At 38.1% G+C, this 60,948-nt stretch overlaps 4 protein-coding genes across 4 annotated transcripts; 3 read left to right on the top strand and 1 right to left on the bottom strand.

Moving 5' to 3' along the window:
• The first annotated feature begins 2,433 nt into the window (after positions 1-2,433).
• Positions 2,434-4,110, top strand: LOC104108749 (tyramine N-feruloyltransferase 4/11-like). The gene is made up of 2 exons (XM_009617868.1): positions 2,434-2,679; positions 3,628-4,110. Exons 1-2 carry the CDS (start codon positions 2,434-2,436, stop codon positions 4,108-4,110), a joined length of 729 nt encoding a protein of 242 aa, XP_009616163.1.
• A 7,365-nt stretch (positions 4,111-11,475) lies between these two features.
• LOC138906381 (uncharacterized) lies at positions 11,476-11,895 on the top strand. The gene has a single exon (XM_070195013.1). It carries the CDS (start codon positions 11,476-11,478, stop codon positions 11,893-11,895), a length of 420 nt encoding a protein of 139 aa, XP_070051114.1.
• Positions 11,896-29,661: 17,766 nt separating this feature from the next.
• Positions 29,662-32,205, top strand: LOC104116518 (wax ester synthase/diacylglycerol acyltransferase 6-like). The gene is made up of 7 exons (XM_009627391.4): positions 29,662-29,957; positions 30,133-30,732; positions 30,821-30,887; positions 31,123-31,232; positions 31,339-31,551; positions 31,656-31,793; positions 31,896-32,205. Exons 1-7 carry the CDS (start codon positions 29,784-29,786, stop codon positions 32,055-32,057), a joined length of 1,464 nt encoding a protein of 487 aa, XP_009625686.1. The 5' UTR covers positions 29,662-29,783; the 3' UTR covers positions 32,058-32,205.
• Positions 32,206-32,829: 624 nt separating this feature from the next.
• Positions 32,830-33,575, bottom strand: LOC138906380 (uncharacterized mitochondrial protein AtMg00810-like). The gene is made up of 2 exons (XM_070195011.1): positions 33,200-33,575; positions 32,830-32,993 (listed from the first exon to the last, which is right to left on the bottom strand). The coding sequence occupies exons 1-2, from the start codon at positions 33,573-33,575 to the stop codon at positions 32,830-32,832; spliced, it is 540 nt and encodes a 179-aa protein (XP_070051112.1).
• Positions 33,576-60,948: the final 27,373 nt, after the last annotated feature.

Here is a 60,948-nt window from a genome sequence, read left to right as displayed (position 1 = left end):
ATGGCAAATGAATCGATAGAATTTGGCGGCAGGTTGTGATACCAAATCATTGCTCCCTTCGAAAGGGTCTCTCCGAATTTTTTCAACAACACGGATTCAATTTCATCATCCTCTAAATCGTTACCCTTGATGACGCATGTTATGAAGTAACATGCTCGTTGGGATCGGTAGTCCCATTGTATTTGGGTATGTTTGGCATACGAAACTTCTTTGGAATAGGCTTCGGAGCCGCACTTGGAGGAAACGGCTTTTGTACAAACTTCTTCGAATCCATCCCTCTCAAGATTGGCGGTGCCCCTGGTATCTGATCAACTCGAGAGTTGTATGTCTCCACTTTTTTATCGTTGGCTTCGATTCTCTTCTTCCCTGATTCAATTCTTTTGGTGAGCTCCTCAAGCATTTTCATTACCACATGATTAGTCCCCGATTCGTTACCATTCGACCTTTCTGGTACTGGCTCGATACGACAAGTAATTTCCGGCTTGACTCTATTCGGAGCTCTATGTTGATTTTGTAACTGAGCAATACCGGCTTGCTGAGCCTGAAGCATTTCGAATATCAATTGGAGACTGACTCCTTCGTCTCCTCTGCCCTGTGTTCCTTGGCCACTAGATCGACCTTCTCTGCGTACACTCCCATCGAGATCTGCGCCTAGGTTCGCGTTTAGAGCAACGTGCAAACTGACATCGACTGGGTTGGCAACCGGTGTTGCCCCGAGATTAGCCTGTGGCACCTCGACTCCTGGAGCGATCACATTTTCATTTTCATCGTGGAATCCGAGGCCATTGTCACCGTGTGTGGATGCGTTTTGTGAGTTTGACATATTTTAACCTGAAAGCATAGACACTCAACAAGAACAAGCGTAAAATAGTGCATTTTACCAGAATCAGTACTTAACAATCACTATTATCCTTAGCCGCACGGTAGGCGCCAAACTGTTTACCCTAAAATCCGAGTAACAATTAAACTTATTTAGTGATTTTAAGGAAACGTAATTTAATCCAATACCAATTGATAAAAAAGGAATTGAATAGATAATCTGAATAGTAAAATAAATCAAACCAGTATTCTAGCAGTGCTTTCGACCTCGATTCGGGATAGTCTCGAGGTTGGGTAACAAGAACAGTAAAGAACAGAAAATAAACAACGATGTATATTAATGGATAGTAAGTGAAATTGAGAGCAGAGTTCGTGTATATTCTTATCAGTCAAAATCTTCCTCCTTCAAATAAATGAGACCCCTCTTTATATAGTAGATGAATCCTAAATAAGGTACAATTCTAATAACGGAAACAAATCCCATGATTGGCATCAATAACTGCTTGATTCGATCTATTCCGAGATTTCTGCTGAGATCTTCGGTCGGTTGCTAATATCTCGCCATTCCGTTATTATGCCTTACTCGAAGTCGGTCATGCTCAGTCTCGATCTTCAGCGAGCACTTCGATCTTCATGCTCCATACTCTGCCATTGAGCTAGAACCTGGTCTATTACGAGCTTACTCTTGAGGTAGCTCCTCGTGCCTATGAAATCGGACATGCCTGATTTCGACCGTATACATGTAGGTTTCGAGTTAAACCTTTATTGAAATTTTACTTGGACATCAAATTTTGAATGAAGTGAAATTTTACAATATATATAAATTAGTTTAATTTTCCCCTTCTATGTTGTGAAATATCAATAGAACTAAGCTCATAATTGCTAGTTTAGCTTAACGTTACGAGCCGATATTACACAATTTAAGAAAGATTGTATGATTAATACAGTACTATTTAGGTGGGTTTAACATTATTTTAGCTTCTTAAATTTTATTTCCTTTGTCATGAGTCGTTATACGATTTTTCAAGTGCTTGCGTCCTTCCGTCTTGTATAAGGAAAGGTGGTGGAAAGAAAAGGGGCTAAAACGATTTAAATAAGTAGGAATAATTGCATGAAGTTCTCTTTTTTTTGTTTTTTCTCTAATCTTTTCTCTTTTTTCATTTATCAGGTTTATGTAGGCACTAATTTGAGATTGTACTATTTCTTCTCAATTGACCATTTACTAGTGCGGCATAACTACAATGCACTTAAACAACTACCCAAAGTCGAAAGAGAGTAAGATGAAGTAATTTTCGTTTCCGCATAGAAACAAATTAAGCCAGTGCAAACTCTTTGCTAAAACCGAAGGTGAACTATTTTTCGTCAAAATCTGACTGCTATGACTACATGACGTGGCAGTCCGAGATGAAGGTGCACAGAAAATTCAGAAATGGACATGATCTCCCATTTGGGAATTGTACGATAAGCTAAGCTGCATCATTTTGGTAATTGCATGCATGCATTTGCAATCTATAAAAAGGCTTACAATATATCAAGATGGCAATCACAACCTGAAGTACACGACCACGTACGATCGACATCCTAAATTAAAAATATCATAGTATATCATATTCCATGGCTTCAGCTCCACACCTTCCAACTGATCCTATTTCATCACCTAACAATGGAAAAACCTTCGACCAAAAACTTTTTGCCAGAATTCGAGTAGCCACTGAATCCGACGTCCCACACATATACAAACTCATGCAACAGTTATTTGCTTACCACAACATTACTCATCTCCTTAAATCCACTGAGAACTCCATTGCCTCGGCGCTATTTAAGCCTAAATTCCCTCATCTTAGTCCTGTTACTGCACTTGTACTCGAAGTCTCACCTTATCAGTTTCCTTATTCCACGTGCAAGGTCGACTCCAATGCAAGGCCATTGAAATGATTACTTTATGCATATTTTTTTATATTTAAAAATAATTTAACTTTAATTTAAACTTCGCATTTTATAACCCTATAAATATTTATGGCTTGTTTTAGACTATAAATTTCAAAAATTTGTCCTTTTTTGTTAAACTTCACACCCAATCTAACACCATCACATAAATTGTGACAAAGAGATCAAAGTCTTATACATAACCAAGAGCTGATCCAGTAGTATAAAGTTGTTTTTATTTGAACCCATAATTTTTAGCCTAAATTTGACTTTATCCGTGTAAAATCCACTGGAAGTGCTGAAAATATTGCATTATGAATCCAGAACTCAAAAAAGGTGATGAGTTTAGTGGTTGGAACTTGGAACCCTACTTGAACCCAAATAATTAAAATATTAGAGCTGCATTTGTATCTAACATATACTCCCTCCGTTCTGTGAACCTGTTTGACTGAGCACGAAGTTTAAGAAAAAATGAAGACTTTTGGAATTTGTGATCCTAAAAAATTTAAAAAGGGGCCCAAAGTATTTGTGTGGTTATAAAAGATTCTCATTAAGGGTAGAATTGTAAGTTCAAGCAAAATTGTTTTCAAATTTAGAAATGGGTCATTCTTTTTGGAACGGACCAAAAAGGAAAAAGGTTCATATAAACCGGAACGGAGGTAGTAATTTGTATAAGTAATTGGGTTAATAAAAGGTTCCAAATTGTACGCTTTCAATAAATTAAATTTGGTTGAGGCTGTAATTAGAATGAGAGAGTAAATCTTGGATTCTCATGTTTCCTCTACAAATTTATTTTCAACTCAACTTTCCTAAACCTAGCTATTCTCGTTTGATTAAACCATAGAAAGTTAGTCATTTTGCCTTCTTCGTATATGATTTTAGGTCATCAATTTCATTGAGCCGCCTCTGCCTCTGTCTGCTGACTTTGATGAAAATCTCCAGGGTGTTCTCCTCGGAGTGAAGGAAATTGATCTCGACAATATGCCCCTCATAGATGAGGAGTCAGAGGAGTTCAGAGATGTCAAAAATCAGCAAGATGATGTTTTTATTGCTGGATATGTCATGTTCTACCCATGCTTCTCTAGTTTTTTCGACAACCCGGTTTTCCACATGGAGGACTTATTTATAAGGGAGTGTTATAGGGGGAAAGGGTTTGGAAAATGGATGTTTTCTACCATTGCGTCGAAGGCTGCAAGAATGGGGTTTTCTTCCATTGATTGGATCGCTTCGCAATGGAATAAAAGTGCAATTCAGTTTTACACTCAAATGGGTGCTAGAATTTCTGATGATTTTCGAGTTTTGAGTTTAGCTGGTAAGGCTCTTGAAGCATTTAACGATGACAGTGACAAAGGATTGTGTTCTTGAAAAAGAATTGCTCCATCGCTGGAACAAGTTTTTATATTGTGTCTTGTCTTGGTTTCACCATATATTATTGTGTTAAATCAGTGCGGTGCACTAAAATAAAGACATGCAGAATAAAAATTGTGTTTAGTTTTCAACTCAAAAATAAAGAAAATATAGTGGAGAGAGTTACAAATTGATTTTTTTTTTAAATTAAAGTTATATTTGGCCATAGTACGTAGTTGTATGTCACATTGTAATCCGTCGGTTTGATTTGTTTCATTCTTGACCGTACGATCTTGTTAGTTTTTCTATTATATTAATATAATGAAAGGGTTAAAAGATAACCTTTTTGAAACGAGCTAGGAAGCAGTCCATAGATTTATCATGTGGTGCAGATAATTGCTTTATTAATTTCTTGTGTTTTATTTTGTAAAATGATTCTTACGTGAACATCGAGAAAAATCCAAAGGTTATCTGCGATAGTCTTAATACTTTATGAAGGGCCATGTATATATTTTGCTAATCTGTATTAATCATTTCAAAGGGTTGACGAACTTGAAAAAAACAAACGTCTTTCAATCGGATCAAATCCTCTATATTTGAGAAAGTTCAAGAGTTTAATTAAGAAGAAATTTTGACCTAATTTTGGCGCAAATAAGAATTGAATAACATATATTGAAAGGTGTAACATCATTGCTAGCTAATGGTTCAATTAGCTACAGCTAGGGGATGCATATATTATACTCCCTCCGTTTCAATTCAGATGAATTAGTTTGACTCGGTATGAAGTTTAAGAAAAAAGAGGAAGACTTGTGAAACTTTTAGTCTAAAAAAAAAAGAGGAAGACTTTTTAAACTTGTGATCTTAAAAGCTTAAGCGGTAAAAGCTAGCTTTGTAGGACCATGACATTTGTGTGGTTATAAAAACTTCTCATTAAGGATAAAATAAAGCGTTTATAGTAGAATTATTTCCAATTGTAAAAATGTGTCACTCTTATTGCAACGGACTAATAAAGAAAGTGTGTCATCTGAATTGAAACAGATGGAGTAACACATTACATGGCAAAACATTTTTGTCACAATGACAAAGCTCCCGTCTGGCCATAGATTTTGGCTTCATTTAAAAAAAATAAATTAAAAACATTGTTTGTTTATGAAATATGATCATGTTTTGGGAAAAAAGATTCAAAAATTTTCAAGTTCCTAAAAACTGATTTAGGGCAGTTTTTGGGTGAAATTTTTTCTTTCTCTTATAATACTTCAACTTTTCTTCAAATAAAATGCATGTCCAAATACAACGACAACTTTCAGAATTTGTTTTTCAATACAACTTCAAAAATTCTTTTTTAAAGTTTCAAATCAAATTTATGTCCAAACACTAGCAAAATATAATGTGACGTAGCAATAAATAGTGTAACGAAAAGTCAAATACAAACTTTACATGATCCCATTAATAAGACTAATTGCTATAAAAGAGTTATGGTGGAGGCATGTAGCCATGTATCCATATTAATGGCAAAACTTGTCACAAATAATATACACTTATAGCAAATGGTTTTATCTTTTATCACGATGAATTAAATATGTAGCTATCTTTACAGTGTTAATGTAGCTACAAGGTGATATATTGCCACAAAAATTTAATATTGTTGCAACAAAAAAATTAAATATGTAATTGCGCTCACATATTAGCCTACAAATTCAAAAATTCACAGTTACATTCATCTCGAAATATGTGGTTAGGCTTCTTATATGTTTTAAGGGGCAGTGCAGCAATAGTCACTTTTAAGCTCGCTATTTAAAATATATTCATAATTTACAATGTATTTAAAGATTTGCCAATTTTTCCAAATTTCAGGACTAAGTATCCTGAATTTGAAAATTCAGGACTTAGTGTCATGAATTTTTGAGCTGCTAATTTGAAATTCAGAACTAAGTGTCCTGAATTTCTGAACCACTAATTTAAAATTCAGGACATAAGATTCGAACTTCAGGACATAATTTTTGAACTTTAAGACAAGATGTTCTAAAGTTTGAATTTTAAGGTTTAAACTCTAGGACGCCGTATCCTGAAATTTGAACGAAATTGGCTAATCTTTAAATACATTGTAAACTTTAAATATATTTTAAACAATATGTTTAAAAGTGGCTACCTAATGTGTTTTTCACATGTTTTAATGACAAAAAATTGGTTTCTTAATAGCTATAGAAGTTTCCATCACAAAATACCTAATTAATATTTTTCGAATTCTCAAATATTCCTTGCCCCATGCATACTATACTAAAACGAGCAAGTATAATGAGCATTAGAAATAACTTGGTCCGATCCATACACATTAACATCTAAATTTTCGTTTTAGTCCCTCGATCAAATATGGACAATCTTTGATTTTGGCCCTTATAATGTCTCAGTTTTAAGCATATTTAACTTATTAATTGAAACCTGCACTTTTGGTCCTTCTAATTATGAATCTTTAAATTTTTACCGGATTATTTACTGTTACAGCATTTGATTACCCATGTGTCATAGTATTAAAGGTGTATTATAACTCCATAATGAGACTATAATATATAGTCTAGAAATAGTCTATTTATGACTTATTTTTTAACGTAAAAGGACTAAATATTTATTTCAATCAATTGAAGATTAATCTGTTTTTGTCATATATCAAGGACCAAAATCAAAACATACCAATAAGTAAGGGATGCTATTATATATCTTTTTCCAAAATACACAATTGTATAACCAAAATTCATTTGCATAGGCGGTGCATGTACAATAAGCTTCATCGTCGAGCCGGAAACAACTTGAGTCACAAACTAAGTCCCCTTAATGACCGCTCAGTACTAAAAGAGGTGGTGGTGCAGAGATGGCCAGAAGATTGAAGAATAAAGAACTTGCTTATGTGAAGTTTGATATTAACAGTATTTCAACTTTAAATTTGAGTCAAACTGAAAAAAAAAGTCATGCCCCGAGTCTGGGCCTGGACGTAACATGGCACCCGGTGCCTGACTACATACGACCAAGCGAACCAACTGGCTGGCTGAATCAACATGTTATATCATGACATATTGAATACGGAAGATAAGATAACACATGCTGATATACTGAAAGTCTGAATGATATAAATCAAGTGCAAAAACACTAATATAATTCTGAAACATATCTGTAGCAAATATTGCTTAACATAAAAACCCTGTGACTCTGTCTAACTGTTACTCTTGTCTATGAAGCCTCTAATGAAGTACTGAAAACACTATCTGTCTAAAAATATTGAAGACTATAAAGTAATGATAATGACCCGAAAGAACTGGGGCTCACCAAATAATTGGTACGAGAATTCTAGCGCTCTGAATAGTCAACCTGTAAATTATTACCTGCATCGTGAGATGCAGGCCCCGTGTGAAAGGGACGTAAGTACATTTGAACTACACTGGTATGTAAAACAACTAAAAGAAAGAACTATAAATGTTGTAACTAAAACTGAGCTGATAATTGAAACTGAAATGATAACTGCTGAAACTGAAATGATAACTGATAACTGAACAAAGGAAGTAAGGATATGAATACTCTCTCTTCTGAATAATGAACCACATGTTTATCTGAATAAACTACGGCCTCGGGCCCAATATACATATGTGCACAAGCTATGGCCTCGGGCCCAAGTATACATATACATTACTACGCCCTCAGGCCCAAAAATGCATAAAGTATAAACTACGGCCTCAGGCCCAAACATGCATAAAGCATAAGCTACGACCTCAGGCCCAAACATGCATAAAGCATAAACTACGACTCAGGACCAAATACAGGTGTTCAACATTCAGGGATTTAAATTCAGGAACTAAGAATCATATTGCAATATGTGATGCTGAAATACTGAATCATACTGAGTTACATGATACTGGAATACTGAATAGGACTAGGCTGAGACATGTATTCATGAACTAATTATGAAAAGTGAAACTTCAACTGTTTATGACATGATGAGTAATCTAGATTGAGACTCAGGGGCATCAAACCTAAGTCTATATTGATTACGCACTAAGCTCACAACATTCATAATGAAAGTCATGAACGAGTTACGAAGCTAGAGAATAGAAGTTCTACAACTATTCAAGGAACTAAGCTTAACTATATTTCAGAGGCAATTAGTAATGTCGTAAAAAAAACGTAGTGTAGGAAGAATCATTAACATTACCAAACGTAGATAGCCTCACATACCTTAACTTCCTGTTCTTGAGCGTAATACAACATTCGCCAATTCTTTCAACTTTAATTTATATCAATACAAGTCAAAAGGATTCCATATTAGCAATAATAGTCATGTTTTGGTTACTTATATTTTATCAAACACCTTATAGATGTAAAGCCTCATAGCCATCATTAATAGTGTGTTTACACCCGATAACCCATTCTCTTGCTCCTAGATAAATTCTAAAATCTCAATTTTTTTATAATCAATATCATTCATCACCCATAAGATAAACAACACCCTTAACCAATAATCAACAATCGAAACCTATAACCGTTCATGCCTTTCTATCAAACCCATCAACTCATATCTCATGAACTTAGAGTCTATAATCATTAATCCAATTCTATAATCAATTAGAGGATGAAGATATTACCTTTTGACGTTCAATCCTCTTGAATTTGAGTTATAGGATTTCTTTTCTCAACAATGATGTCCAAAAAGAATATCTAATAATTTGGAGGGTTTACCCATGTTAATAAGGTGTTTGAGAATTAAAATTAACTTAAAATCATCATTAGAACTTACCTTAAATGATGAAGGGACCTTGGGGGAGTTAGGTTCTTAAGAGCTTCCCTTTCTAGAGCAAGTTTTCGCGTTTTGGGGTGTGGGGGACGAAGTAGGGCTTTTAAAACGGCTTTCCGGGTGCAGTTCCACGCAGCTGAAGGCCCAACCGTGCATCTGGTCAGGCATCAAGGGTAGTATCACTGTCGCAAATGTACGGCCGCACAAGGGACCAGCTGGGCGCGTACCTGGGCGCGTATACTGTGCATTGTTTAGTTAAACGCACATAACGTTTTGCATAAAGATTCGCTCGGGCTCCACTTCTGAACTTACTTTTTGCAGGATGTTCATATTTTATAGACACGCATAAACACTGAAGTTAAACGAGAGTTGAGAGCAAAATAGCAAGGCATTTTGCAAATAATTCTTGTGTGATTCAAGTGTCCGAACTCATAAGTAGAGATTTTGACTACTTATTAGCGCCTTTTAGCTTTTGTTTTAGTCCAAAAGTGTTTAATTGTGTTCCCGAAAACTAATAAAATGTGCTTAATTGCAGGAATATTAGAAAATGAACTACCGAGATGAAATCCAACTCAAAAATGAGTAATCTGAACTCAAGAACATAAAAGGCACAAAAGCTCAGAAGTGCGGAGCGCAAAATATCATCTGCGGCCGCAGGTTATGAAGGAAAAGCCATCAGAGTTTGGTGCAAAGTGCAGTCCGCACATGAATTGTGCGGCCGCGAAAGCTAAGCCAGAGCAAAATTCAGAGAAGGTGCATTCCAAGTCCCCCAGAAGTGCGGACCGCACAATAATTGTTAGGCCGCAGAAGAAGAGCTATGTAGACACGCATGTAAAAGTGCAGACCGTAGAAGAGCAAGGTGCGGCCGCACATGTAAAAGTGCGGACCGCAGAAAGAGTGCATTGCGGCCGCAAATTAGAATTATGCGGCCGCAGACTTCCAATCCTGACAAAATTGAAGAAAAATGCGGACCGCACATGGAATTGTGCGGCCATAGAACCCCCCCGAAGGGTATTTTTATCCGAAATTTTCAGCTATGTATAAATAGATGAGTTTCATATTTTTAGGTCAACTTTTGACATCAGCTGCTACAGTAGCCGTTCTATTTTACTCTTTTTAGTAGTTTTTCATATTTTGAGCTATTTTAGATTAGATTTTATCATTTTGATCTTGCAATATGAGTTTAGTTATCATTTATTCTTCTATTTCTTCCATTTCAAGCATGAGTAGCTAGATTTTTACTAGGGTTGTGACCCAACCCTACTGTATAAACTTAATGGGTGTCTGATTTAATGCTTGTTTATGGTTGGATGTTTATTATTTAGCCATGTTCTTACTTTTAGCTGTGGAATTAATGATTTCAAACATTAGTTCATGCCTATTTGACTTGGTCTCTACTTGAGAAAGAGAGACTTAGTCTAGGAAAACTTGGGTAACAAGAAATTGGGTCAATCGAGAGATTGATAATCCCAATTAAAGGATTCAACCTAGAGATAGTAATAACCCGACTTGAGCTTTTATCAACCGTTTTGTTCAATACCCATTTGGACTTGAGAAAGCCAAATTGGTCAAAATCACTCTCTGACTTAGAGGTATTGAATGGGTAATTGAGTGTTGATAGCTATAATACATCCCGATCAATAAAACAGGCATTAAGGTTTATATCCCATTAGGCAAACAGCTAGGTGAAGGTCATAGCCCTAGGCTTTTTACAACATTTGAAAAAATAACAAAAACAATCTCTTAGTTTTATTTCCTAACTTGCAATTGTAGTTTTAAATTAGACTTTACCACAACCCTATTTTGTGGAAGAGTAAACTTAGATATTCAAACTCTCACGCTATGATATATACTACTAACTCCCATATATAGCTCCCTGTAGAATTCGACCCTGACTCTTGTTGGATATTATTATTGCATCGACTGTTTTCATAACCTTGCATTGAGGTGTAAAATTGGACGAGATCACGAACCGTAGATGAACCAAATAGAAGAACCAGTTCCAAGTGTTTGTCTTTTATTCTAGTTCAATTGTAGTAGGACTTTTGAGTTGTACCTTTCAACTTTCTCTAGAAGCATTTGTACTAGGTACTCTAAGTGTAGTATTCAAGTTAGAGTTCACTTGAAATTGTCGCAACAGTCTGAGGCTGGTTGCTACAAAGGGTTAGAGGTAATCCTTAGGTTTACAAAGAGTTTTGTAAATGCTATTTTTGGCTCAGTAATTTAGTGAAGTGTTGGGAAAAATCCTACTGGGTAGTAGGTCGTGGTTGTTTCACCTTTTGAGCCTGGTATTTTTCACGTAAAAATACTCGTGTTCTTTATTTTCTGCATTTATTATTCCGCAATAGTAATATAAGGAACATATAGAAGAACCAGGTCCTTCTATAATCTGTGCACAAAAAAATTGGACACCATACAAATCACCCCCCTCTTGTGAGGGTATTAAAGTATAAAATATCAATTGGCATCAGAGCAGGTTATCCTTGAAGAGGTTAAAACCTTAGGAGAAGATCGAGATGAGTGCACCACCTAAAAACTGGGAAGGGCAATCCACTGATAGGCCACCACTCTTTAATGGCCAGTACTACTCTTGGTGGAAGAGCAAAATGAGAGATCACATTCAAGGAGAAGACTATGAGCTATGGGACATTGTCACTGATGGTCCACTGGCAAGCTTGAAGAAAAGTGCTGAAGGAGTAGATGTGCCAAAAACAAGAGCGGATTGCAATGTTGAGGACTTGAAGAAGAGGGAGAAGAATGCTAAAGCCAAAAAATGGCTTGTTTATGGGCTTGGTCTAGATGAGTATAGTAGAATCCAAGGTTGTTCCACTACTAAGCAAATTTGGGACACACTGCAAGTGGCCCATGAAGGAACGACTCATGTAAAGAGATCCAGAGGAACTCTACTGTATTCTCACAATGAGAACTTTGTTATGAAGGATGGGAAAACCATTCAGGAGATGTACACAAGGTTCACTACATTAACAAATGAACTAAAATCTCTTGGAAGGATTATCCCTGAATAAGAAAGGGTTGTGAAGATACTTACTAGGGTCTAGCCAATCACTTGGGAAAGCAAGATCACTGCCATCTAGGAGTCAAAGAAGATTGCCACTCTCCCACTAGATGAATTGATTGGGAATCTCACTGCCTATGAACTTAGGAGACAAACCATGTAAATGGATGTACTTAAGAAGGAAAAGAGCTTGGCACTCAGAATTACTGAAGGTTTTGATCTGGAAGATGATGAAATAGCTATGATCACCAAAGACTTCAAGAAGTACCTGAGGAGAGAAAAGGGGTTTTCAAGAAGTGGAAGCTACAACAAGGCAAAATCTCCTGAGAAGCAAACCAATGATAGCTGCTATAAGTGTGGAAAAACTAATCATCACATAAAAAACTAGCCTTTGTGAGAAATTGAATGGAAGAAGGAAAGAGTTGAACGAAGGAACAAAAAGAAAGAACAAGTTCAACTTAAGAAAAGTAACAACAAAGGAATAACCAAGTCTATGGTCGCTGCTTGGGGAGAAAGCTCAGATGAAAGCTCAGATGATGATGATGATGATGAACGAGCACTTATGGCCATTGGAGAATCTGATGAAGTAACTGAGGTAAGTGTCTTTCATCTAAAAGACAAGATTAAATTTTTTTTTCTAAAGAAAGGTTATCTGAGTTACTACTAGAGCTAATTGATGAATCTAAAGATGTGAATAATGAAAAGGAACAATTGTCGAAAGAATGTGTGATCTTGAGAGCCAAGTGCAAAAACCTGGAACTTAGGGCTTGTGAAACTGAAAGTGAAAATATTTTGTTGAAGAACTAGGTTCATGCACTTAACATAACTGTCCTAGAACTTAGATCTGAAAATCTAAAATTGAAATTAGGAACAGGTAAAAAGACAGTTGATCACACACTACTCACTTTTGAAGAAAATGTTGGAAAAATGAAAGATGAGTTGTATAAGAGGGATGGACAGGTAAGAGTCCTAAAAGGAGGATCTGAACAGGTAAGAGTCCTAAAGGAGGATCTGAAGAGGTAAGAGTCCTAAAGGAGGATCTGAACAAGGTCAAGCATGAGCTAGACAGAACTTGTAAATGGAACAGGTTCTCTAATGCACTTTCATGGCTACAAGAACATCATAGTAGCAACAAAAGATGACTTGGCTTTGGGAGCTCTACACCTAAGTGGGATCCCAAAAGCAAGTACCTCACACTCCTTGAGAACAAGATTTGCACACACTATGATAACACTGGCCACTATAAGAGGGAATGCACTGCAAAAGAAAAGGCAAGTCAAAAGAACAAAATTTTTATTCTATGGAAAAATAGGCTGCCAAGTTGGGCTAAAAAGAATTTAATTTATCCTTTTTCCTATAGAAAGGGACCCAAACTAGTTTGGGATCCAAAGACTAACCCTTGATTTCTTTTTGCAGGTCCAAGTGAGGGGGAGCAGCCAAATATGGTACATGGATAGTGGCTACTCAAAACACATGACAGGAAGCAAGAACCACTTCCTTTCACTTGAGGACCTTAAATGAGGTAATGTCTCCTTTGGAAATGGAAAGAAATGTGAGATCATTAGGGTTGAAAAAGTAGGTAAGACTAATTCTCACTCTATTGAGAATGTTTACTTGATAGATGGACTGAAGTAAAGTCTAATAAGTGTATCATAATTGTGTGATAGAGGTAACATGGTAGCCTTCACCTCTACAAAATGCTTTGTGATTAATCTTACCACTGACAAGATAGTAAAAGAGTGAACAACATATATGTGGTGGATCTGTCCACACTTTCAGATAATGAAATCACTTGATTAAGTGTGTTGGATAATGATCCCCTCCTTTGGCACAAGAGACTTGGACATGCCAGTCTAAGTCAACTCAACAAACTAGTCTCCAAGGACTTAGTGATAGGGCTGCCTAACATTAAGTTCAAGGAAGATAAAGTTTGTGAGGCTTGTGCAAGGGGAAAGCAGGTAAGATCCTCGTTCAAAAGCAAGAAAATGGTAAGCACTAGATGATGGAACTGGTCCATATGGACCTTTGTGGGCCAATGAGAACATTGAGCAGAGGTGGTAAGAGATATGTTATGGTGCTTGTTGATGATTACTCTAGGTTTACTTGGACATTGTTTTTAACATCTAAATATGAAGCATTTGACATGTTCACTTCTCTTGTTAGAAAAACTCAGAAACAACTAGGTAATCAACTTGCATCAATTAGGTATGATCATGGTACTGAATTTGAGAATGCTAAATTTGCTGAATTTTATGATGAGCATGGCATAAATCATAACTTCTCTGCTCCTAGGACTCCACAACAAAATGGAGTAGTTGAAAGAAAGAATAGGACATTGGAAGAAATGGTTAGGACTATGCTTCTTTCTAGTAAATTGCCCCTTAGCTTCTGAGCAGAAGCTGTGAACACTGCTTGCTACATCATAAATAGGTGCATGACTAGACCTCTTATTGAGAAGACTCCCTACGAGTTACTTAAAGGGAGAAAGCCAAATATATCCCATCTTAGGGCATTTGGATGCAAGTGCTTTGTGCACAATAATGGTAAATGCTCCCTAGGTAAGTTTGATCCCAGAAGTGATGAGGGAGTATTCTTGGAATATTCTTCACATAGTAAAGCTTATAAGATTTATAACAAAAGAACTATGTGTATAGAAGAAAGTGTACATGTGGTTTTTGATGAAACTAACATATGATTTTTGATGAAACTAGCATTCTTTCTGAGAGGCAGGAACATGATGATGAAGCAATTGGGCTAGTAAGAAATTCAAATGAAACTACAGCCCAGACTGAAGCTACACCAGAGGAAGGAACAAGTGATGGAACAGGTCCTTCCACCCAGGGCAACATGACAGGGGGAACTGAACAAAGAGGAACTGATCCTTAAACCTCGAGGGAACCTGTCCGTGAACCTATTCCTCAGCAACAAAACATTGAAGGAACATCTAGGGGAAACCAGCTGGTTGTGAAGCCTTACAATTATCAAAGTTCTCATCCCATTGAGAACATAATCACTGATCCAACCTCTGAAATCAAAACCAGATATTCTTTGAAGAATCTTTGTGCTTTTGATGCTTTTTTTTTTTATCTCTTATTGAACCTAAAAATGTTGTTGAGGCTTTGCAGGATGAATAATGGGTGAATGCAATGCAAGATGAACTCAACCAGTTTGAGAGAAGTCAAGTTTGGCATCTGGTACCAAGACCCAAGGACAGATCAGTAATTGGCACAAAATGGGTCTTTAGAAACAAACTTGACGAAGATGGAACAATTACAAGGAACAAGGCAATATTGGTGGTTCAAGGATATAGTCAATAGGAAGACATAGATTATGATGAGACTTTTGCTCCAGTTGCAAGATTGGAAGCAATTAGACTCATTATAGCCTTTGCTGCTTACATGGAATTCACTCTCCATTAGATGGATGTCAAGAGTGTCTTCCTCAATGGCTATCTAAAGGAAGAAGTATTTGTCAAGCAACCTCCGGTCTTTGAAAGCAAGGAATGTCCTGATCATATGTACAAGCTTGACAAGGCACTTTATGGGATCAAGCAGGCTCCAAGAGCATGGTATGAAAGATTGTCAAAATTCTTGCTTGAGCATGGCTACAAGAGATGTAAAATTGACAATACTTTGTTCTTGAAAGAAAAAGGTAAAGATCTCTTGGTAGTTCAGATATGTTGATGATATAATCTTTGGAGCAACTACTGATAAGTTAAGTAAAGAATTTGTTAAACTAATGGGGAGTGAATTTGAAATGAGTATGATGGGTGAGCTTAATTTCTTTTTAGGCTTACAAATTAAGCAAAATTCAAATGGGACTATGATCCATCAGCAGAAGTATGTGAAAGAGTTTCTTAAAAGGTTTAAAATGGAAGACTCCAAAGAAATTGACACTCCTATAGCAACATCTACAAAATTGGATACAGATGAACCTGGTTCATCTGTTGATCAGAAGTTGTATAGGGGAATGATTGGCTTTTTGTTATATCTCACCGCTAGTAGACCTGACATTATTTTCAGTGTAGGCCTTTGTGCTAGATTTCAAGAAAATCGAAAGGAGTCTTACTTGATTGCCGTCAAGAGGATCTTGAGATACCTAAAAGGCACCACTGACCTTTGTCTATGGTATCCAAAAGGTAGTAATTTAAACTTAGTGGGATATGCTGATGCTGATTACACAAGTTTTCTTGTGGATAGAAAGAACACTTTAGGTATGGCACACTTTCTTGGCTCATGTCTTGTGTCTTAGGCCACCAAAAAGCAAAATTTTGTGGCCTTGTCTATTGCTGAAGCTGAGTATGTAGCTGCTGCCTCATGTTGTGCTCAATTTTTGTGGATCAAACAATAATTAATGGACTTTAGAATTGATGTAGAAGGTATCCCCATTTTTGTGACAACACCAGTGCAGTTAGTATGACCAAGAACCCGGTTCATCATAAAAGAACTAAGCACATAGATGTTAGACATCACTTTTTGAGGGACAACTATGAAAAATATTTGATCACTGTGGAATTTTGTGCTGCTGACAAGAAAATAGCTGACATCTTCACAAAAACTCTAAGTAGAGATCACTTTGAAAGGAACAATTTAGAGTTAGGAATGATTAAGATCACCTAAAAAGAACCAGTTCTAACTCAAAAATTAGTTAGATAATTTGTGAATTTTGTACATAATTAAATTAGATTTTTGCTCAGTCTCATACTTTCACTAGTATACTCTTGTGCCATGTGCAAAAATGTATCATTAATCTCTAATGATATTATCTCTATTTTCTTGAAAATTTCAGACTTGCACAAGAAAATTCTCAGTGAAGAACCTGATTCATCAAGATTATATGATATGTACTCTCCACTCAGCATATTTTGAAATAATTGTATTTGGATCATGATTAATAGGAGAGTCCCATTTATTCCTAATCTTCCTCAAGCTTATCAGTTACAATAAGAATCGGTTTCACCCAAAGAGAGTCCCCAGCGCAATAATCAAACTGGGAGTCAGTTTGAAAAGACGTTAGAGACTTCCCTAGATTCTAGGCAACGTCTTCCAGAGCTTCTGAAAAGCTGTCGTTATCCAATTAAACTCTCCCTCTTTAAATTGATTTGGACTTAGCCATTTCTTCACTTCTAATTTTCTACCGTCAAATAATTCTCTCTATCTTCTCTCATCTTTTCAATACATACACACACTTCTTATACCATCATCAATGGAAAACCTTTATGAAAATCCTTCATCACCACCCAAAGAATCCATACCCACACCTTCAACCACACCCTCAACCACACCTATCTCTAAGAAAGAAAGGATCCGGAGGCTTGCTCGCAAGAACGTCGCTGGTAGTGAACAAATCAAGAAAATAAATGAACAATTGAAAGCAAGCTAGGCAAAAGAGCCCCAAAATATTAAAGATTCCTTTAAGTCTGCAACTGAGGGGGAAGAAACCGTTTCATCTGAAATAGAGCAGGTAACATCTGGTCTTAAGATTACATCTGAGAAAATTTTTGAGGTTGCTAAGAATTTGGAGGATAGGTTTGTTCTGGTAGGAACTATTGCTGGGGATGAAACCGCTGAATCTGGAAGAACTAGTGGTAAAAATAAAAGGAGAAAAGAAAAGGAGAGTGAGGGTGCTCAAGGTGATGTGAGGGGAAACGAAAAAGAAGGAGTTGTTGAATCTTCACCTGTTCCTGCTGAGTTGACTAAGGAGACTGGGGCTATGGTGTTATAGAGTGAGGATGTTGCTGGGGAGGAAGACAATTTGAGAGAAGAAGAGGGTAGTGGGTCTGGAGATGCAAGTGCAACTGAGGGGTTGGTTAGTTTGAGGAAGAGGTTCCAAGAACATGTTCCAACTGTACAGGGACCCCTCGAAAACCTACTAAAACGGGTGTCTGATAGCTACAATTCGAAAAAGAAGAAGAGTTCAGGAGTTAAAATCCCTAGAATTGCTAGGGCAAACAAGAGGAGAAAGGCTTCCTCTTCTATCCCTGTAGAGACTCCTCCTACAAGAGGAATATCTACAAGGAGTCAGAATAAGCAAAGTGAGGCTGAACTGGAGAGAGTCCTAGAAGAGAGTAAAAGAAAAGCTGCTGCAAAGGGAAAAAAGAAAGTGAGTGAGCCTGTTGAGGCAGTTAAAATTGAGGAGATGGACCTGGTACTTCATGATAAAGAAAAGGCAAAGGAAGAAGAGGTTGCGACTCCTAAGACAAAGAAAAGAAAGACTTCCAAAAAGAAGTCTCCTTCAAAGACAAAGTCTGCAGAGCCTTCTACATTGGTGAAAAGAACGAGGTCTGCATGAAATCTAGAAAAGTGAAAGTAGTGGAGGAAAATGAGAGTGAAGAAGAAGAAAAACCGATGAAGAACAGGACAAGGAGGAGAAGTTTGGTAAAGAACCATCTTGAAGGGTAGACTCCTTAGGGACTTGGAGGAGGAAGACATGGTGATGCTGATGGAAAAACTGCAACTGCAGGGTTGGAAGGACATGGTCCTTCAGATGGATGGAAGGCTTGCCAGAACTGAAATTGTGGAGTTCATGGCAAATAGTGAGATCAAAAATGGCAGTCACCAGTGTGGTGAAGGGGGTGACTGTGAGCTTTAACGATAAAGAATTGGGAGAGATTCTGGATGTACCTGCTGAAGGGTACAATGATTATAAAAAGCTCAAATGGCCAAGCCTAGAGAACCTCCCCACCTCCCTTGCCATTACAAAAAAGTTTGCTGATAATGAGTTAGAGCTAGAGCTCAAGTCTATATACAAAAGTGAGATGAAGCCTGCCCACAAAGTACTTTTCGAATTCGTTAACAAAGTTGTGCTGCCCAGGCAGGAAAGAAGGCCCATTACCACCTTTATGGACTTGGTCCTCATGTAATGCCTGGATAGTGAGAGGCAGATTAATTGGCCAAGGTTTATTATCCAGCTCCTTGATAGGGTTCTAAATGGCACCAAAACTCATGTCATACCCTATGGTTTCATTCTCACCACCATACTGGATCATTTCAAGGTTCCCCTAAAGAAATGGGATGTTGGTACAAGCAAAGATCACTTTGGGGCAAACATTTTGATTATTTGCGCCTATGAAGTCCATGTTGCTGCTAAAGAACCTGGTTCTTCCAAGAAGGTGCCTGTGAACAGCAAAGTGAGAGCCTTGGTACAGGAGAGTGGGGCCAAGGATGCTGAGATTGAGAGGCTGAAGAAGGGGCTAGCTGAAGTAGAAACTGAGAGGGATGTTCTCAGGGATGAGCTTGCAAAGGAGAAGGAGAAGAATGAAGGCATTCTTCATGATATGTTGAAGCTGCTTCGGGCCAGAAACCAAGAACCTGGTCCTTCCCAGCCTTGAAACCTTCCTAGCCTAGTTAGACAAACCAGTGACCCGAATGGGATTTTTGTTGTTGTTATTTTTGCTCATGATCCAGTACCTTTATTTTTCTTTATGCTTTGTGGATGACTAGTATCAATGATAATCAACTATTTTTGTGCTCTAACTATTTGTTGATGCTTCTTAGATAGCTAATATCATTAGATTGATAAATGATGCTTGACTCCATGATTGCATTTCAAGTAGCCCCAGTAGCCATGAGTGATATCTATTAAAATCTGGTTATCTAATATAATTATGCAACTTTTCGATGATGCCAAAAGAGGGGAGATATGTTGTGCTTTTTACTTTGCACTGTGATATTTATAACCTAATGAACCCGCTTCTTGATGATTTATGACTTTAAATGAAAAGCGTTCTAACATTGTGTTGATGTTGAGATGTGTTGAAACATGTTTTATGCTTATGAAAAGCACAGAGTTTGTCATCATCAAAAAGAGGGGATTTGTTGGCCTAAGTAAGTTTGTTTTGATGATTGACAAAAGAACTTAAGCATGAACCATGTCCATACACAGTGTACACAGATACGGGAAGATTCAAGCACAAGGCATGCACGTGAAGGAGATAAGCTTAAGTAGTTATATCTGATATCTCCTGAATGAAAAGATTGCATAATTGATAAAGAGAAGGACTCTTTACTCGAAGAGAACTCTATCCTATATAAGGGAGGAGTTAGAAGTTGAAGATAACTAGAACTCTTCCACCAAGGAAGAGTAAAGCATTAGACTTCTAGTTATTTTCTATTCTACTAAATCTATATATTGCAGGATATTCTCATTTTACAGACACGCACTAACGCTGAAGTTAAACGAGAGTTGAGAACAAAATAGCAAGGCATTTTGCAAGCAATTCCTCTGTGATTCAAGTGCGCGAAGCTGAAGTTACATGAACCAGATAGAAGAACCAGTTCAAAGTGTCTATATTTTATTATAATTCAGTTGTAGTAGGGTGTTTGAGTTGTACCTTTCAGCTTTCTCTAGAAGTATTTGTACTAGGTACTCTGAGTGTAGTATTTAAGTTAGAGTTAACTTGAAATTGTTGCAACAGTCTGAGGCTGGTTGCCACAAAGGGTTATAGGTAATCCTTAGGTTTACAAAGAGTTTTGTAAATACTGTTTTTGCTCAGTGATTTAGTGAAGTGTTGGGGAAAATCCTACTAGGTAGTAGGTCATGGTTTTTTCACCTTTTGAGCCTGGTGTTTTTCATGTAAAAATACTTGTGTTCTTTACTTTCTGCATTTATTATTTCGCAACAGTAGTATAAGGAACACATAGAAGAACCATGTACTTCTATAATCTATGCACACGAAAAATTGGACATCACACAAATCACCCCCTCTTGTGTGGTATTGAAGTATAAAATATCAAAATTCCTAATAGATTTGCACTAAATCAGGCTGGAATACAGAACTTCCATAAACTTAGTTGATTTTATCGAATTGTACGCACCTCACTTTCCGTCTTGATTCCAAAGTAACTATTTTCACCCATGCTCATTCCAATGGGATTTCACATGTATAAAATATCAAATTAATACTTATTTAACACATTTACACCTAGTTCAAATTTATGGAGTTTTACATTATCTCCCCTTGGGATCATTCGTCCTTGAATAATTGTCCTTTCTGTAACTACGGCTAACTCTGGCCTTAAATGTGTCTGATAGAAATATGTGAATACTGAACTGTTATGAATGCCTACATACTAAATTGAATGAATACATGATTATTGAACTGCTAAGATACTGAACTGAATAGGTATTGAACTGAATGACTACTGAACTGACTGAATACTGAGCTGACTGAATACTGGAAGACATGGAGATTATAATATAAGGTCTAAATGAAAAGGTTAGTTACCTTCAAAATTTCTCCAAAACACCCGCCAGCTAAAGAGTTTAACACAAGCCTCACAAGTCATTATATTACGGATAACATGAAACATATACGTGAATACTGGTTTGCCATGGATAGGTGAATACTGAACTAACATGGATATATGAATACTGAACTGGCATGAATATTTAAGTACTGAATTGACATGAATATCTGAGTACTAAGCTGGCATGAATATCTGAGTACTGAACTGACATGAATATCTGAATATTGGAAACTTGAATATTATAACATGACACGTGAAATACTGGTGTACATATGCCAATTCTGGTGTCAACTCTAACTCATAAGCTACTTGCCCGACCCTTCATAGGATCCTATACGGCCCGATGTATCTGGGGCTGAGCTTTCCTTTCTTCCCAAATCTTATAACACTTTTCATAGGCGAAACTTCCAGAAACACCCAATCATCAACTTGAAACTCTGGGTCTTTATGCCGTACGTCTAAATAGGACTTTTGGCGACTCTGATCCATCTCCAAATGCTCTTGAATCAACTTGACTTTCTCCATAGCTTGATAGACCAAATCTGGTCCTAACAACTCTGCTTCGCCAACTTCGAACCAACTAATTGGCTATCTATGCCTTCACCCATATAGAGATTCGTACGGTGCTATCTTGATACTAGAATGGTAGTTGTTAATATAAGCAAACTCAATGAGAGCTATGTGATCATCCCAATTACCTTTAAAATCAAGGACATATCCTCAAGTGTCTGAATAGTGCGCTCTACCTGGCCATCTTTCAGAGGATGAAAAACTATGCCGATGTTTACTCTTGCGCCTAATCCTTTTGGAAAGGACTTCTAAAGGTTTGTTGTAAACTGAGCACCACGATCTGAAATTATGGGCTTCTAAAATGATCCTCCCTCTATAAGTCCATCTATGTATGGAACACACAGTCTATCTTGGTACCTCAAAGTACCATCTCTCACCCTGGTTCAAAATCCATCGTCTTATGCTTGTGAATCCCCTCATTCAACTGCAACAACTAGGGATCACTACATTGTTTCTCCCTTACTTCGGCTACTAAGGAGGAACAAGTCATGTTCTGGATAACAACTCCACCATCTTCGGAGTCCGAAAGTCGAACTCCTAGCTTGGCTATGCGATGAACTTCTTACAACATAGTTATCTTGTTTGACTCAACCATGAGCTACTTCCCATAATTAATTATCTTTTAAGGTACTTTCTGAAAAAAAATAATAGTATTGTTGTGAGCTAAGTCTTTGACCAGTACTCCGAAGATTAGAGTCTCGTGCAATGGCACTACCCTTGTGATACGTAACTGGGCATAATTCTATAGCTTTTATATCCCATACTCACTATGCAGGTTTCAAATTTCCAACTAGATTTAATGGAGATTTTCACATCTCGCCCTTAGACCAAAGGTTAAGGTCTTGTACTCGCGGATCCTTCTCTTTTGATGGGATCCAAACAACTTCCATTATCTTATAAAATTCTTTGCACTTTATGTCAATAACGACTCATCTTCCGACTTACTTCTAAGCAATCTTTCTAACTAGGAAAAACTAAATTACTTACATAAACGGAAAGTTGATGTATTCACAACTATCATACACAATCTTAATGATTTAACTCTGCTCATACTGTCAATCTTGGGAAAATCCCTTTTCGCTAACTATTAAAGGCTATTGTTCTGTAGTTTGCTTTCTTACTGCCTGGTTGATTTTTTTTCTTCCAATGTCACTGTACTTAGGGTTTAACTTAAACTTTTTGGATTCTAATACTCATTCGGTATTTCAAAATGTTACCCACTCATTAGTGTTAACCTAGCTAAGTAAATCAAATTGTACCTCTACTAGCTCTGCAGAAATTGCTAATTCACTGTATCTACTCAAAACTTACTTACTATTCTTTCACTAACCACCTGCTAGCATCATGTTTTCTTGTTCTGCTTTGAATAACTAAAGTGAAGCATAAGGTTATTCCTAACTTCCTTCACCATCCGCCCCTATTCTACGGTCGCATACTATATTTTCTTTTTTATTAAAACTATATACATGGATCACACTTAGGGAAATTTTATCTGTTTTAAATGAAATTGGAATATCTAACCCCAAACTTTCTATACATTTCAAAATCATATCAAACTATAAATATCCGGGGTAAACACTTAGTCACATAATCTAAGGGGAAACTATCATATCTTTTATCTCACAATAATAGTTGCTTCTTATAGTAACTTACTAACGTAGTACTTTCTAGTTCCGATTTAAATAAATCTGAACAACTTAAAATTATTCCTTGAAATTCAATATCGCCTGCTCTTGGTTCTCATTTTGTACATCATATCTTCATAGTCATATGCATGAGTTGTACGAAAAATACTTCTTTGGTAATATCAAACGTTTCTGACTCTTAGGTATTTTGCCCCTAGGCTCTTTTCTGTCCAAAACTATAGTGGTTAATTCTATTCCCGTTGTGGCTAAATTCTTAACCTGTTACACCGTGGGGTCTGACATCTAAACTATCATCATCCAACCTGTGGCTCTATTTTCAAGAATTAAAATGAAATTGTTCTGTGAGGTAAAAAGACACTACCATACACAAACTTGTCCTTCAGAGTATATCATCATCTGATAAATTACTTTCTGCATCATCTGGCGACCTTTGGGTCTTAATCCGAACCTAAAACGTGCGAAGATTTCTCTATAATCACTGTTACTTACACTTTCTTTGAGCACCATAGGCATCACTGTATACTCACAAGTCACCAGAAATAGGATACACTGAAAATTAGAGATCTGACAACTAAATAACTGAATACTGGCATACTGAATAACCATAAATCTGCTAACTGAAAGAGTACTATACAACTGGTAACTGAGGTAAACTGATAACCATAAAACATAATAACTGCTTTTGTACTTTCTGATAAGGTTATTCTCTAATCTATACTTCTATCCATTGCATCCCACTTTCAACATCCTCTCAAGTCTCATTTGTTACCTACCTGTAATTATATCCCAATGGGCAATCATCCTCGCTAGCACCTTGGGATCTTCCTGCCCGTCGCTTGGGCATTCGATACGTCTGGAATTTGATAGGAAGAGAAGGTTACCTATTGCTCTAAGTTTCATGGCACGATCTAGAGTAGAAAGAAATGAGACAATCCTGAATGTCTTGATAGTTAACCGTTTATATGCATGGACGACACATACATATAAAGGAAACTCTGTTGGACACGGCTTCATAAAATCCCTAGGAAACTTGAACCTAGTGCTTTGATACCAAGCTTTGTCATGCCCCGAACCTGGGCCTGGACGTAACACGACACCTGATTTTTGGCTACATACGACTGAGCGAACCAACTGACTGGCTGAATCAACATGTTATATCAGGACATACTGAATGTGGAAGATAAGCTAATGCATGCTGATATACTGAAAGTCTGAATGTTATAAATCAAGTGCGAAGCACTAATAAAATTCTAAAACATATCTATAGCAAACATTGCTTAACATGAAAAGCCTGTGACTCTGTTTAGCTGTTATTCTTGTCTATGAAGCCTCTAATGAAGTACTAAAAATACTAATTGTCAAAAATATCGAAGACTATAAAGTAATGATAATGCACCGAAAGAACTAGGGCTCACCATATAGCTGGTACGAGAATCCTAACGCTCTGAATTATCAACCTGTAAATTATTACCCGAACGAAAGGGATGCCAGTACATTTGAATTGCACTAGTATGTAAAATAACTAAAAGAAAGAGTTATAAATGCTGAAACTGAAAGTGAGCTGATAACTGGTAACTGGTAGCTGATAACTGATGAAACTAAAAGTGAAAAGATAATTGATAACTGAACAAAGGAAGTAAGGATATGAATACTCCCTGTTCTGAATGATGAACCACCTATTTATCTGAATAAACTACGGCCTCGGGCCCAAGTATACGGATACATAACTACGACTAGGGCTGCTTATCGGGCGGATCAGACGGTTATTTACTCTTAACGGTTTGGCTTTCGGCTTTTAAATGTATTAATCCTCTAGCCACCCGATAATATATTAGGAGGATTGGTATCGGTTTAGCTATTATCGGGCGGTTTATCTGCCTAGTTAAATATATATTACAGAGGCCTATTTTGGTCATTCGTGTTACATTGTTACTAGTAAATACCAGCAAAAAGCCAGTTTACTTTGCATGTATTCCCATCATTTTTCACCGTTACCTTCAATGGTCATAAAACACAAGCCATTGCTTGCTACTATCTTCTTTTGGCCAACAATCTAGTCCATCTGGTGGCATTAATATCCCATTTACCTATATATTTATAACATGCAACGAAGGAGATTGTTGGCATGTTATAGGTTTGAGCAACAGAAAAAATAGAAATTCTTCAACAGTGGATAAGTGGAACTATGGAAGGGATATATATATATATATATATATATATATATATATATATATATATATATATATATATATATATATACGAGTTAACAGTTTATCCGATAAGAAAATTGAATAATCCGCCCCCAAACCGATAAGCCGTTAATAATAAAATTTCAATCTGTTCCCCATCCGTTAAACCGATAACCTGATACCAATAAGCTATTAAGCCACTTTTGCGGTTCGATTTTCGATTTTGGTTCGGTTTTGAACACCCCTAACTACGACCTCAGGCCCAAAAATGCATAAAGCATAAACTACGGCCCCAGGCCCAAACATGCATAAAACATAAACTACAGCCTCAGGCCCAAATATGCATAAAGCATAAACTACGGCCTCAAGCCCAATACAGGTGTTTAACATTTATGGGTTTAAATTCAGGAACTGAGAATCATACTGCAATACGTGATGCTGAAATAATGAATCATACTGAGTTACATGATACTGGAATACTGAATAGGACTAGACTGAGACATGTATTCATAAACCGATTATGAAAACTGAATCTTCAACTGTTTATGAATTGATGAGTAATCTAGACTGAGACTCTGGGGCATCAAACCCAAGTCTATATTGATTACGCCTGAGCTCACAACGTTCATAATGAAAGTCATGAACGAGTTACGGAATTAGAGAATAGAAGTTCTGCAACTATTCAAGGAACTAGCTTACCTATATTTCTGAGGCAGTTAGTAATGTCATAAAAGAAACGTAATGTGGGGAGAATCATTAACATTCCCAAACATAGAGAGTTAACCTCACATACCTTAATTTCCTGCTCTTGAGCGTAATACAATATTCGCCAACCCTTTTAACTTTAATCTATATCAATACAAGTCAAAGGAATTCCATATTAGCAATAATAATCATGTTTTGATTACTTATAAAATCTCAAATTTCTTGTAATCAATATCATTCATCACCCATAAGATAAACAAGACTCTTAACCAATAATCAACAATCAACAACCCAAACCTATAACTGTTCATGCTTTTCTATCAAACCCATCAACTCATATCTCATGAACTTAGAGTCTATAATCATTAAGCCAATGCTATAATCAATTAGAGGGTGAAGATATTACCCTTTGACGTTCAATCTTCTTGAATTCGAGTTCTAGGGTTTCTTTTCTCAACAATGATGTCCCAGATATCTAATGATTTGGAGGGTTTACTCATGTTAATAAGGTATTGAAGAATTGAAATTAACTTAAAATCATCATTAGAATTTACCTTGGATGATGGAAGGACCTTGGGGAAGTTAGGTTCTTGAGAGCTTCCCTTTATAGAATAAGTTTTCGTGTTTTGGGGTGTGGGGGACGAAGTAGGGCTTTTAAAACGGCTTTCCGGGTGCGCTTATATGCAACTGAAGGTCCAACAGCACACCTGGACGCGCATAAAGGGCAATAGCACTGCTACAAGTGCGCAGCTGCGCACGGGACCAGCTGGGCGCGCACCTGGGCACACATACTGCGCATTGTCCAGTTAAATATACATAACTTTTTTTATAAAGATCCGTTCGAGCTCCACAATATATCATTGGAAATGTATTCAAATATCTACAACTTTCATGTTTTAAGTTTTCTCAAATTCCTAATAGATCTTCACGAAATCAGGCTGGAAGACAGATCTTTCATAAACTTAGTCGATTTTATCGAATTTTATGCACCTCACTCTCCGTCTTGATTCCAAAACAACTATTTCCACCCATACTCATCTCGATATGATTTCACATGTCTAAAATATCAAATTAATACTCATTTAAGACATTCACACTAGTCCGAATTTCAGAGTGTTACATAAAACAAGCTGATATGTAATAACAACTTAAATATTATAATTTTAAATCTACAAATTTTAAAGGGTTTAATGAATTAATGTACTCCCTTCGTTACACTTTATGTGGCAAGGTTCGGAGTATGAGGGTCAAATTTCATAATTTTAACCATAAATTTAAATATAAATTCTTCAAGTTTTTGAAAATAAAATTTACATATTTACAGTTTATAAAATAATATTATAAATTATAATAATTTAGAATATTTGCTAAATATCTAAAAAAATGTGATCAAAGAAGAACCTCCTATACTCTCCAAATAAAACAAGGGAAAGGAAGTACTGTTTAAGAATAAGTATTAGGTTGGTGATTCATTTTGCTGACATCTGATCTTCTTGTATCCAAGGATGACGTAGTTTTCATTGTTGCTCTTTTTTTAACATGTAGAGGAAATTGGATACGTCCACTTTCTCTCATTTGTATTACCGGGAGTTGGTATGTCTCACTCTCATATTTTGTTTCATTATTTTTTGTTAGTAAAAACCAACCACTTTAAGTAAGAAAAAAGAAGGGAGATCGTCAGGCGGCGCGGCCATCCATTTTAGAAGTTTTATTTGGAATATTCCGAGGTTTTATGTTGTCATTCTTCTTGTTCATTTCCTTTACTAAAATTAATAACTTGCTCATAAAAATACAAACTTTAATTAAATAATCACCTTTTATTTATTTATTTATTAGCATGATTGTATGGGACACTAGGAGATGTAGAAGAAGAGGAAATGGCCAAAGACTTTATTTCGACCAGCTGATGCATTGCAGCTATAATAGAGAACATGATTGGGTCTTTGACTAGATAATTGCATGCTGATGAGTACACGTGATGAGATCACTAATATATAGCTTGAAATAATAGAATAATCAGATCTAACTTGCTAGTTGGAGATCAGCAAAACTCTCGAGTCCATGTTTGCTTATCAAGAAACAGACGTTTAACTCTGTCCTTTCTTGAATGGCGCTTATTACAAAGAAAGTCGGCGCGTATATATATATATAAACTTTATGGGTTCAGCTTTTAAAATTTTATGAAAGTTTCAACCTTTTATAGAAGTGGATCCAGAATTTAAACTTTATGGGTTTAACTTTTAAAATTTTAAAATTATTTTAAAATTAAACCCATTATATTTTTAATGGTATAAAACTTTATGGGTTGCTCTGATGGTAAGCACCCTCCACTTCCAACTAAGAGGTTGTGAGTTCGAGTCACCCCAAGAGCAAGGTGTGGAGTTCTTGGAGGAAAGGATGCCGAGGGTCATTTGGAAACAGCCTCTCTGCCCCAGGGTAGAGGTAAGGTCTGCGTACACACTATCCTCCCCAGACCCCACTAATGAGATTATACTGGATTGTTGTTATTGTTGTATATTTTTAAAGTTATGCATATCTGCCAAAATTTAACGAATTAATTTTTACATACAAATTTTTATTGGAGGTCGAAAGTTACGGGTTCAATCACACTCCCTGCTTCCATAGTCTTTTTTAGACAGCCGCACTACATTTGGACCGAATGACTTCACAAAAGAGAAAATTAGAAGAAAAAAAGGACAAAAAGTTGTACGTGTGCATATTCTCAACTCACTTTCTTTTCATTCTTGGAAAAAGTAAAGCCTAACGGCCTTAAAAAATCACAAAAATCTCTTTAATCGTTTGTGACAAGTTTAGGACTCGAAAACCTGACAAGAAGAGATCTAGTGCAGTTGGCATGCAGCTAGAGATCAATAGAAGTTAATAAAGGCTTTGTAAGCTGTAGATGGATCGACAGATATCAAAACGGGTCAAGAAAACCATGCAAAAAAAAATAAAAAAATACTATCAGAATGCAACATTTGAGATTTGAACAAAATATTTGAACCACCTTTGCCACTATATAGTAATAATTACTATAATCAAAGGGATTAATAAATGTGTTATGTATGCACATACAAAGCATTTATTTCTATTCTATTTGTATAGTATAGGGGACAATTGAACTCTCTTTGTCGCATACATACATGTGGCCCTACAGTAAAATCAAAACTGTTTCCCAAGGAAAACCCAAAGGCTATGGTTTCCCAAAACAACTGTCTCTTAGAGGATTTTGGGATAATAGTGAGCTAAAAGAAAGCAATAAACTATTACTGCTCTTTGTTGACCTGACACAATTGCCATTTATAGCACAATCATCAACCTTCAGCTATATTCATGTTGACGAAAGTAAATACGTACTTTGGTTTTCCAACTTATATATAAAGCAAGCAACAGAAACCCATTTTCAAAACAACAGAAAAGTTATTACTATTAAGTAGTTAGTAGCTAGACGTTATTGAGAACAAGTTCTCTGCATTAATGGAGTCCATAAGATTGATAAAACCGAGTCTGTAACCGATTCAAACTAAGCCAAAATTAGCCATGGAAGCAGCTGAAGAAGAGCCATTAAGTCCGTCAGCAAGGTTATTTCACGAGCCCAACTTCAACGTCCACGTTTTATCCATAATGGGCAGCAAATCAAGAATCAATCCTCAAGTTATCAAAGAGCAGTTGGTCCATACTTTCGTTAAGCATCCTCGTTTCTCCAGCCTCCAGGTACGAAAATTGTAATATTTGACTGAACATATTTAACCGTCCGATACATAAATAATAGTATTGTTAACTACTAAAAATGAGGATTTTCAAAATAACAAAAAAAAATCATATGCCTTCGATCTTTGACTTAGTAGCTAGTATGCCTTCTTAAACTACATGTTTCATTCTTTGTAAGGTGGTGGATGAGAAAAATAATGGAGAAATGAAATGGGTGCGCACAAAGGTGGACGTAGAAAAGCACGTTGTAGTGCCACAAGTGGATGAACAAAACCTGCAGGAATCACCAGACAAATTCGTGGATAACTATATTCACAACCTTAGCAAAACCACACTTGACAAGTCAAAACCTCTCTGGGATCTCCATCTTCTCAACGTCAAAACATCAGATGCTGAGGCTGTTGCCGTTTTACGAATCCACCATTCACTTGGAGATGGCACCTCTTTTATGTCCCTTCTACTCGCCTGTACTCGCCAAACTGCTCATCCAAATAAACTTCCAACTATTCCAGGAAATAAAAAGAGGCCTATTAATTCTTCGGACCAGTATTCGACGTCAAAGGGATTGTGGCCATATGTTGCAAAAGTTTGGTCATTTATGAGATTGTTTTGGAACACAATAGTAGATGTGTTGATGTTTATGGCCACGACTGTTTTTTTGAAGGACACAAATACGCCAATTAAGGGCAGGCCTGGTTCTGAGTTTAATCCTAGGCGACTTGCTCATAGGACAATCAGTCTTGATGATTTGAAGTTGGTGAAAAATACATTAAATATGGTACATATATTCTTAGTCCAATCAAATGCTATGATGTATGTTAGATGTTGCTAATATATGTCTATTGATTTTGTTATTTCTTGCACAGACAATAAACGATGTCGCCGTGGGAGTAACACAGGCTGGTTTATCTATCTATCTTAACAGGAGATATGGTAAGTTCGTCTGCCTCATGTATTAGGAGTAGTTGTTAATAACAAGAAGGTAGGCAACCTGTTATATAGAACATGTAAAATTACACAAATATTGTAATCTCTATTTTCTTTACACGATCAGAGTAAATAAGTTAGATTCAAAAAGAATTAAAAACTAGTTTAAACAGTACTTTTATTGTTTGAACTGCTGGGAATACAGAGTCATGGCAGTAAATTTTAATGCAAAATTTGGCAGGTGAGGGTAAGAAAGACAAGGGAGCAACAGAGAAAAACAATAATCTCCCTAAGAACATAAGACTCAGATCAACACTTCTTATTAACTTAAGATCAAGGACTGGAATTCAGGTGATGGCATCCATTCTTTCTTCAAAATCTTCGCACTTCAACTTCCTTAGCTTACTTCAAGCCAAGTTATTGACATTCTTTTCGTGTTTAACAAATACATATATAGGCTCTAGCTGATATGATGGCCAAGGACACTGAGGCAAAGTGGGGCAATTGCGTTGGTTATGTCCTTTTACCCTTTAAAATTGCATTAAGAGATGACCCTTTAGATTATATTAGAGAAGTTAAGGCAACCATTGATCGTAAGAAGAAAAACTCTCTTGAAGCTATTTGCACATTTTCCATCTCCAAATTAGCACTCAAGCTTTTTGGGATTAAGGTAACGGCATAATCACTTCTCAATGTTTCATTCTTCACATAAGATTTCATTAATTACAAAATTTGACCCTTTTTTCTTCTGTGAAAAAAATAAATTAATTTCAGGCTTCAAGTACAATATCGCACAGAATTCTTACCAATACAACACTGTGTTTCTCCAATTTGGTTGGTCCTCAAGAGGAAATTGGCTTCTATGGGCACCCTATGGCTTACCTTGCACCCAGTTCTTATGGGCAACCTCATGTAAGTATCACTAATTTGCTTGACCAAATCGTAATGATATATCTATAGAGAGTAATCTTGTTTAGATTATATTTACATCATAACCCCGAATTTAAATTTCAGGCGCTGATGATTAATTTCCAGAGCTATATTAACAAGATGACAATAGTTCTATCAGCAGACGAAAGTGTGATTCCTGATCCACATCAACTGCTGGACGATTTTGAACAATCTCTAAAGCTTATCAAGGATGCTGTGGTAGAAAGAGGCTTTTGCCTTGGATAAAAAAAATGCTGGACAAGCTCTTCTAGTTATGGCTCAAATGTTATAGTAGTTCTTTTTTCTTTTATTTTAGGAAGTGGCAATAACATTAGTACACAAGTATAATGCGACAGATCAATATCACTACAATATTAATCAAATATAATATTTTGAGCAATAAGTTTTTTTTTTCCTTTCACCAGCAATAAGTTTACATATACTCAGAGTCTTGCATTTATGAATCATGAAATAAACACTAAGTTTTCAAGTTTTGTTGAGGAGCATCCAAATGTGTAATAAACTAATCAACCTTGGTCCTTGTGAATGATGTAAGTGTATTTCACTTCATACTTAAAATGATAGATTACATCGAGAATATATACACAAAAGCTAGACACATAAGTCAACAATGCATCCCTGAGATCACTCCTTCTACCTACAATATTTGACTATCTATCCGACATACAATCTAAAATTTAAAATACTCTCTGACAATATCTAATACTCCCCCTCAAGCTGGAGCGAACATGTTATATGCTCCAAGCTTGCTACAAATGTGTTCCATCCGAGCTCCTCTAAGGGACTTAGTAAGCATATCTGCCAATTGGTCATTTGAACCGACGAAGCTGGTGGCAATGCATCCGGACTCGATCTTCTGCCGAATACAATGACAATCCACCTCTATATGTTTCATTCTTTCATGAAAAACGGGATTAGAGGCAATACGAAGGGCAGCCTAATTGTCACATATAAGCTTCATCTGTTTGAATTCGACACATTTTAACTCTCAAAGGAGTTATTTCAACCAAATAAGCTCACATGTGGCAAGGACCATAGCTCGATATTCTGCTTCTGCACTAGATCTAGCAACAACGTCTTGCTTTTTACTTTTCCAAGGGATTAGATTCCCTCCAATCATGACACAGTACCCAGAAGTAGAACGTCTATCTGACAGAGAACCTGCCCAATTTGCATCAGAATATCTAACAATATTTTGTGACCTTTGTCTTCATATATCAGTCCTTGTCCTGGAGCTCTTTTTATGTATCTGAGAATACGAATTACTTCATCCCAATGATCTTTGCACGGAGCTTGGAGAAACTAACTAACCACACTTACTACAAATGAAATATCTGGCCGTGTGATAGTGAGATAATTTAGTTTACCGACCAGTCTTCGGTATCTGCTAGGGTCTTCAAATGGCTCCCCCTGTCCAGGCACGAGTTTAATATTTGGATCCATGGGGGTGTCAACAAGTTTAGAGTTTAACATGCATGTCTCTTCAAGTATGTCCAAAGCGTATTTTCTCTGTGAGATAGCAATGCCTGTCTTAGATTGTGCTACCTCGATTCCCAAAAAATACTTTAACTTCCCCAAGTCGTTGGTCTGAAAATATTTGAATAGATATTGTTTTAGCTGAGATATTTCTTCTTGATCATTACCAGTTATGAAAATGTCATCAACATAAACGACCAAATAAATATTCTTTTCTGGACCATTATGTCGATAGAAAACAAAGTGATCTGCTTCACTCTGTGACATCCCAAACTGTTGGACAACAGAGCTAAATCTACCAAACTATGCTCTCGGAGATTGCCTGAGGCCATATAGCGGACGATTTAGACGACATACGAAGTCTGAATCCCCTGAGCAACAAACCCAGGAGGTTGCTCCATATAAACCTGCTAAGCGAGCTCGCCATGCAAAAAAGCATTTTTAATATCCAGTTGATGAAGTGACCATTGATGCATTGCTGCTAAGGAGATAAGCAGTCGAACAGATGCAATCTTGGCAACTGGAGAGAATGTATCACTGTAGTCAAGGCCATAGATTTGGGTGCATCATTTGGCAACAAGGCGAGCCTTCAATCAATCAAGTTTTCCATCTGATCCCACTTTTATTGTATAGACCCATTGACATCCAATAGTAGATTTTTCCTTTGGTACCTGGACCAAATCCCAAGTATTACTAGTCACTAGAGCAGTCATTTCTTCGATCATAGCATCTCTCCATCCTGGATATTCCAATGCTTCACTAATAGTCTTTGGTATAGGTACATTATATAGGGTAGATACAAAGGTATAGTATAATGGGGACAACCAATGATAGCTTAAACAATTATATCTTTTTGGTTGTCGAGTAGTATGTATACCTTTGCATATGGCAATTGGTGGAGTCGCTGCATCTGATGAAGGAATGACTGGAGTAGGCGACGGAGGAGCAATATATGAGTCATCAGGAGTTACCAATGTATCTGGATCAGGAGTAGTGATATTATTGGTATTAGCAATAGGGCGAATACATCTGGAGTATACTTGAAGAGGAGGGGGAACAACTTGAGGGGTGTCTTGGAAGACTAACCCGTGGTACGAGAAATATAGGCACTGGCAAAACTTGAGGAACGAAATTCTTGTTTGTAGTGTCTAGTGGAAAATAGGGAGATGTTTCAAAAAAGTTACATCCGCAGTGATAAAATATTTATGTGCTTTCAGATCATAGTACTTGTAACTAGAGGTGGGCATAAAATCCGAAAAATCGAATTTCAAACCGAACCGAATTAATTTGGTATTTCGGTTTCGGTTTTTTCGGTATTTCGGTATATTTAGGTACAAAATTTTTGGTATTTTGGTACGGTATACGGTATTGAGTTTTTGATATTTCGGTATACAAAAATACCGAAATATTTAAGTCCAAGCCCAACTATATTTTTATTTTTCAGCCCATAACTAGCCTAAGCCCAACACCCCAAGCCCCCTAATTCCCTAATCCTTAGCGCTCAAAGAGACTTATCATTTACGGGTAGTACCTGCTTACCCCTTTTCCATTTTCTATTTTTTTAACCCTATACTTCTATAAAAAATTGCAATATTGCTTGGCTGCTGTTGATTCACGACTACAATAGCAGTGGGCGACAACGACTTTACGACCTCGATGAGTGATGACGACACTCCTCTCCTCGGTAATGTGGTATTAAGTTTGTTATTTGGCAGGTGTTTCATGTTTGGTTGACATGTTGTAGTTTACTATTTTATGTGTTTGGTAATGTGGTATTAAGTTTGTTCAAGCTTTTCTAATGTAGTAACAATACTGTTCAAGCTTCTCAACAGCTACACTGTTCAAGCTTCAAAGACTTTCCCTCATACATTATGGGTATATTTGTTTATGAAGGTTCAGTGTCAACTGTAAAGGAAAACATATTCAGCTTTCCAAGCAGCCCACTCCCCTTCAATGTGACATAGCATTTGTTTGATTTTAATTTCCAATTTATACAATTTTTCTTTTTTACTATGTTTTTGCTGGTTTGTCTTTCAGTTATTTGGTCTTGTAATTGCAGAGGATGGAGGACTAATTTGGGAGTTCGACAAATGAATCCTTGATTATTTTGTACTTCCTTCGTTTGCTCCATAGGTTTTCATTTTCTCTTTTCAGTTATCATGGGGAGTACTTCACAACTTCACATTGGCCTCTATAGTTCAAAATCATGTATACAGGATAATACACAATTTATTTTCTAGCTATACATTTGAGGAGCAGTGACTACATTGATGTAGTTAATTAATTTTAGCTACATTGAAAGACTTTGGTATGATACCAAAATCGTACCGAACCAAATAAGAAAATACCGAGTCGTACAGAACTACTTTGGTACCGTATTTGGTACGCACAATTGATATAATGAATACCGAACCGAAGTACTGAATGCACACCCCTGCTTGTAACCTTTCTGGTAACTGTTTGACCAAAAAATATAATCTCCGGTTAAACTTTTAAATTTACGTAATACGAGGTTAGATCTAACTAAGGATAATAACTCTATATATTAAGCATAAAAACGTATAGTAGACGGGACAGATTCTGTATATGGTTGGTGACAACAAATGTAAGATACTCTTAAAGCAAGAACATTTAGGGTGATATAACTAACAATAAATATCAATAAATGACATTTTAAGTAAATAAAGAGAATAATTCAACCAATAATGGATGGGTGAGACGAATATTTTGCCTGACAATGATGAATGATAGATAGATCCAAGATTCGCATGAACAATCCTTGGATCTGATGGAAAGGTGTGGAATAATATATGAACAAGAATATTTGTAAAAAAGTAATCTTTGTGTTTTTACAAAAGAGAGAGTCTTCTTCTCAAAAGTTTTCTTATCAGAATCAATATTACATGCCCCTATCATTGTCTCTTCTTTCTATATTATGGGGCCTTTTTCCTAGGAAATCATAATAGTAAAAATGCAGGGAATATTTTACAAGTCTTATCATCAATAGTCAATCTCGACCTCGACCCTTGTTGACATCTTGACTATGATTTCCGTCGATATCTTGACCACGGCTCATGTCGTCACCTCGGCCATTGACCTCGTTGCGTCTTGGGAGAGCTTGACCGATAACTTTCTTTAATGCCATATTACGCTAAATATTCTGAAGACAGATTTTGGCCTATACAGTTAGTCCCTCCGCTTATTAAGGCCGAGCTCGGACGACCTTGATGAGCGGACTCTGTTTGTCGTAGTTGACGAAATCGGGCGAGCAAATTGGGTAGTGGCGCTTTAGGCGAGGTGGCAACATGACTTTTCGTGAGTTGCAAACTTTAGGGATGAATTGTTTCAGAATGACGTCATGACATCATGCATCATTATGAAGCATTTTTCCGACGCCTTGCGTTGTTTCTTGCGCCTCTACCGTTTCGATACCTGTGCTGGGTAATTGTTACATTTCGCATTTTCGTGCGTTAAAGTTTCGTCATAAATTAATCGACGTAGACTCGGGAATGAGATTATTTTTGAGGTTATAAGCATTTATGCTATTTATAACAGGCGATAAGTAAGTACCGTGAAGGCTAAAGGGTAAACGAATCAAAAAAAATGAGTTTCGTTGAAAGTTGTCAATTTGGGATAAAATACGATTTGAGCTATAATACCCAGTATTTATGGACTAGTGTCATACAAGGTACCACATGACCATGATAGTAGGGTACATAAAGTGTGTTAAAAGTGAGTAGTATTTTAAGTAATTTGAGATAATTCTTAATTATGTGGGTAATTGATTAATTATTGGTTAGTGGGAGATTACCAAATCAATTAAGAAATTGGTGGGTAATTACTTAAGATTTTTGGATAAGTCTCTTGAACATCAACGTGGCAGTTTTTGCCTTAGGAGATTATGACTCTTACATTCATGTAAAAGGTGCATTTAGAAGGCCAAGTTATCTACTAAGTAAGCCCACACCACTAATATAAAAGATTGTGTTTAAAGTCTAATTGAAAAATCTAAACATGAATTGAACATACCAGTGATGTAGGATGCATGTAAGAATCTACACTAATGAAATGAATGTGGAGTGTGAGGTACTTTGTGTGCACTGTGCTTGCTTAGGTCTCAAAAGTTCAGAGTGTGTAAAGTTGTGAATAGTGCAATGATCAACCCCTGCAAGGCTAAGGTCACCGTCTTAGTGTGACAATCTAATATAGCATGGTAAGGTGACATCCAATCCATACCTAGTATGACATCAAAATCAACCATGTCGAGAAGTAGAAGATCTACACGAGTCTCAAGACTCCCAATGGTGACCACACATGAATGATAAACACGATCTACAACAATAGCATCTCCCACTGGTGTGGACACATACATAGGAGCACTCAAAGAATCACGGGGCACAACCAAATAAGAAGCAAAATAGGATGACACATAGGAGTAAGCAAATCACGGATCAAATAGAACTGAAGCATCTCTACAGCAAATTGAAACAGTACCTGTGATAACAGCGTCAGATGACTCAGCCTCAGGCCTGGCTGGGAAAGCTTAACACCAGGGCTGGGCCCCACCACCCTGAACTACGTCCCTGGGACGACCTCTAACTGGCTGGTCTCCACCTCTAATGGCCTGACCTCCACCTCTAACTATCTGGCCCCTATCTATGGCTGCTTGACCCCTGTCTCTGGCTGGCTGAGCAGGTGATGCAACAACTGGTGCCAGTACCATGGCACGAGAACTCTGATGCTGTGAGCTACACATTTCCCGAGGTCAAAATCTTGCAATGTGCCTCAAATCACCATAAGTATAACATAACCTCGACTGCTGTGACTGCTGACCCTGAAACTGACCCTGTCGACATGAATAACCACCCTGATAACTCTGGAGTGGAGGTGCACTAATAGGAGTTGGTGGTGCATTGTAGGCTAGCTGGTCGGAATAATGCATCTGAGGGCCACGACCACCTGAGGCACCATGGGATGCATGGAGCACTGAATGAAACGGCCTGGGAGGATGGCGTATACCAAAAGTACTCCTACATCTAGATGAGGCACCACTGAACTCACCGGAATGACGAGGTCTCTTGTCAGACCCCTGAGCTCCCTGAGTAAGAACCATTTCGACTCGTCTGGCGACATTAGCAGCCGCCTGAAAAGAAATCTCACTCCCAGTCTCCTTAGCCATCTGCAATCTGATAGGCTGAGCAAGTCCATCAATGAACCTCCACACCCTCTCTCTCTCTCTCGGTGGGAAGCAGAATAATGGCATGACGGGCCAAATCCACCAAACGGTCTCATACTGAGTAACAATCATACTGCCCTGCTGGAGACACTCAAACTGACGGCGACGCTCCTCTCTCAATATGATAGGCAGAAACTTCTCTATGAAGAGCTGAGAGAACTGGTCCCAAGTAAGAGCAGGCGACCCAGCTGGTCTGGTCAACAAGTAATCTCTCCACCATTTCTTGGCGGAACCAGTCATCTAAAATGCAGCAAAATCGACCCCATTAGTCTCCACTATACCCATGTTCCGTAGAACCTCGTGACAGCTGTCAAGATACTCCTGGGGATCCTCTAAAGGAGCACCACTGAAGTGAACAGGAAAGAGCTTGGTAAACCTGTCCAGTCTTCATAAAGCCTCAGAAGACATAGCTGGCCCATCTCCAACCTGTGCCGCAATAACCGGATGAACTAATCTAACTGACCGAGCCGCTAGAGCCTGATACCGAGGAGCTATCTACTCCGGAGCGGGAGTGGTGGGAGTCTGGGCTTCTCCTCCAGCCTGAGAGACTGCTGGTGCCATGGGAAATGCGCCAGTCTGGGCCACAATATCCATAAGGCCCACCAAACGGACCAAAGCGTCCTGAAGTAGTAGGGTAGCAATGAACCCCTCCGGAACCTGAGCTAGTCTAGCAGGAACAGTCTGGGCTGGAACCTCCTCGTCAAGCTCTATCTGAGGCTCCACTGCTGGGGCTGCTGCTCGGGCCCTAGGCTGAGCCCTGCCCCTGCCTCGGCCTCTGGCATGACCTCGGCCTCGACCTCTGCCCCGCGTAGGAGCTATCACTGGAGGCTCTGGCTGCTGCTCAGCTAAGGAAGCGGTACGTGTTATCGCCATCTGTGAGAAAATAAGAGTAAAAGAGTTCAATTAGTATTGAGAAAGCAAAATCGCACGACAGAGAAGAATATAAGTGAAACTTGTTCCTAAACTTCATAGCCTCTGGAAGATAAGCACAAACGTCTCCGTACTGATCCTCCAGGCTCTACTAAGTTTGCTCGTGAATCGTGAGACCTAGGCAACCTAGTGCTCTAATACCAACTGTCACGACCCAAAATTTCCCACCGACGGGACCATGATGGCGCCTAACATTTCACTTGCTAGACAAGCCAACGTTAGAGAATCATTAAATCAATTCCTTATTCCCATTCAGTAATTAACAATAATTAACTAAGATAAAATATAATAAGTGCGGAATATCATAAAACTATATTAATTACTGCCACCCGGATCTGGAGTCACAATTCACAAACATTCTAGAATTTACTACAAGTAATAGTATAAAAGAAATACAACTATCTGAATGAAAGAAAACAGTAGTACATAAAAGATAGACGGGGACTTCAAGGTCTGTGAACGCCGACAGATCTACCTTGAGTCTCCGGACAGCAGACCAATAACAAAATCTCGATCACCCTAAGTCGGTATAGAAATCTGCACAGAAAGTGCAGAATGCAGCATCAGTACAACCGACCCCATGTACTGGTAAGTGTCGAGCCTAACCTCGACGAAGTAGTGACGAGGATAAGGTAAGGCACCTACAAATCAAACTGTACAATTTAATAGTGTATATACAAATAACAGAAATGAAGAACTAAACAGGAATTGTCGGGAGGGGAACATACTGAGGGGAAAACAAGATAAAGAACTACAACAGAATGATCACTGGAGCAGTCAATATACCATGAATCAACAGGAATAGTGAATACAATAAGGAAAAATGCACGGCATCACCCTTCGTGATTTTACTCTCAATCTCACCATAAAATTAATAGAAACGGCACGACATCACCCTTCGTGCATTAACTCTCATATCATGGCACGACCTCACCCTTCGTGCATTAACTCTCATATCATGGCACGACCTCACCCTTCGTGCATTAACTCTCATATCATGGCACGGCAACACCCTTCGTGCATTAACACTCACAATATGGCATGACATCACCCTTCGTGCATTAACACTCACAATATGGCACGACATCACCCTTCGTGCATTAACACTCACAATATGGCACGACATCACCCTTCGTGCATTAACACTCACAATATGGCACGGCGTCACCCTTCGTGCATTAACACTCTCCCTTACCATAATGCAATGCATAAATAATAACAGGGAGATAGAATAATAAGTACAAACCTTACTTCAACGTTTGGTTCCATAATATCAATCTCAACTTGAAATAAAAACTCAATTATCACCAGAAAGTCCGTAAACATAATAAGAACGATAAATTGAACAACACTAGTATAACACGTAGCAATTAGGCATAGGAATGAGACAATACAAGAAAAATAGAGAAACATGGAAAAAAGATAAATTAGCAGCGCATAAGTACTCGTCACCTCACATATACGCCGCTCACATGAATTTCACTTAGCAAGTAATCTAAGGTTCCTAATTTCCTCAAGTTAGGATTAGACACAACACTTACCTCGCTCCGAAGGCCGCTTAATTCTCAATCATAGCTTTTCCTTTGGGATTCACCTCCAAACCACTTGTATCTATTAAAAAATGACTCAATAATATCAAATACTGCTAAAGGAATCAATTATATTGAATAAATTAAATTTCCAAAATTCTTCTCCAAAAAGTCGAAAAATCGACCCCGGGCCCGCTTGGTCAAAACCCGAGGTTTGGACCAAAATCCATTTATCCATTCACCCCCGAGCCCGAATATATAATTAGTTTTGGAATCCGACCTCTAATTGAGGTCTAAATCCCCAAATTTCCGAAATTCCTAGTTTCTATCTAACCCCTAATTCTACCACGAAAACTCTAGATTTTAGGTTGATAATTCAAGAAATGTAATGGGTAATTGAAAGAAAATGGTTTAGAATCACTTACCAACACTTTGGGCAAGAAAATGGCTCTTGAAAATCGCCTCTACCCATTTGGTTCTTGAAAAATATTGAAGAAATGGCTTAAACCCGTGTTTGATTCTGTTTTATGCACTGGGCGATAGTGTTCATCGCGTTCGCGAGGCCACTGTCGCGTTCGCGAAGGGTACTGGCTGCCAAGACTTCGCGTTCGCGAGATCCTGCTCGCGTTCGCGATGGTTACTCCCCCCGGCCTTCGCGTTCGCGAGGCATTGCTCGCGTTCGCGATGAAGGAAGGGCTGACTCCCCCTCCCCAATGCCTAACACTACACATTCGCGATGGGCTTGTCGCGTTCGCGAAGGGTAACGCCCCCATCGCTTCGCGTTTGCGAAGAAGAAATACATGTCTCATCAGTTTACTCTCCGCGTTCGCGAGACGACCTTCGCGAATGCGAAGAAGGATATGCTAGACACCAGAATCTGCAGAAAACCAGATTTTTCCCAAGTCCAAAACATCCCGTGGCCTATCCGAAATTCACCCGAGCCCTCGGGGCTCCAAACCAAACATGCACACAAGTCTAAAAACATCGTACGAACTTGCTCGCGCGACCAAATCGCCAAAATAACACCTAGAACTATGAATTTAGCACCAAATCAAATGAAATTCTCAAGAACACTTTAAAATTTCTATTTTCTCAACTGGACGTCCGAATCACATCAAATTAACTCCGTTTCTCACCAAATTTCACAGACAGGTCTTAAATATCATAATGAATCGGTACGGGGCTCCGGAACAAAAATACGGACCCGATACTAACAATGCCAAATATCAATCAATTCTTAAAAACAAATAATTTCCAAACTTTTAATTTTTATCAAAAATTCATAACTCAAGTTAGGGACCTCCGAATTCGATTCCGGGCATACGCCCAGGTCTCATAATTCGATACAGACCTACCGAGATCGTCAAAGCACGGCGTCGGCCCCGTTTATAAAAAAATATTGACCTAAGTCAACTAAAATCAACTTTTACGACATAAATTCTTATTTTTATCAATTTTCAACATAAAAGCTTTTCGGAAACATGCCCGTACTACGCACGCAAATCGAGGAGGGTAGAAATGAGATTTTTAAGGCTTAAGAGCGCAGATTCAAGTTCTAAAATATAAGATGACCTTTTGGGTCATCACATTCTCTACCTCTAAAACAACCGTTCGTCCTCTAACGGACATAGAAAAGTACCTGGGCTGGTGAAAATTTGGGGATATCTACTCCGCATATCGGACTCGGACTCCCAAGTAGCTGTCTCAATAGGCTGACCTCTCCACTGCAGTCGAACTAAAGGTTAACTCTTTTATCTCAACTAGCGAACTTGCCGGGCTAGAATTGCCACTGGCTCCTCCTCGTAAGTTAAATCCTTGTCCAACTGGACAGAGCTGAAATCTAACACATGGGATGGATCACCGTGATACTTTCGAAGCATGGACACATGAAATACCGGATGAACACTCTTGCCCTTTTGATTTCGAGCTGAAATCAAAAGGTTCGGTATACCTAGGGCTCAACTTGCCCTTCTTTCCGAACCTCATTACACCCTTCATGGGTGATACCCGAAGTAACACTCTCTCTCCGACCATGAATGCAACATCACGAACTCTGCGGTCAGCATAACTCTTCTGCCTGGACTGAGCTGTGCGAAGTCGATCCTGAATTATCTTGACCTTATCCAAGGCATACTTAAGTCTGTGCCCAACAACCGAGCCTCTCCCGGCTCGAACCTCCCAACTGGCGACCGACACCGCCTACCATATAATGCCTCACAGGGAGCCATCTGAATGATCGACTAGTAGCTGTTGTTGTAGGAAAACTCTGCAAGGGACAAGAACTGATCCCACGATCCTCTAAAGTCTATAACACAAGCGCGGAGCATATCCTCCAAGATTTGAATAGTACGCTCGGACTGCCCGTCCGTCTAAGGATGAAATGCTATGCTTAACTCAACCCGCATACCCAACTCACGCTGAATTGCCCTCCAAAAGTGCGAGGTAAACTGCGTACCTCGATCAGAAATGATAGACACGGGCATACCGTGAAGACGGACGATCTCACGAATGTAAATCTCTGCCAACCGCTCTGAGGAATGGGTAACTGCCACAGGAACGAAATGCGCTGACTTAGTCAGCCTGTCCATAATAACCCAAACTGCATCGAACTTCCTCTGAGTCTGTGGGAGTCCAACAACAAAATCCATAGTGATACGCTCCCACTTCCACTCAGGAATATCTAACCTCTGAAGTAAACCACCAGGTCTCTGATGCTCACACTTTACCTACTGGCAATTTAGGCACCGAGCTACATAGGCAACTATGTCCTTCTTCATTTGCCTCCACCAATAATGCTGCCTCAAGTCCTGATACATCTTGGCGGCGCCCGGATGAATAGAGTACCGGGAACTGTGGGACTCCTCAAGGATCAACTCACGAAGTCCATCCACATTAGGCACGCAAATACGACCCTGCATCCTAAAAACTCTGTCATCTCCAACAGTAACCTGCTTGGCATCACCGTGCCTCACTGTGTCTCTAAGGACAAGTAAATGAGGATCGTCATCCTGCCGATATCTGATGCGCTCAAACAAAGAAGACCGAGCAGCTGTACAAGCTAGAACACGGCTGGGCTCAGAAACATCTAATCTCACGAACTGGTTGGCCAAGGCCTGAACATCCAATGCAAGCGGTCTCTCACCAACTGGAATATATGCAAGGCTACCCATACTGACTGACTTTCTACTCAAAGCATCGGCCACCACATTGGCCTTCCCGGGATGATACAATATGGTGATATCATAGTCTTTCAATAGCTCCAGCCACCTCCTCTGCCTTAAATTGAGTTCCTTCTTCTTGAAAAAATACTGCAAGCTCCAATGATCAGTGAATACCTCACATGGCACGCCGTAAAGATAGTGCCTCCAAATCTTCAGCACGTGAACAATGGCTGCCAGCTCTAGATCATGAACATGGTAATTCTTCTCGTGAACCTTCAGCTGCCGTGAAGCATATGCAATAACCTTGCCACCCTGCATCAATACTGCACCCAGACCAATACGAGATGCGTCACAATATACTGTATAAGATCCTGAACCTGTGGGTAACACCAATACCGGTGCCGTGGTCAAAGTAGTCTTGAGCTTCTGAAAGCTCGCTTCACATTCGTCTGACCACCTGAACGGGGCACCCTTCTGGGTCAATCTGGTCAATGGGGCTGCTATGGATGAAATACCCCCTCCACAAATCGACGGAAATAACCCGCCAAACCCAGAAAAATACGGATCTCTGTAGCTGATGTGGGTCTAGGTCGATTCTGGATTGCCTCAATCTTCTTAGGATCCACCTGAAAACCCTCTGCTGATACAACTTGACCCAAAAATGTAACTGAACTCAACTAAAACTCGCATTTTGAGAACGTAGCATATAACTAGCTGTCTTTCAAAGTCTGAAGAACGATCCGAAAGTGCTGCTCATGCTCCTCTCGACTGTGGGAGTAGATCAAGATATCATCAATAAGCACAACCACAAAGGAATCCAAGTAGGGTTTGAACACCCGGTTCATCAAATCCATGAATGCTGCTGGAGCATTTGTCAGCCCAATTGACATCACTAGAAACTCATAATTCCCATACCGAGTCCGAAAAGCTGTCTTAGGAACATCGGATGCTGTAATCCTCAACTGATAGTAGCTAGATCTCAAATCAATCTTTGAACACACCTTGGTACCCTGAAGCTGATCAAATAAATCATCAATCCTCGGCAATGGATATTTTTTCTTGATGGTGACTTTGTTCAACTGCCGATAATCTATACACATCCTCATCGATCCATCTTTCTTCTTCACAAACAACACAGGTGCACCCCAGGGCGAGACAAAATTAATAAAATCCGAACACCCATTCAATAACGAGTCCAACCATACCAAAATTACTCAATCCCTATCTCAACTCGACCTTCAAATCTTCAAATTATAGTTTACGAAATTTCTACAATTTTTTTCAATTTGTCCTACCTAAAACACTTATTAAATGGTAAAAACAATGATAGATTCATGTATAACAGTTGCACCCTATTTTGCACTAGTCAATACATGATTCAACTTGTGGTTTCTCTGTTATTGATGAAAGAGAGTCAGCCATCTAATATTTAAAGGTATACTAGAGTACCTATTAAATTGCTAAGTCGTGTTCCTTATAGGTTTGCGAACCTGTGAGACTATGGGTAAGGGTTCTTATTCTTCTAAGGGGAAGGTGTTAGGCACCTCTTAATATCTACCCTAGGTAACTCCATAGGACTTAGACTAACTTTTTAGGAACCAGTTATTTATACTATGCTTAATTACTATTAGGGCATGGCTTGATATATTATTATTATTATTATTATTATTATTATTATTATTATTATTATTATTATTATTATTATTATTATTATTATTATAAAAGCATGAATACAATGTTGGTTTACAAAAATAACCTTATAATATTAAGCATAATAACTCACAATATAAGGATATAACCGAGATTCTAGACATTAGCCTTGTAATCAAATTAGTTTTAGGACATAATATTATACGTTAGGAATCCTACATGACAAGGTTCCAATGCAACATCTATGAATACAATGTTAGTGGACCAAAATATCCTTAAGATATCTTCCGATAAATAATTCTACGTTGGATAAAATTGTCAAAAGCTAAAATTTTAGAATTTGAAATTAACAGAGATTTCAAGTCTAAAATAAAGCGTGGTTGAGGAATCATCGTTTGCACAGGAAATCGTTCGCTAATGTCTCAACTTGAATAGGAGTTCATAGCAGTGTTTTTTTATTCTTTTTCTATATTTTATAAAATACTATCCCCACGAACTCTTCAAGATACCCAAATGCAGAAAAGATATAATTACTTTCGTGGCGTAGACATATAATATATGTTAGCATATAAACATAATACCTTTAGGAACACGTTACATTTCCTATTAATATAATTACTTTCGGGATAGAGACATATATTTAGCCGTGAATCCTATTACTTTTTGGATATACTACTTTCTATTACTAATTTAATTTGAAAATATTGTATTGTCCTATTACTAATTTAATTTGAGAATGTATAAGCACGAATACAATATTGATACACCAAAATAACCCTAAAACGTTAAACAAATGAACTCATAGGGAAATGACTAATTGTAATAACCTATATTTTGGACTAAATACCTTTTATGTTAATTGTTTTAAATATTTAAAATTTTGAAATTAATAAAATTTTATCTATTAAATTCTTATTAAAAATATGTAGGAAGGTTTAATAAAAATTATTTTTATAAGAATCCTCCGTATTAGCAATACATTACTACTCCATAATGTCCAAACTAAAAAAAAATAAAAGTAATATTAAATGGACTGCATAATATATTTTTATATTATAATTGAACTCCTTTCCTATTCAAATAATATTTTTTTAATTAATTTTTTATGTAATATTAAAAATATACTCAATTATTAAAGAACAAGTAAGAAAATACTTAAGAATATAGATGTGTGAGAAAGAGAAAGAAAAAAGGTTGGTAAGAGTCAATGCCACTTATGATTCTGCAAGCATAAGATCTAAAAGTGGAATATCACATTGATCTTTTTACTCTTTAAAAATAAAAATTTTGGTGGATAAAATTATATTACGATTAAATATTCAAAACAAGTGATGAACTAATATTAAGAATATGAATCAACATAAAATAAATTATTTTTGTTAAGATCAAATAATTAAATCTTTCAATTAATTATTTAGCAAGAAAATACGATTCAATTATTTTTTAAATTCATCATATGAGTAAAATATTTTTTCAAGTTAAAACAAAATCTTAGGGTACATAAAGTTATTCCATAAAAAGAGCGTTAGAGATTAAAAATATTAGAACACAACGTAGAAAGGGTTAGAATAATATTAAGAATCAAAATGTCATACAAGTGTCTGATGAAGCACAATCAAAGCTAAATTATGAACATGAATAAGCTTTCAAGACCATATTATAAAGAGACGATTCTGGTATAATGGGATTATCATGTGTAGATTCCTCCGGCGGAATCGAAATAATATTGATATGTCATGCATTACTTGCGAATGTCAGATCAAGAGGCATGATATTATTAGCAATAATAACAAGTGGTGTACCAACAACGATTTTATTTTAAGGTCGTACAACTCACTTTAGATCTAATATACCTCATCAAACAACTGAAATAACCATCATAAATATATAAAAGCAGAGCAATTGTGCTAAATTTATAAGGAAAGTAAAATTTATAATATGGAATGAAGCGCTTATAGCTAAGCGTCAAATGATCGAAACAATTGCTCGGAGTTTTAGAGATATATTAGATATCAATGAATATTTGGTGAAAAGGTAATGGTTTAGGAGGTGATTTATGTCACGTACTACCAATAGTTCCAAAATTAACGAAAGCAGAGACTGTAAAAGCTAGCTTGCCAAAATTATGTTTATGGCCTCAAATGAAAATGATTCAACTAACAAAAAAATATAAAAGTAAGAACAGATCCAGCATTCAGTAACTTCTTGCTTTGTCTCCGAAACGAAGTAGAGCATCCAATAAGAGATGATTTGGTTCTTCTAGAACACTTGGTTATCAACCCCAATTGTAATAGTAGTGCATTTAATAAGGGAGATATTTCCATCATTAGATTAAAATAAAATTTGTGCAAATTATATGATGGAAATTAAAGGGTTATCTTAGTTAGCATAAATGAATATGTTGATCAACTAAATAAAAGGTTGATTACTAAGTTTTATGGTAAAAATTAAATATTTTTACCATAATATGATATGGTATAATTTTTCCATATGCGAACTAACTCTTTCTTTGTTTTTCTTTCTTTCTTGCCTTTACATTTATTAAATACCGCATTTATCGCTTTCATCATGCAAAATACTTGACAAGGTGTTGTTTTTTTTTTGCATAATTACATGCTCTGCATCATATTCCACTCGTGCGCAATAAATATCATAGCGTCACTTGATGAGTGTCCGAGCTCTTCCTATATTACCCTTTTTTAATTTGGAAAATCTTATTTGCGGTAAAACTAGTCGATCAGCGGTGCAGTCGATGGTTCTGTGCCTTTCCCTCTCAAGTTGTCCTCTTGAGGGTACCGGTCTAGACTTCTATTGAAAAACCTACTCTGATGTTAACTGTGTATGCATCATGTCCAAACCTAGCATGAGTAAGAATGTTATCCGCATAATAACTCTCTAAGGAAAGTCTTGTCCAAAGTCCATAGGGATTTCCATAATCCCAACGGGCACGATCATGATATGTGATATATTTGGAGAAAACGTGTCGATATGCTAATTATTAATGTGTAAGCAGTCAAACCCGGAGGGGGAAAGGGCTAACTTTATTTGTTTTGAAGAAATGAGGCACGAAGTCCCCAGGTTCGGCATGGTCCGAAGTATCTCACCTCTATTGCTAGACTGGTGGGAAAATCTCTCGCCAAGCGACAAGAACCATGTGAAACGAATTCTTGGAAATTTACCTTATTTGCTGGACATTCAGCCAAACAATGTACTGATCGAGGCCGCTACTATGTTCTGGGATGAAAAGAGGGTTATTTTCCGTTTTGGTAACATAGAGATGATTCCCCTTCTTGAGGAAATAGGAGGTTTGGCCGGGCTACCCTGGGATAGCCCTGGTCTACTAGAACCGGAAATTCGTACTTCTAGTGGATTTCTGAAAATGATGGGTCTTAGAAAGAATAACGAGTTAGTCTATCTGAAAAAGTCCTACATACCTTTCGACTTCCTCTATGAGCGTTATGGCACAGCACATCCTACCGTATCTATCATGATGAGTTTGCCATCACTTCCCTGGGCTGGATTCATCGTCGGGTTTTTGTGTTCATCGTCTATTTTCTGGGTATGATAGTATTTCCAATTCAAGGAGATAGGATTCACACTCATTTGGCTATGGTTACCAAGACCTTAATGGAAGGGATTGAGGGACAGACTTACATTATTGTCTCAATGATCGTGGCAGAGATATACCGAGCTTTGGACCGCTATAAGAAGGGATTCAGACATTTTAAGGGTTGTAATTTGTTATTGCAAATATGGTTGTTGGAGCATCTTCAAAGAGGACATTACCATCAGGAATTTCCGCGGCGACCATGGAATGACCACATAGCCTTCCACCATCCAAAAAGAATGACTTTCATCCCAGACAAGTTTGCAAAATCGGAAAACGTCGTGGATTGGGTACACTTCTTTAGCAATTTGATTGATGACAAGGTCCATTGGATGTTCGAGTGGTTCCCTACTAGCGAGTTCATCATCATGTCCAGGGATGTTCCTCACTTAGTGCTGATCGGGTTGAGGGGTATTTATCCTTATGCTTCTATCAGGGTCATGAGACAGGCTAGGAGAAAATAAGTCATACCGCGAGTTTCTGAGATGGTTCACTACAAAGCATACTTTCAGGGTAGTGCCATTCCATTCAAGTGTAAGGCCCAACACATGTGGCATCTGAAAATTATTGTGGAAAAGGATACCATCGAACCAGATCGGTACTACACCAGTCATGTGTATTTCTACCTATCATGGTTGGATGGTGACATAGCAGGAGAAGTCGAGCCAGGGATCGATCGAGGAAACAAGGTCATAGACGATGTTGCTGAAGCACAAGTAAAATACAAGAGGTTGCGCAAGAGAATCCTTGAGTCTGAAGCCATACATTTGGAACAACACAAGATAGACATGGAATCAATCAATGAATGGAGGGAAGTTGCTACAAAATTAACAGAGAGGTTGGAGTACTTAGAGTAGGGTCTGATAGAACTTGAAGGGAAGGTGAGGAAAAGGATCGTGGATTGTCAGAATGCAGAAGGCAACGAAGGAGGACACCTAGCAAGGGCGTATCTGCTGCTGGACATGCGCGACATGGGGAATCTGATCAATGGGGCCAAGAAGGCCAAGCTTGGAGAGGGTCCCTCCGGGACCAAATAGAATAGAATTGTTGTTTATTTGCTTTTCTAGAGTCATTTTAGAAATTGATTGTAATAAGTCAAATGCTACTAGCAACTCTTTTAATTATTGGGGGGTTTGATCTATTTATTACATTAATGAAATGAGGCAGATATCAGCATCAAGTTTCTCCAAATATATGTGTCGCTAGGCCTACCTTAGGCACAATGAGGTCCCTAAAATTAGGACATGAATTTATAATTCCGCAATACATGTTTAAATACCGCAAATATCCTTCCAAAATCCCCTACTGACTTGTTTACCTTTTTGCTTTTCTTTGTTTTAATTATTCCTATACCCTAAGGTTGGTTCTTGCATACTGGCATCGTCAGCGTATCATACCAGATCCAAAGGCCCTCCACCTCTTCCTCCTCTAAGTGATCCTAAAAGTAAGGGAAAGACTAAGATGGATGACATGAGTGGTATCAGGAAATATAAAGATGCGCATGCAGAAAATCTTGACACTTCAGATGGTCGGAGTACTCCGGCACAGAATGATTTGGTTCTACGGTTGGAGCATAATATACTGGAATTGCAAGGGGAACTTGAGCAGGTCCACAACTTGGCAAACCTCTCCCTCACCTTAAACGTCCCGGATATTAACCAACAGAACGCCCATTCGTACACTCGAGCCCTGACCTGATTCATAATAAATATATCACTTATAACGTGGCCTCTGCAACTGTCAGACACTATCAGCAGAATATGGTTGCATAGTATCGCCCCGAAAATCCTCAAGTTGTCTAGCAGATCTAGCACTCTTACGCTGACCCTCATCACGATCCTCGTATTGCTACCATTTTTTATCCTCCAAATTCTGAGCATAAGCCTGGATGCGGGAAATATCCATACTATCGAGCAGAGCGGCCGTGGAACACTCATTAATCAGGTGCGGCTCAAGTCCTACCACAAACCGATACACTTAGTCACTCATCTCAGCCACAATAGAGGGGGCATACCTCGCCTAGGAATCAAACTGGAGACTATACTCCTGCATTCTCGTATTCCCTTGTTTAAGAGCCAAGAACCTATCTACCCTTGCCTGGCGAATCTCTGCCAGCAAGTAATGATGCAAGAAAGCCCATGCGAACTTTTCCAATACCACTGGAGGTGCATTTGTCCCTCTAGACAATTCCCAAGTTTCATACCATTGAACCGCAATACCCACAATAGGTAAGAGGCCAAATCTACTGACTCAGTGTCTGATGCATGCATCACCCTCAAAGTCCTCTACATCATATCAATAAAGTTTTGCGGGTCCTCATCCTTGTTGGATCCGATAAACACTGGAGGGTCCTGGTTGATGAAGTCTTAAACTCTCGCGCTAATAACCCTGTCAACGTAACCAACACTTGTACCTACCTGGCATTGAGTTTGAGCGGCTACCAATCTAGTCAACAATTGTACTGCACTTTGCATATCCATATCCTCATCATGGGAAATAGGTGGAGGTACTAGGTTCCTCCTCAGCTCCTCGGGTGCTGGCCAAATCGGAGAACTATGCGAGGGTATCACACTTCCCCTCGAGGCCTCACTCTGGCCCTCACTAGACACTGGTGCTCTACTTATGCCCTGATCATCCACTGTTTTAACCTTCTGACTACTTGTAGCTTTCCTGATCATAGGCATCGTTGTATATATAAAACAAGTTAAAGTTCAAGGGCTTTATTCCCTACGACTCTGCTCTATTACACGATCTAATATCAAGAAGGAAGGGTAACCGGTCCCTATATGCCATGTAGTTTCCTGTTTATACAACGTGGTGCACAACATATTTATAAACAAGACTCTACTAGACATGATTTGCAAATTTCCCTAGGACAGATACGTTCTGATACCAAGTTTGTCACGACCCAAACCGGAGGGCCATGACTGGCACCCGGTGCCTACTCAATCAAGCGCCATGTACCTTATCCTTCTTTACTATAAGACTCATCACGAGCCATGATAGGCCACATCTATATATATAAGTAAAAATATTAGACCTACTCACATAACTAATTCAAAAAGATTTATATAGATACATAAGGGTTGACAAGGCCATTGACATGTCATACCTAAAACTATACACAGGACATTGTCTGCAAAACCTCTAAGAAAACATGACCATAATATATAAGTCGGGACAGGGCTCCCGACAACCTCATAAAACAAAATAAAATATACAGATCATGACTCGGCAACACTCCAGGAAGAAGAGGAGATCACCAACCAAAAGCTGATATCTAGAGGTAGCCTACAGTAGAGAGTCCTTGCCTCGTCTATTTACACCTGCGTGGCATAAAGCACAGTGCCCCCAAGCAAAGGGACGTCAGTATGAAGAATGTACCGAGTATAAAAGTCAGAAATAAAACATAATAATAAGATACTATCACTGGGAGGGATAAGAGTCAACATGTAACCTCTAACTTGCCGTTGAGGGCCATAACATATAGAATAAGTCCAATCTCGTTATATAAATAAAACTACAATATAATAGTTCTGATTACATAATTCTCGTGACGTTAACCGCCTGACTGATCAGTGGTAACAGCCCGACCGGCCGTACCGCGTGGTAAATGCATGACTGCCTGACCGGCTGTAGCTCGGTGGTAAATGTGTAACTGCCCAACCGGCCGTAACTCGGTGGTAAATGCATGACTGTCCGACCGGCCGTAGCTCGGTGGTAAATAATGATGCATGACTGCCCAACCGGCCGTAGCTCGGTGATAAATAGAGATGCATATAATACTACATTATGAACATTTACATCTTTATTGAATGCCTCAATAGAGAGTTAGGAACATACTTAGGCATGTTTTGAATATCATTTTACAGGAATGAATAACGTAGATATTCTTAACTACTAAGAGTAGAACCATTTATGAATTCACATTACGTTTACGTATCGTTACTTAGATCATGAAAAATGAAGGAAGGATTAGCCTTAACATAACTTAATTACTTATACGAGCTCATACAAGATCGCCTTCTCTAAAGCTTCCCTACACCGTACTTCAATTGAGATAATTTGATAAAAGGAACCTCTGGTTAAGACTATTGTTCTTCTTCGTTAAAATAGAAGGAAGGAACAAAACTTATGTTTGTACTTCATTGAATTGAAAAGAAGAGGAATGTAAATTGATGCTTATTGATTTATAAGAAGGTAAGGAAAGGACATTATGCAACATTAGTTGTCTTTGGCGGTGGAACATGACTAGTTAGATCAAGATGCTACTTTTTAAGAAAGTGTGGAATATGTCTACTACAACAAGTTATACATATCACAAGCATATTAAACAATCCATTTCTTTCCCTAAGATAATGGCGTACTGAATCCGGTGTAACTACTTTCCGTTTAATAAAAGTAACATAAGTCACACTACATTAGTAACTTTGACTCATTAATAAAATAATGCATGACTACTTATTGACACCTATGTAATTTTATCAAATCCAGTTTTTGTCAACCTAATATCAAGAGCACAAATTTTTTGTACTATTAATTCTAAAATGGGTAAAAATATAACTTCTATTAAGAGAAAATAAGTTCTAGAAAGGATATAAACATAACTTTTCTTATGAGAAAGTAATTTCTTTTCTTATAATACATAAAATATTCTTTAAAAGTTTCCTCATATCATGTGTTTAACTAAAACTTATCAAAAAAATATTATTCTAATAACTTTTGATAATCATATTTATCCAACATTTAAAAAAAGGCAAAATACATAAATTAACATCTGACACACCACTTTGCTTAGCTGGCACTCGTGTATTATACAGAGAAAACGGGCGAGTGAAATCCAAATATAAAAAAATATAAAAAATAAAAAGAAGTTATAAAACTTTAACTCAGTTTTGAACTCATAAGAACTCAACCATGGAAGTTCAGAATTCCTGCTAAAATCACTCCGTTCAAATTTTAAGCTCAAGGAATTAGTTTTTAATCAATTCCAAGCAGCAAACAATTCACATAAGTTTTAGATCTCAGATTCGCATCAACCAAGAACTCAGTAACTATTTTTGCATTCTGCTCGCCAATAAACTCTTTTGAAATCAGCAGTTGCTTTCAAAATTTAACCCAAACAATTATTATCCATTGATGCCAACTACAAATTCGAGTTCAAAATTGCAGTTTATCTGTGGCTCGAACAATGGAACCCACCTCAAGTTTATTATATTAAAATCAATATTTTTAAATAAATAAATTTTAAAAGAAAGTGTGGTATTGTTGAGATTGCAAATTGAATTTTAATCAATGTTTGGGATGGGATTTGGGTGGAGTAACGTTCAAATCATCATTGTCGTCAAAGCTTCAAAGGTTGAAGTCGGAATTACATTTGACTATGAAATTTTATTTTCAAATTCAAGTGGGTGTTCTAGGTCCTTGATGAAAATATTTGCACAAAGCTAAATCTGATGTTTGGAATGAATTGAAATTGATTAAGGTGGCTTTGAAACAAAAAAAGGAACTAAAAGAGAAGTTGAATCCTAAGAAAAACGTCCAGAAAACTAAGAAGGAAGGAGACGAGGGTAGATTTGTAATTCTAAGTATTTTTGTTAGTTAAGGACATGTGTCACAACTTCATTGGTGCGTGACATAGACATGTTTTGTGAAACTGGTCAACTACAAGAGTGGTGTGTTATGGACACACTTTTAAAAGGTTGAGTGTATAAGATAATTATCGCTGTCAGAAAGTGTGTAAGAGGGATTTGGTCCATAGTTCAGGTGGCAATATATGTATTTTGCCTTTAAAAAAAATAATGTTTCTCTTAAAAGAGAGTACCATATCAAGGCAATATATAACGTTTTCGAAATTCAATAAACTTACGGGTTCTTACATCTATAGCTTCATGTACCACATTAATCTCTTCCAACTAACATTGTTTTACTAGGATGCATCCAAACACTAAGGTACGAGGTGTTACAATGAGGATGGTGCCTCCGGACTATGAGGCCTTTGAATAATGATATGTAATTTCGAGAGATCCTCAGGCCATGGCATGGTATCTTCTAACTTATGAGGATGGTGCCTTTGGACTATGACGCCTTCGAACAATGAGGCGATATTTCAGCCCATGAAATGCAAGTATGTGTTAATATCGATCACTTGTTAAAGGAAACAGGTGATGCTTAGTCATATGCGAGAATGAGACGAGACGATACTTAGTCTTGTACGCGATTAGGGCAATGCTTAGCCCGATGCAAAGAAAGGTGGCGTTTAGCCTTATGGAATAGTGAGGCAGTGATTGGCCTTATGCAGTGTGGAGGCAGTGCTTATCCTCATGCGGAGAATGGAGGTGGTGCTTAGTTTCATGCAAGGAAAGGCAGTTCTTAGTCTTATAAAATATGGAGGCAGTGCTTAGCCTCATGTGAGGAATAGAGACAAAGCTTAGTCTCATGCAAAGAAAGGTAGTGCTTAGCCTTATGCAATAATGGAGGAGGTGTTTATCCTCATACAAGGAATGGAAACAGTGCTTAGTACCATGTAAGGAAAGGCAGTGCTTAGCCTTATGCAATATGGAGGTAGTGCTTAGCCTCATACGAGGAATTGAGACAACGCTTAGTCTTATGCAAAGAAAGGCAGTGCTTAGCCTTATGCGATAATGGGGGCAGTGCTTAGCCTCATGCAAGGAATGGAGACAACGCCTAATCTCATGCAAAGAAAGGCAGTGCTTAACCTTATGCGATAGTGGAGGCAATACTTAGCCTCATGCAAGGAATGGAGACAGTGCTTAGTCTCATATAAGGAAAGGCAGTACTTAGACTTATGCAATAATGGAGGCAATGCTTAACCTCATGCAAGGAATGGAGACAATGCTTAGTCTTATGCAAGGAAAGACAGTGCTTAGCCTTATGCAATAGCGGAGGCAGTGCTTAACCTCATGCAAGGTGAGGGAAATGTTTTAGCCCTATGCAAGGAGTAGAGACAGTGTTTAGTCTCATGCAAAGGAAGACAGTGCTTAGCCTTATGCAATGATGAAGGCAATGTTTAGCCCTATGCCAGAAAAGCAATGACTAAATGTGAAAGGATGAAACATTTCTTAGCTTGATGTGTTTGCGTTTGGCGACTTTTGTCGGCGTGAAAATAGTGATTATTTGCGGACGTTCCTATTATATTCATTGTGCCTGCATCCAAAGAAGAATCGTGAGTTTTGCGGGGGGAAAGGTTGGTTCGTGCTCTCGATTCCTTGCCTTGCCTTTGCTCTTGTCTGGAGGTCCTGCTTGAGTCACCCTGGGTAACGTTTGGCTGCTATAAAAAATAATGTTTTCAAAAAACATGCATTTGATAAATTTTTTATAAAAAATGTAGTTGTTTGAAATATGTGATAACGCATGAGAGCAAATAATTTGTTGAATTGATGACTGTGACATGCTTTTGAGACATTGCAACCTCCTTAACTTAGGATTTTTAGGATCCTCCTCAAAATTTTGCCACAGTTTAAATGCATACCTTGGCGGTTCCAAACATGATGAGATCGGGCAAACTCGAAATCCTGCCCCAGTTTCTAACCCTAGGGGGGAATGAAAATTTTATTATGATGTGATCGAACCTACAGGGCTGCCTACGTATACCCTCTTAAACGGGAATCAGGTCAAGGGTAGTTCAGTTACCTCAAATAGAAAGTGCAGATACAATCTTAAACATAGTACTCTTAACTACGTCCGAATTGATGGGTTTTGGGAAAATCACTCCATCCACTTCTGCAAGTATAAGTGCTCCTCTTGTTAATAATCGGTGAACAATGTAAGGACCTTGTCAGTTGGGTGAGAATTTCCCCTTTGCTTCATCTTGATGTGGGAAGATTCATTTTAGTACCAATTGCCCTGGTGTGAAATGCCTTGACCTAACCTTTTTGTTGAAAGCCCTTGTCATTTTGTTCTGGTAGAGTTAACCGTGACACATTGCTTTCATTCTTTTACCATTAATGAGAGCTAGTTGTTCATATCGGCTCCGTACGCATTCCGCGTCACTGAGTTCGGCTTCTTGTATGATCCTTAAGGAAGGGATCTCCACTACGGCGGGAATAACTGCTTCAGCACCATAAACTAGAAGTTAGGGAGTTGCCCCAGTTGATGTACGAACTGTGGTGCAGTACCCGAGTAAAGAAAACAGTTGCTTCTCATGCCATTGTTTGTAATTCTACCATTTTCCTTAATATCTTCTTGATGTTCTTGTTGGCGACTTCTACGGATCCATTCATTTGTGGCCTATATGTTGTAGAATTTTGGTGCTTAATCTTGAATACTTCACTTATAGATTTCATCAAGTCACTGTTGAAATTAGCGGCATTATCAGTAATGATTGATTTAGGTACTCCAAATTGACAAACGTTGCGATCCCAGACGAAATCTGCTACGACCTTCTTGGTTATCGCCTTATAGGATGCGGCTTCAACCCATTTTGTGAAGTATTCTATAGACACCAGAATGAACCTATGTCCGTTTGAAGCAGTGGGTTCAATTGGTCCGATGACATCCATGCCCCAAGAAGAGAAAGGTCAAGGCGAACTCATTGTATTGAGTTTGTTGGGCGGCACTCGTATCATATCATCATGTATCTGGCATTGATGACACTTTTGAACGTATTTGATGCAATCTGTTTCCATAGTCATCCAGAAATACCCTTCCCTTAATATCTTCTTGGCCAAAACGAAACCATTCATGTGAGGTCCGCAAGTTCCGGCATGTATTTCCTTGAGCAATCTAGATGCCTCCTTGGCATCGACGCATCGCAATAATCCTAGGTCAGAAGTTCTTCTATACATAATTCCTCCACATTGAAAGAAATTATTGGCCAATCTTCGGAGCGTGCGCTTTTGAGTGTGGGTAACGTGCTCTGGATATTCTCCTTTTTCCAAGTATTCCTTGATATCGTGGAACCATGGATTTCCATTGACCTCTTCTTCAACATGAGCGCAATAAGCTTGCTTCTTATGAATTCCTATTGGGATTGGATCGATGAAATTCTTGTCTGAATGTTGTATCATCGAAGAGAAGGTGGCTAATGCATCTGCAAACTCATTCTGAATTCTTGGAACATATTTGAATTCTATCTTTGTGAATCTCTTGATCAGCTCCTGTATGCAATGCAAGTATGGCAATATTTTGGTGTTCTTAGTATCCCATTCTCCAAGAACCTGGTGCACCAATAGATCAGAACCTTTGTTTACCAATAACTCCTGAATATTCATAGTAACGGCCAACCTGAGTCCCAAGATGCAGGCCTCATATTTTGTCATATTGTTGGTGCACGGGAACCTAAGTTTTGCGAATACCGGATAGTGTTGACTGGTTTCTGATACTAGGATAGCTCTGATACCCACTCATTTGAAGTTTTCTGATCCGTCGAAGAACATCCTCCAACCGTCGTAGGCTTCGGTAATATCCTCCCCTACAAATGATACCTCTTCGTCGGGAAAATGCGTTTTCAATGGTTCGTATTCTCCATCTACGGGATTTTCTACTAAGTGATCTGCCAATGCTTGCCCTTTGACTGCCTTCTAAGTTACATAGACGATGTCAAACTCACTCAGTAATATCTACCACTTTGCTAACTTACCCATAGGCATGGGTTTCTGAAAGATGTATTTTAGCGGATCCATCCTTAATATGAGATATGCAGTGTACGCACAGAAATAATGTCTCAACTTCTGGGCTATCCATGTCAAAACACAGTAGGTGCATTCCAACAAAGAGTATCGGGCTTTGTAAGGCGTGAACTTCTTGCTCAGATAATATATCGTCTGCTCCTTCCTTCCAGTTTCATTATGTTGTCCTAGAACACAACCAAAGTTTTATCCAACACAGATAGATAAAGCACCAGGGGTCTTCCTGGTTTTGGTGGGACCAACACGGACGGTTTAGATAAATACTCCTTGATTTTGTCGAAGGCTTTCTGGCATTCTTCAGTCCAGCTTGTTGCAACATCTTTCCTCAGCATTCTGAAGATTAGCTCACATATCACCGTTGATTGTGCTATAAAGCGGCTGATATAATTGAGGCTTCCTAGAAAACTCATCATATCTTTCTTATTCTTTAGAGGTAGCAAGTCTTGGATAGCTTTGATTTTTGATAGGTCCAGCTCATTACCTCGGCGGCTGACGATGAAACCTAACAGTTTTCCAGCAGGGACTCCGAATGCACATTTTACCGGATTCTACTTATTTCTCCAAGTCTGCTATGTGATCCGAACTCCTTTAATATTTGATGATAACATCATCCATGTACACCTCTATTTCCTTATGTATCATGTCGTGGAAGCTAGTCGTCATGGCCCTCATGTAGGTGGCCCCAGCATTCTTCAAACCAAATGGCATAATTTGTAACAATATATTCCCCATGGATTGGAGTTCATGCTTGGTGCAATTGTCAATCAGTATGTGTATGTTAGGCAGCAGGAAATCATCCTTAGGACTCGCTCTGTTCAGATCTCGGTAATCGACACATACTCTAACTTTCCCATCGTTCTTTGGAACTGGCACAATGTTGGCTAACCAGGCCGGGTATTCGACTACTCGGAGAACCTTGGCTTTGATTTGCTTGGTGACCTCCTCTTTTATCTTCAAACTCATATCTGGATTGAACTTTCTAAGCTTCTGCTTTACCGGCGGACACATGGGATTGATGGGTAGCTTGTGAGCTACTATGGATGTGCTCAAACTAGCCATATCGCCATAGGAACATGCGAAGATATCCTCATATTCCTTTAGGAACCTAGCATACTCTTCTTTCTCTGATGGTGATAGATGAATGCTTATGCGAGTTTCCTTGACCGTCTCAGAATCCCCTAAGTTAATGGCCTCAGTTTCCTCCAAATTAGACTTTGGTTTGTTTTCAAAATTCTCTACTTCTTTGATAGTTTCATCAGGTATCACATCTTCTTTCGGATCTTCCGAATCAGTGTCCTTGTGTTGCATTATCTCATTACATATCACAGTCGTAGGTTCATCAGGCTATGTAATAATTATGTTGAAACAAATGTAGAAAGATAATAATAATTACGAAAAGTAGTAATGCATTAATAAAACTTTAAAATGTCAACAAGTACGACACGATGGCTCGAGTAATTATTTCAAAACAAAATTCTGAAAATGTCTTAAATGCTCAAAACAATTTGAAATAAATCATGCTAATTTGCCAGCTACCCAGGAACTCGGCGAGCTCAGGATGGTGCAGTGGTCCAGTTATTGAGATCAACTCCCTCTTCCATTGTCTGAATGGTAAGGTCTTCCTCCTCCTACTCCTCCTCCTCAACAACTGCACTGCAGTCCATGTATTCTTCATCTAGAAATAGCTTCCTCATCACAGACAAAACTTCATCTTTTTCGGTTCCCCACATCATGTCAGCTTGACGGAATCTCTGGTGCAGCGGTGGTACAGGTTGTTCCAGCGGATAATAAGGGGCGCGCCATGGCGGTATCCAATCCTGATGCTCTTGTACGGTGTATTCATATCCGAGTCCAAAGGTCGTGCCATGGTACTGTGG

Source organism: Nicotiana tomentosiformis, chromosome 1 (assembly GCF_000390325.3).
Source record: "Nicotiana tomentosiformis chromosome 1, ASM39032v3, whole genome shotgun sequence".
Classification (NCBI taxonomy): Eukaryota; Viridiplantae; Streptophyta; class Magnoliopsida; order Solanales; family Solanaceae; genus Nicotiana; species Nicotiana tomentosiformis.
The sequence above is the reverse complement of the archived record's forward strand: the minus strand, read 5'-3'. Positions and strand labels throughout refer to the sequence as shown.

Excerpts from the sequence above, each read along its gene's own strand:
- LOC138906380 (XM_070195011.1), bottom strand. The coding sequence starts at position 33,575 with ATGTCACAGAGTGAAGCAGATCACTTTGTTTTCTATCGACATAATGGT. Across the intron at positions 32,994-33,199 it reads CAGATACCGAAGACTGGTCG|GTTCTCTGTCAGATAGACGT; the intron begins GTAAACTAAATT and ends CAAATTGGGCAG.
- LOC104116518 (XM_009627391.4), top strand. The coding sequence starts at position 29,784 with ATGGAAGCAGCTGAAGAAGAGCCATTAAGTCCGTCAGCAAGGTTATTT. Across the intron at positions 30,888-31,122 it reads CTATCTTAACAGGAGATATG|GTGAGGGTAAGAAAGACAAG; the intron begins GTAAGTTCGTCT and ends AAAATTTGGCAG. Across the intron at positions 31,552-31,655 it reads TCAAGCTTTTTGGGATTAAG|GCTTCAAGTACAATATCGCA; the intron begins GTAACGGCATAA and ends AATTAATTTCAG.
- LOC104108749 (XM_009617868.1), top strand. The coding sequence starts at position 2,434 with ATGGCTTCAGCTCCACACCTTCCAACTGATCCTATTTCATCACCTAAC. Across the intron at positions 2,680-3,627 it reads TTAGTCCTGTTACTGCACTT|GTCATCAATTTCATTGAGCC; the intron begins GTACTCGAAGTC and ends ATATGATTTTAG.
- LOC138906381 (XM_070195013.1), top strand. The coding sequence starts at position 11,476 with ATGAGAGATCACATTCAAGGAGAAGACTATGAGCTATGGGACATTGTC.